Here is a 72,089-nt window from a genome sequence, read left to right on the forward strand (position 1 = left end):
GGCTTTCCAACGAAATCTTCTTCTTCAAAGTAGAGTCACTTCTTATAACATCCTTCTCAACGACATCTTTGGGTGTGTTTGGAATTCCTTATTTAAGGTGAAAAAACTTTTTGTGATAAGTAGAAAAGGTCTTGTGACTATTTGATAAGGAGTTTTAAAAAAGTGTTTGGATTAATATAAGTCAATAAGTTATTTTTTAAAAAGTGTTTGGTTTAACTTATTGATGTAAAATGACCAAAAAGAACATTTTTATACAAGTGAATAAGTTATTTTTACAAAGTGTGTTATTTATACCATTTTATACTTTTTTTTATCTCTAGCATATTGAAAAAGAAATTACAAAATATATATCACAAAATTTGTTTACATATAATTTTTTGATTAAACCATAATAATACTACATTCAGGATGTTAAAAAAACACTAAAAATGCACAATAATAACAAAATAATGTCATACTACATTCCGCTTTGCGATTCCATTATTTCTTGTGCAATAGCATCTCTTATCGCTGCCATAAGCATATTATCATCGGCCGTACGATTTGTAGCCGGAACTTCTTCATGATCTTCATCAATAGGACCATCTTCTATGGGATTGTAAGATTCTTGTTGGGCAGTTTCAAATGCTTCATCAAACCTACCGGCCTTTCTAATAAAGTTATGAATAGCCATCGATGCTAAGACAATTTTCACTTGGTGATCGTATATGTAGTTAACATGCATATCTCTCAATAACGCTCACCTAGCTTTCCACACTCCAAAAGTTCGTTCAATGATATTTCGCAATGACGAGTGGTAATAGTTAAATGTTTCTTATGGTCCGCGAGGAGCACACATAGCGCTAGTTTATCCACGTCAAAAATCTGGTATATGATAACGAATGTTCGCACCTTTGTATGGAGCAAGATACCCTTTAGTATTTGGGTATCCGGCATCAATAACGTAATATTTTTCTACAAATGAAAAAAAGTTGTTAGTCGTTTCAAACAAGTATAATTAAAATCGAACCAAACCGTCACTAACAAGTATAGTCTTTAATCAACAACAAAATGGTATAGTCTTTATTATTGAACGGAAAAATTGTATAGTCTTTAAATGATACAGAAAAATGGTATAGACTTAAAATGGTATAGTCTTTAAATGGTACAGAAAAATGAATATTGAACTTGACATGGTATAGTCTTTAATCTGAAGCTCATGAAAGAACTTGAAACTGAGCTGCAAGCTCATAAAAAATGAATCTTCATTTGACCCAACAACTTAAAAAATGAATCTTGATTTGACCCAACAACTTGAAACTGAAACTGAGATGGTATTAAAAATGAATCTTGGAAAGTCCTTCAATTCTAATATTAAAAATATATAAACAGACCGTTCAAACCGTACCGTTACTAACGGTTAGGTTTGGTTATAATTGGTAATGGTTCGGTTACAATGTTTAACAGTTCAGTTTTGGTTTTCGCTTTAAAAAACTGTTCAAACCGGACCGTAAACACCCCTAAATATAGCATTAATAAAATTACTAACCACCCGTTGGATGTGGAAACTTAAGCTCCGGCCTCTGTAAAGCTTCATCGAATATTCTCGTGTCATGTGCAGTCCCCTCCCATTCGGCCCATACAAATGTAAAGCACATGTTGAAATCACAAACCGCCATTATATTTTGTGTGGCATATCCCTTTCGACCAATGTATTTCGGTTGGTCGCTCAATCGAACCGATGCCCTCGCATGTGTCCCGTCAATAGCGCCAATACAATCCTACAAAAACAAAAAATAAAATAATTAAAGCATTTGTTAAAGTAACCGGAACATTGAAAACCTTGAACATTGGATAATATCGAGGATTATTTAATATATGTGCGGGTACAACATCATTATAGTTTGCGGATGGCTTGATTATTTCAGCACTCATCTTAAGCACAGACGCTAAAACTTTATAAAAATGCCTATGAATGGTTTCCCCGGAATGATTAAAAGATTCTTGGACAAACCTTTTCGTACACCCATGAGCCAAAGTCATCAAAAAGATTCCTACCGACTCCTCAATAGAAACATTACGGGTTTGTGTCAGTCAGTATCTAGTAACAAGATCTACGCATAACTGTCTAAAAACTGGTACATCTAGTCGAAATATTTCATAACATCTTCTAGGATGACCATTTAATATTTCATTAATAAACATGTTCCCTGTGCAGTCTGATGTACGACATGGCGTTTGTTCGTTACGCAAGTCACGAGCTAATATTATCTCTTTGACAACTAATGCACATAACATTTTGAGTTCTATATCCTCTTCCACCCCATATTCTTCACCATCATCATGCAAATGAGAGTCACCACTATCCATCCTATATAAATATAAAAGATGCATATTGTCAAATGATAACACAAATATAAGTAGAATAACACATAATGTCAAACGATAACACACATATAAGAAGTAGAAATAACACAAAATGTCAAAGATAATACAAACATAAAACTTAGAACAACAACACATAATGTCAAATGATAAGATGGAATGTAAATCGACTAATCAGTCTTCAGAAGTAACTTAAGGAGCCCCATCTTGGATTCATGAGTCTTTGGATACATAAAAGCATCACGATTTTGCTTTTCGATTAAAACACGCAATGCACGTAAATACTCATCGGAACCTTCTTCAAAACCGGGAAAAGTGATGACAATGCTCATGCAATCTTCAGTTGTTGGGTAGGAGTTATCTGGTGGAAAAGTTTGTGTGCGTTTTGTTGTGCGTTTTGTTGATAAGAAATTTATTACGCCATCTAACTTTTCCTCTAAAGATGAAGCTTTGCTCTTGGTTGAATGCTTGTTGGCAACATCCTTAGACTTCTTCCGTTTACCCGAACTACTTCCAGCAAAACTTGGAAACAAATGCACATCAACACCGAAACTTATTTCATCACTGTCTCCCTTGCCCTCTATATTGCTATCCTTTTGAAATTGTAACGGAGCCATAGCTTGATCTCCTACGGCAACCGAATCCCGAAACAATGGAAAATAGTGCATCTCAAATATTTCCAAATTTGCGTCCCTAAATTTAGAAAAGTCTTTATCTTCCTACAAGATAACTTAGAAACAAGAACTAAGCCAAACGTGCAAAAAAAAACTGGTTAAAAAACCGGTTAAAACTGTTTTAAAACAATTCCAGTTTTTAAAAAAAAAATCTGGTTAAAAAAACCGGATAAAACTGGTTAAAAAACCCGTTAAAACTGGTTAAAAAAGCCGGTTAAAACTGTTTTAATACAGTTTTTAAAAAAACTGGTTAAAACAGTTCCAGTTTTTTAAAAAAATCTGGTTAAAAAACCGGTTAAAACTGGTTAAAACTTTTTTTTTTTTGCCGATAATCATCTCTAGCAGCTGCAGCGGTTAAAACTGTTTTTATACAGCAGCTGCAGCGGTTCACGTTAAACAAAAGATGTACTTGTTGCATTAGACAGAACGTTAAACGATCTGCAGCGGACGTTCGTTTATGTTCATGTTAATAACCGGTTTTTTTAATAACCTCTAATATAAACCACCTATTGTCCCAGAAAAGGTTCAACAATAAACAATTAATATCTAATATAGTTTTTTAAATTACATCTAACAATCTCTTTAACCCGAAACGATTAACCCGAAACCCGAGCAAGTTGACTCGATTAACACCACTAACTACAAATGATTAAAAAAACAGTAGGAGTGTAGAATTTACCTTTATTTTCTCATCCCACCACTCAGGCGATGCATCGATTAAGCTTCTCGTCCCACCAATCCCCATTTCATACCTCATCAACTGGTCATAAAGCTTCCATTCTTTTTTCATGACGTCCCATTTGTTTTTTATCAAAGGTTATGCCCGTTTTTTCATGCATGGTTTGAACTATATTCCTCCACCCAATCTTACTAAAGTGAGTACCGGGTCTATTCCCTTTTCTAAGTTCAAGAAAGCACGCATCGATAAACTCCTTGAACGTATCATTGTTCCACAAGAATTTTTTGTTTTTCGTAGTCCTAAGCATACTATATCCATGATTCATAAAAAAAACACATCGAATATACCAAGGTAAAAATATTAGTGAATATAAGAAAACAACCATAGATGAATGAGCAAACAACTAAACATATGTCATATGCTACATTAAAATATGAAGTTTTAACTTGAGTATAGCAAATATATCATGAACACCTAAGCTTTTTTACATATGAACATGTGTCACGCATATAAGATTATTTACAACAAAACATAATATGCATCTAATAACACACCATAAATATAAAATCTAATAAGACTAGTTAACTTAAATCCATAAACATAAACCCCAATGCTACTTATCCAATACTACTAAAATCACCAAAACACCAAGCATGTTTCAACTAAATAACTTGCAAAAGAATTTAAACACCAATTTCAAGAGAATCAAACGGACTGAAAATCTATATGTACAAACCTGGTGACCTGTGTTTTTCAAATTGTATACCACCGTGTGTTTTTCTAATGGAAGAAGATGAGGCAGGTTCATATTAAAAAAGGGGATTTTAAGAATGAATTCAATGTTACTAGGGGTAGATGAGATTGGCATATAGATGAATTCAATTAATCGATGAGTTTGGTGTGCTTTTGGGGAGCAAATTCAATGATCAATTAGGGTTGAAGAGAGCTAGGTTAATGAACGGCAGGGAGGTAGGCGGATGTGGTGGGTGGGTGAAATAATGATCAACAGGGAGATGTGTAGGATCTGGTGAAATAATGGTGGAAAGGGTATTTCAAAACATATAAGGAGATAAGTTAGGATATCCCAACTTATTCAAAACCCATCTTTTAACCTTATAAATAAGGAGAAACCCATAAGTTCTTATAACTTCCCAAACACTAAAATGAAGAAAAAAGGACTTATTCAATTTCATAAGTTATAAGGAGAGAGAAATAAGGAATCCCAAGCACCCCCTTTATATGAAACACCTGCTTGTTTAAGCGACTGGTTTCTGACCCCCCCCCCTTTCCACGATCCCCTCCGGCTCCACTCGGCGCGTCTGTTCGCGTCGCTTACCAACCACAGCTATTCCTTGCCAATCATATAATGCGACCGATACTGACAACTTGGCTCCAAAAATCTTTGTTCCATTTGCTTCCTCCGCAAACCTCTCTTGATCCACCACCCCTTTAAACCTGATAAAACCAAAACGCATTCCCCCAGAATCTTTCTTCTTTGCGACGTAAGCATCGGACATTGAACCACGATGTCTAAATGCTCCCCACAGATCCGTCTGAGACACCCCATCAGGAATACTTGAGACGAAAAAAGAAGTTTCTCTACTTTGAACTCTTCGTTGACCCCGCCAGAACTTCTTTGTCTGGGTGGAGCCATTTTTTCGCTTCAAGTAACCTTTTTTGAGTGAAACTGTTCGTCTTAATTAAATCTTCAGAGTTTTTGTTTGTTCTTTTCCTGTATTACATTTTGCCTCTTTTTTTTTATTTTCGTTTTCTATATGATTACCATATGAAAACATATTTAGGCTTAACATAGAATGTTGGGTTCTTGCCTCTTGGTGTATTCAAAATTAATTAGATAAGACATTTCAAGATAACATAAGTAGCTTTAAAGCCCGTACAATATATGTGATAATTCGAATAATAAAGTTACAATATAAAGCAAATAATTATCTAACGTTATGAAAAAATGTATTAAATCTATGTTTGTAATTATACTATGTGTACATAAACTGATTTCATTTATATCACAAAATGATTTTTTTTTCAAAAAGAAAGGATGAAATTAATAAAAAAAATGCACGTGTAAAAACATATCCGAGAATGCTCATTCTGTTGAAAATTTCATTCTCAATATCATATATATATATATATATATATATATATATATATATATATATATATATATATATATAATTGAAAGAGTTTTGCTTGTGAACCAATTTCGAACATAAGACTTCTCATACAATAATAGTTTTAGCCACTCAACTTAGAAATAGATTTTGATAAGTTGATGGGGCTTCTAAACTTTACCATAATGACAACATAAAATAACATATAGCCCGTTCAGTTTTGTAAACGTTTTACTTCATTTGAGCATAGTTATGCATAACATGGTTCACATACAACATTCTGATTACACTAAAGGAAAAGTCAATGTTGACACGTGTTCATAAATATTTTTTTTATTAGATAAGATTGGATTAGCAAAAAGTTGATTCCGATATTCATGTTTTTGTTGATTAGGTTATTGGTTTCACTAATACCAGTTTTGTGTGACATTAAATGTTATTTTATTTACCCTTTTAACTTGTATCTAGAATAATTACTATTTTGTTTCCAATAACTTATTAATGAAACAACAACGTAAATTGCATTAGTATTTGGAATTTACAAATTTCTATCATACGATTTACATTTTAAATTCATTTTGTTGCTATATGCTTCTTCTACCTTTCATATGATGCCTCTCTCTCTATATATATATATATTTTTTCCGTTATATGTTAAGGCCATATCTAAAAGATCAAATGTGCATCTTATAAAACCAACTTACAAAGTTTCTAACAGCAGTTGTACATGCAAGAAATTGTAAGTTATTCATATACATTATTTTAATTAAGTTTAAGGATTATTACTTTATTTTATATAGAAATAACATATAAGATTGTAACCATTTATTTTCATGTTTTAGTTGATCATCTACAACTCTGTCGTTAAAACATTTAAAATGGTATTTCAATTGTTAATTTTATTAATTGCAATTTAAATTTGAAAGATTAAAATAATAATTTAAATTAAATCGCAAATAAGTTTTTATTCCATCTAATTAATAGTTATTTTTCTTACAATTTGTAATACGAACAACGCATGCTGCTAAAAAATGAAAACTCATTTTGGATACCCGGAAATTCAAATATAAGCCATTGGATAATATGTCAAATGCGCATAGTTCGTTTACAAGTGAAAGGTCAAACAATATACATACACCAAGTAGAAGTAGTATGATAACAAACTTAATCCCTTTATATAAATTTACATATTATAGTTACATGAATATTCAAAATAAAAAGTTTAATATATTAACTCATTTTTTTAATTTTTTTTATTGTTTACATAAATAACTCTCTTTTCAAACATTTCAAACGGTATGTCGCATATACTTTTTAGATAAGCAAAATGTATTATTTTATTTCTTTTAACCCAACGTTAGTGTAAAGTATAATTACTATGTTTATTTATATTTCATAATAACATGAATATTACAAGGGTTGAGCACTAAAAATAATAAAATTTATAAAGCTTGTCATTATTCATTACTGGAATTACATATCATTGCATAACAAAAAAAAAAGAAAAAGAAAAAAAAAAGAAAATCATTCCTAACAAAATAAGTAAATCATAAAAAAATATTTAATAACAAAATAAGTAAATCATAAAAAAAATTAATAATAAATAATAAAGGTAATCTTCAATCTACACAATTCCTTTGTTTTAGGATTGCTTTATTAAAACATTTTAAAACAAGCCCAATGGCTTCTATAAAAATACATTAAAATGGTTGGTCTTAATAAAAAAATTAATATAGTTTTACCAAAGATTGATAATATAAGACTATTTAATATTATATAATATAATAAATGTAGGAAGTGTCTTTTCCTAAATGACTTGATTATACGAACCTTTTTATTTTTTTTTATAATTTACTTAACTTGTTATGAATAGTTTTTTATCCAACCCGTGTAATACACAAGTTTTTAACTTAGTGAAGAATAAATAAGAAAAATGGAAGGAAATCGATTTCCATTTTCTTCCTTCAAATTTAAAGAGACTTCGAGAGAGAGAATTCTCAACACATTAAAATTTAATTTTAATTCCATCAAACTTAAGAACACACGTTTTCCAAGTCTCATTAAAGAGAAGAAAGGAAATGAGTTGGAAGCAAAGAATATGGTTGTTGTGTACCCAAGTTATTTTTGACAGGAAAGGAAGGGAATTGAATAAAATGTTGTCTACCCTAGATTCAAGATTCATTATATCGATGTGTTTCGGAGTTACTTAACGAGAGAAAGGAAAGGAAAAAATTTCATTTATCTTAGGCTATGCGTAGTGGAAGGGCTACAAATTGAGACGAAATGCGATACGTGACGCCCAGTCAGCAAGGGGTGACAATTTATTTTTGAGGTGTAATGGTGTAGTGGCTACAAACTAGACCCACAGTATCTTTTTTTATTATTTTCTTTTTATAAGTAATCTATACAAATAAAAACCAAGTAAATTAAATAATTAAATAAAAATGTATTAAAATTAAAAAGAAATACAAAAAAACTAAAAAACTAAAAAATACATAACTAAAAATAAAAAAAATACATAACTAAAAAAAGCCTAATATCCATATAATTCGCGCATTTTTCACGTCGTTGTTGATGCAATAATGTGGCCTCCTCGTGAAACCCCTCCGATTTGAGGAATTCGTAGTCTTCTTTCATTTGACGTAATTCAAACATCTGGGCCAACTTTTCTTGGTGTTTGTTGGATGTTCTAAGGTCGGTTCCTATTTCCGCGGCATTTGTTTCCAAACAACTGACCAACTCGTTTAATTGTCTGACATCTTCACTGTCCGCCGTATTGAATCGTGATGACGACGAACCTTCCCCCTTATTTTGTCTCGATCTCCCGCGGGGTCGAGACAACTCTTGTACTTCTTCGTCGTCGGCTAAATTAACCGTGTCGTCCTCGAAGAAGTTATGAGCATCAGAGGGTGTGTTTGGTGTACTCGAATTTGTCGACGACGATGTCTTCAACTTTTTGAATGCCGGGATGAGCCGGCTCGTCGGGCGACCGGAACGATGGGTGCCCCGTTCCATTTCACGCAATGGCCTAGTTTTTCCCAACATCTTAAATACTTGAACAGTTTCTCAGACCGCTATTCGGTTTGGCCTTGAGCTCGAAAGTCGTTCAAGGCTTGAGATATAATGTCGTTGTCGTTATGCCTGCTACGCCAACAGGGCCCGTGCAACCGGTTAAATATACCGGCAAATTTTTTAGAATCGGCGTTAAGCCCCTTCCAGTGGGCTTGAATCGCTTCTTTTCCCCGGTACTCTTCGGGTTTACCAGTTAGCGCGAGCCAAGCTTCAAAAATTTTCTTCCAAAATATCCTGTTGGCTTGAAAGTTAGCTACATATTAAAATTATTTGTCACAATTAGTATACATTTTTAATAAACACTAAATACATTTTTAATAAATAGTTATTATTAAAAAACTTGCCGACATCGGGATCCTCCGAAACGACGATCCAAGCCCTTGCGATCGCCACCACCTCCTCGGTCCATTGCTTGTATGGATCGCGTTGAGCGTCGGTTCACCCGGTTGTTTTTTTGTGTTACGGGTCGACTTTTGGCTTGAACCGGAGGCCCGTGCCGTTTACGTCTCCAACGCCGTCACCGGCTCCGATGGTGTAGACCTGAAAGCCGACATGAAGTTTTGGGGCATGAGGTAGTTGGTGTACATGTTTAGATTCAGCTTGGGAAATTAAAACGGATAGTTTGGTTGGTTTTGGTTCCATTGTAAGTTCACGTTCGGTTGGTTTTGCGAACCATGGAATTGGTCGAAAGGAGGGAATGGGTGGTTCGGGTTGTTTCTAGGATTCATTTTGCTAGATTTTTGAAGAATTTGGGTATGAATTATGTATGAAATGGATATACATATATTGTTTTAATAATTTTTTTTACCGTTGCCAACGGTCAGATTATTAAAATAATAATATTTCTTTCCTCCTTCCGGCGACAAAACCCACCCGCTCCCGCCCCAATATCGCCTGGGGGAGGATGCCCCCCATCGCCCCAGTCGCCATGCTTTTGTCGCCCATTACTTTAAGCCTTATATCTTTTCCCTTTCTTCTCTTTTAATCTCCTTTCCCTCATTAATTTTTTTCTTCTTCGCAATTCTTCAAATTTTGAAAAGAAAGATTTTCCTTTACTTTTCTTCTTTCTCTCTCCCCTTTTTCTTTGTAAATCTTTCCTTTACACTGTATTCCCGAGTTTCCTAGTTTTACTTAACGAAGAATATTTGTATTTCAGAGTTTCATTGAAAGAAAGAAAAGAAATGAAGAAAAAGAGTAAAATAATGAGAGTTGGAAAGAAAAGAAAAAGGAGAGAAAAGAAAGTAAAGGAAAAACTTTCCTTTTTTTTTAACTCAACTCGTGAAATGGATCTTGAAAACACATCATGCTACTTTCCTTTCATAAAAATCTTGGGAACACACCAACTCTATTATTTCCTTATAGTATAGTTACTAAAAACGATTGTCTATTGCGCATAGGCGCTATTTTTAGGCGAGACGATGATTTAGCGCTTATAAATAGGGAAGACGCAATTCTAGGAGCAATTTCCCTTTTTTATGATTTCTTTTGATTTTTCGTTAACAGGGTTACCTAAAAAAAGTCAAATGTACTTAATTTAATCCGATCTCCTTATATGATTATCAACAATTCTGGTCGATGAATGCTAAGATGATTTTGTTATTATTTAATAACTATGCTCATGTTTCTTTTAGTTTAATTTGTTTTTGGTTTTCTAAATTTCCATTATACGATTTAAATTTAAAACTAAAATTTAAAGGTGGGCTTTTTAGTCTGGAATGTTACTTTTTGTTCTAGAAATTGCAGAGCACAATTAGTAATCTAAATTGTGTAGAGCTCACTTCAATTAATTTGTGACCGTAGAATTTATGTTGGTTGTTGATGTTATTAAACTTTAACTTTTGGTATTGGAGAAATTTGGGGTTTTGAACTGTGATTCAAGTTTTGGGATACATAAGTATATCTTTTATTTATTTTTCATCGTGCGCCTTTTTTCCTAGGGCCCTCGCTTTTTATGCGCCTAGGCTAGAGGTGTTAAAAAAACCGGTTTGGGACCAGTTTTAGGCAAACCGAACCAAACCGGTTTGGGTTTAAAACCGGTTTCACGCAAATCGGTTCCCAAACCGACCCAAACCACCAGTTTCAGGTTCAGTTCCCCTTAAGATATACCAAACCGGTTTTAAAACCGGTTTATAAACCGAACCAAACCGACGTGACCATATCGATCTATCTTGCTTCTAACCGGTTTATAAAACGAATTGCTTTGAGTCAAACCGGTCTTGACCAGCCGTTGACCAAACCAAACTTAAAACCGATTTTGTAAACCTCTAGCCTGGGCCCCATGCAAGGCCTATGCACCTTGATTGCGCCTAACGCATTTGATAAGTATGCCTTACAGTTCTCTTCTTTTCACTAAAAGGATCTCTTCTTTTCACTCTTTTAGTGAGACTTGGGAAACATAGTGTAAAAGAAAGGAAGGAAATAAAAAACAATTTTCTCTAAACCGGAAAGAATTAAAGAGAAAGGAAAGGAATTAGAGAAAAGCGAAGAGGTAGAAAAGAAAGACTTCCCTATCCTTTCCTTTATTTTCCTTCCTTTCTCTTCTAAAGTGAACTTGGGAACACGTCCTTGTATATATTAACCGTTGATTCTTATAAATAATGACCAAACCAAAATTTTGAAAGTTCCTTTGTGAAATAGATAAAAGTAAAAACACAAATAAAAAATAATGACATCCAACACTCAAAACACAGCATTATGGTCTTGATATCATAAAACTTTTCTAGGCTTCAAAGTCTACAAATATTCAAATTAACAATAAAAGCATACCATGAGGAAGCTGGGAACATACATTCATCTAACTTTATTCCTCTTAAAAAGAAATAAAAATGAAAACCAATACCCAACATAGACTTACCATTTGGTATGTACCTAAAACACAGCTTGTTAAAACAACATTAAACAAACCTTTAATACTCATTGCCCGCATTTGCATTTCACACACCACGACCCCTCCCGACATACCCATATCCTCCTCTTCCATAATAACTGCCACCTCGAGACCGTCCTCCACGGTAGGGCCCACGCCCACCCCTACCTCTGTATCTGGAAAATTCTCCAAATGACTGTACCAGATCACCATAACATGTTATTAGTATATCCTGTCAAGTTGAACGGTTGAAGATGGAATTGTTTGGGTTAATGGCTTAAAATCAGTTTTTTTGGTAACTTTGACTAACTGGTCAAGTACTCAATCTTGGGAAGTATAAGGAGTGCATAAAAAAGGGTTGTATTAATTGAGAAAATAACAATATGATTATAAGTTTATAACAAAAGCAAATCTGGTCATTTCTTCTATCCAGATTCAGCCAATTAATACTTACGGTCAAGAGTTGATTAAAGACAGAGGTTCGATACGGACAAGTCACATACTTTTTGTTACATGTTTGTTTTGGGTTGGAACCAGGTTATATTCAAAGAGCATTTGGAATTTCTTTTAATCTGGTTACATTTACAGGATATGACTTGCTATTTGGCTCAAGTTCGATTCTGCTCATATTGTTTTTTAATTCTGATTGCTTGTTGGAATGGAGAATAAAATTGTGGTACTATTAAGATAAGGTATGAGTTTTTTCAAAGGCTTTTATCTGGACTTGGGCTTGTTTTCAAGTTGGAGTTGGGTCTAAATCAATACTTGGGCTGGACTATTAATACTCATGGGCTGCTTAGCTGGCCCAGTTATTGGGCTAAATAGTCTCAAAAGATTACACAGACGGGCTTTAAAGAGTGTGATTTTAAGCCTGAATTGGAATTTTTGTATAGCATTGGTTACTTGTATTTGGACCTTTTGTCTTTTAGGAAATGTCTTGGAGCCAAGCCTGAGTCCTGACTTTAGGTTCATGTATAGAAGTTAGGCTAGCAATTTTTGTATAGCAATATTGTAAACTTGTTTGTTTTTTTTAGGTTCTTTGCTAGTTTGGGGACATGCCCTGACTAGCTTAGATGCCTTGTTTGTATTGTCCTTAGATTAATAAATGTTTGCCAAAGGCCTCGGCCTTTTTCACAAATAAAATTGAACACGACCCAATGACCCATATATTTATTCGCGTCAAAGACGTCAATTCTAAGCTAAACACGGCTAGGGTTTTGCAAAAAAACAGAAAACCGAACAAACTCGAAAACCAAATCGTATCTGTAACCGGGGAAAACGAGATTGAATTGTGAATCGGGTTTTCAGTTTAGTTTCTAACGGTCTCCGAATTGTGAACTCGGTTTTCAGTTCGGTTTCTAACCATATCTGAACTGTAAGCTCGGTTTTCAGTTCAGTTAGCGGTTCCACAATTTTTTCTTTTTTGGATAACCAAACCGAAGTCAACTGATTAACCCGCAAAATAACCGTTTTATTTGGATAACCAAACGGAATAAATCAGTTTAATCGGTTCGATTAGACACATTTCTAATTCGGATCAGTTCAGTTTTCGGTTAAAGCCAAAAAAAATTTCAAACTGATGAACGCCCCTAAACACGACCTGTTTAACCCTTTATTAAAACAGGTTGGTGGGTAACGGGTTGTAAGCAGGTTGTCAGCTTGTATTCAAGTTTTAAACGCGTTAAACATGTCATAACAAGGTAGGGGTTTGATATAAATGAGTTAAAATGAATTGTAAATGGGCTGACGGTTCAACCTGGTTAAGTAACTGGATTCATGGGTCCGCCCGCTTAAATAAACGAGTTTAAAAGGTCAACCCGAAAAACAACCTGTTTATTAAAACGGTTGGATATAACCACCCAAATCTTAATTATATTCTACGCGCCAAAATTTGTCAACAGTAAGGAAAATCTAATAATCTAGAATGCATCATACCTCGGTATCTAGTTTCATTTGTTCAGAGAACCTGGTCCGTCCATAATTTGATTGACGATCTGAAGTGTTGCTAGATAAAGTATCAAAAAAGTCGTCCTTACTGTAAACGGGCTGTAGATCAATACAGAGTAGATTATAAGTACAGATATTTAATAGAATGAATTTATTAACAATAATGACAGTAGTCAACAGATCACCTTAACATCAAATTTGGGCAAGTTGGGATCATTTTCCTCTTCTGATTCATCCTCATCGGTAGCGTTTTCATCTTTTTTGTTCTTTCCCAAAGTACCCCAGACCTCATCCTTATTGAATTTTTCATTCGTTGCATTAAAATCAAACTCCTCGGTAAATTTCATCACAGTTCGTAATCCCTGAATAATTTAATAGATATAATATTACTACACACGGTTAGATCAATTTAATAGATATAATATTACTACACACGGTTAGATCATACAGAATATAAATAATAAAACATCAGGCTGCGTACCCCAGACCCTCTGCCTCTTTCACGCCCTCTGTAACTGTAATTTGGGCGGTTCTGGTAGGTAGCTCCATTGGCCTAAAGAAAAACAATAAAGATAACAGAAAAATGACACATTAGATGAAGTATATTTATTTAATCAAGTACCCAACTAGCTTCTTAATATATCTATGAATATATGCAGTATATCCTGAAAAAACAAAGATTTTGGAAAAACAAATTTAAAAAAAAAAGTACTATTGCATATACGCGATATAATCATGTATGACATGTGTAATACTACATAAGTACATATGCTCGCCGCGCCTTGCGGACCACAAGTACTTTGTATTACTATTACATATACGCAATACATGATATATTGAATACATGCAATGCAATTTTATCTTTTTTTTGGTATAATGCACATATGCAGTATATTCCCAAAAAATAAAAATTTTGGAAAAAGAAAATAATAAAAAGTACTATTGCATAAATCATGTATTGCACATGTGTATTACTACACATGCTCATTGCGAACCGCAGGCACTTTCCATTGCGGCCCTCTACATGTTGTTTCATGAAGTTCTCAAGTCCATGTATTGCATATGCGACTATGTTTAATACTCATTACTACATATGCTCATTGTGAACCGCAAGTACTTTCCATTGCGGTCCTTAAGAGTGTTTTTCAGAAACTTCTCTCTTTAACAATGAGTTCTCTCATAAAAAACTTGGAATCGTGTGAAAACCTTTTGGAAATTGAGAACCATTTGGACCACGTATTTCCCTTCAAGCAAAATTCTTTTAAAAACATTTTGTACATATATGTACAGTATCACTCTTAATTGCACATATATGTACATTATCATTTTCCTCTCCACTTACATAAATTGTTAACTTGTATATATGCGTACATCACAGTTATCAAATGCGTTAGGCGCACTAAAAGCGCATAGGCCTCATTTGGGGCCTAAGCGCAAGGTGCAAAAAAAGCGAGGGAGTGAGCAAAAATAAGCGCACTTAAATTAAAAATATATTATGTGTATGAAAAATAATACTATTCTTCAAATAAAATAAACGAAAGGTATTATATTGTAATCTAATTAGCACCAAAAGTTCTAAAATAACGAAAGGTATTATATTATATTCCAAAACTTGAATGACAGATATAACGCCATTGACTTCTCCGAGATCAAAGTCTCAATAGCAACCATTGCGTTTCTTTTGCTCGGCTTTTACGTTCACATGTTCTTCGCATAAACAATGCTGAAGCGCTCGCCTAGGAACTAAAAGCGCATTTATTCAGCCTGGCCTGAAAAATGGGCCTAGGCGCAGGAAGCGAAGGCTTTTAATAACTATGGCATACATTATCATTTCCATATCTAATCACATAATTTGTTATTTCATAAATTTGTACATATATGCATAATACTTATTTTGCAATTTTAAACACGTAAGTACATACACAAACACACACACACACGCATGTTCTTTATATACATGTGTAAAAATTCCTAAAGGAAAAAAAACATCTTGAAAAAAATTCCTTTTTTGTGTTATAAAAAAGCTTGAAGAAAAATGAGTGGTTCAAAATGGTTCTCAATTTCCAAGTGGTTCTCTTAGGATCCCTACCCCGTGCAACTAATTCCTAAAAATAGCTTTAACAGTTGTTTATCATACAAATACAATGAGTGCAAAGTTGAAGATCCATGCATACCTTCTCAGCAAATTGTTTTCGAGATGGCAGCGGCAATATTGGCGGCTGAGCTTCTGTCGGCACAGAAACAGGCACTTCTGTTGGTTCGGGAACAGGCGGTTCAGTAGGTGGTGATGATGCCCGTGCCACTTGAGCCACATCCACCTCATTCTGAAGAGCTGGTGAAGATTGGGCAGGAATAATGCCACTTGGCACAGACTGCAGTAGCTGCCCTGGAGTTAAAAGTGACGGTGTCACTGATCCAGTAGAAACCAACGGTGCTGATGATATCGGCTGAGATGTGTAAGGAAATCTTGCACCAGAAAGCAGGTTAGGGTTAATCGGAGGTATTGTTACATTGACATCAGCAGTACTAGTGGTAGTAACAGCAGTTGGCTGAGCTGACAAAGAAGACAGTGTGGGTCCCAGTAAGGAGTTAGATGTTAAGGGGGCTGAGCTGGCAGATGTATTTGGTGGTCCAGTCGTGTTGAAACTAGGGTACGGTTGCATAGGTGGCGGCATTCCTAATCCTTGTGGTGGTGGAGGCAATGATTGTTGAAGTGCATTTGGCGGTGCATAATATCCAGGCCAATACATGGGCATTTGTGTTGGGTTATGAAGGCCTTTGGGCCGGTTTTATTAGGAGGCCCAGTTTTGGTTCCTAATTATGTTTAACCCTAATACTGTTTATTATATATATCCCATCATGTAATTGTAATCTTTGTTCTGAGCTAATAAGAAAACCTAGTTGCAGCCCGTGGACGTAGGTCCCCTCGCGGGGACCGAACCACGTTAAATTCTTGTGTCGTTTATATTTTCGTTTATGCGTGTTTATCGTTGTGCATGTGTGTGCTGTTTCGCTTCCGCGCGCCGCTTTGTTCCTAACAAGTGGCATCAGAGCTTTGGCTTGTTGGACACACGGTTCGTTGCACTGGTAACGATTTCGCAGAAGGTTTTGGTTCGAATCTGTTTTTGGTGATTAGGGTTGGGTGGGTCCGTCGCCCTAAATAACTCCTGAAGGTCGTCAGTTTTTTTTATTGGTTCGATAGAAGGTCAAAAGGTTTTAAGGGAGTTGCCTATTGTCGGCTAGGATTGCCGACTGAGTATGTCGCCGGAAAACCGAGATACTGGTTTGAGTAACCAAGGTTCCTTGGATGTCGTCGGAAAACGAGACAGGTGGTTAACTGTTTGTGTTGCGAGGGCAGGGTTTTGGATCAGTTTGGCTGGGTCTTGAGTCGCCGGAATCTGTGGCCGGAGTCGTAGTCTGGTTAATCGCCATGGAAGATGAGGATGACGACTTGATTTGAGGTCACGTACTCCTTTTGGTTTGTGATGTTTTGTTCTCTTGGGATGTGTGTGGTTCACCCAAGAACTTTTGGGGGTGATGGTACGTACACTGTACACACACAAAAAAAAAATAAAATAAAATAAAAGGGAAATAGTTTATTACTATTTTCATTATTTTTGGTTGTATTTGACCAAGACATGTTATTTTACCAAGGAGTTAAGGTTTTTTTTTTCAAGTTTAGGTTTTGGCGTTATCATCAACCATAGTTATTTTAATCGGGTTTTGTGAAGATCGTTTGGGTTCGGGGTTAGATTTGTTTGCAAAAGATTAGTCTGAGGTAACAGTTTATAGTTTATTTATAGTTACTAGATTTATCGGTTATTGCAAGAGCAAATCGGTTTATTTGGCAGTGTTCTGTTGAACAATCGTCAAGTTTAGGCCCGTGCCCTTGTTGTGTCTGTTCACTGTTTTCGATTTGTTCTCGTTTGTTATTGTTATAACTGAAGACGAGGTGGTTATGATCGGAATGTTGACGGTTATGGATTTTGGTTGATTGGTTTGTCATGTGAACTTGGATATAGTACTGGTGATGGATAAACTTGGAGAAAATGGAACCAGCGGGTGTGCTGGTGACGGCATAAGTGAAAAAAAAAAATGAGGTTAGTGGCAAGTCATGTAAACTATTGCTCGTTTGGATGATCTTTCGGTTAGGGTTTGAGTTAACTGATCGTGTGTACGGTCATAGAACCCTTGGTACCGCTTGATTTTATGAAAGTTCTACTGTTGTTATAGCTGTTTGCCTGTTAGCTGGTTCGAAACTGTGATTATTACTTCTTGTTCGTTTGGAATTGTGAAGTTATATCTTGTTTGGTGGTGATCAGTGGTACACCATTTGAGAGGTTCATAATCTCGTGTTGGGTAAAGTTATTTGCCGGGATAGTACGAGTGGGGTTCATCTCATGGAGTGTTGGTGTGGCATGGGTTGGGATAACAGAAACAGTGGGAGCTGGGCATAGTCGACTTGGTAGGTTGCGTAGAGGTGAGACATTTTAAGGGTCGATGTCGAAAGGTTTGGAATTCTGCTTTTGAGAATGTATCTGGGGTTGATGCATTGGGACTCAGTGAAGGCGGTGACGACTCTTGGGTTCAAGATTATGGTATGCTTTATTTGTTACTCACTTCAATGAAGCATTGTTGAATCTTTTAATTAAAGACTTTTGGAAGATACGAGTTTTTTTTTGTATCGTCGGAAGAAGTGAACCAACTTCCGAGTTATAAGGTCTTGGCTCGCTGAATCGGGTAGAGCTAAGGGGTTTCAGTTTGCAGACATGAAGCCTGGAGCCACAGTGATGTTAGTTTGAGCGTATTCAGAGGAGGTCTGAACATGTTCGGGGTTTTGGTAACAGTGGGAGCACGCAGGTGTGTTCTAGGTTTGTTTCCAAAGGGACGTTGGGTTCGGAGGACCAGGAATCCGAATGTGAAAATCTCTCCTGGTATAGTCTGCTGATTTGGAGAGTGTTTATCCTCTGGAAGTCTTTGAAGCCGGTTGTGTGAGTAAGTGAGGGTCGGTTAAGATTGAGGATGTGTCATTGGCGAGTTTTGTCATGGCTGGGTCTGGGATGACCGGATTGGAGTTCTCGGGAGCTTCAATAGGCCTTTCAGGTAACTGATGAGAAGGGCGGATGCAACCAGGGTGTGGATTGGTAGAAATCTTAGTTTGTTCCTAGAGAACTGGAGGCTTGGAGAACTTCTTTTGTTGAAGTTTTAGCTTGTTCTTGGAACTGGAGGCTTGGTAGATTTCTATTACTGAAGATTACTAGAGTTACTGGATGAATGAGATTGTTATATTTACTTGGATGGCAGGCTGGAATTTATCGCAAGGCCTTCAAGTGGGAGATTGTTGGGTTATGAAGGCCTTTGGGCCGGTTTTATTAGGAGGCCCAGTTTTGGTTCCTAATTATGTTTAACCCTAATACTGTTTATTATATATATCCCATCATGTAATTGTAATCTTTGTTCTGAGCTAATAAGAAAACCTAGTTGCAGCCCGTGGACGTAGGTCCCCGCGAGGGGACCGAACCACGTTAAATTCTTGTGTCGTTTATATTTTCGTTTATGCGTGTTTATCGTTGTGCATGTGTGTGCTGTTTCGCTTCCGCGCGCCGCTTTGTTCCTAACAATTTGAAGCCCACCACTGTGTGCGTTTGGAGGAAGTGGTGACGGGCCCCACGGGCCGACATTCCCACCGGGTTGATATAAAGGCACACCACCTTGGAACGTTGACCCGGGTTGACCTAGATGTGGGCTATAAGTACTAGGAGTAGACGAAGAGTCGCTAACAACAGGTAAAGTGGAAGATGGTGCAGGCGGCCGAGGATAATGAGACTGCATTGAAATTAAAATATTATACTTGTGCAACGATCAGCATCGTTGTAAATATATAATGATTATGTAGTTAAAAAAAAATACCTGAATTATGGCAGGATCACTGTTAATTGGTTGTGCAGGTTGAACCGGCTGAGATGATTTCACTTGAAGATCCTGCAATATAATAATATGATTAACACCTTTGTTATCCATAAGTCAAACAAGCAAGTAAAGTAAAAAAAGATCCAGTTTAGGTACCTTGATATCAGTTCCACGAAACAATATGTATTCATAAACCTTGTCACTAGGCATGAGTTGTGGACCATCTTTTTTTCGCCCTTCGGTTCCAAACGATACTGCAGAGTTTCCAAAATATAATAATAATAATGATAATTCACTAATTAGCATATGAAACAAAAAATTCTATTGTTGTTACAGTCTTATAGAAAACACATCCAAATGGTTAACACTTAACAATGAACTTTATCAATTGAAGTGGATCAATTTGAATAGACAGACACAGACAAAGAGTTAAGTGACATCTTACAAACTTGATGTACTTTCAAAACGAACCCATAATAACACTAACTGTGACAGTATCCAAGAACTTACAGTTACCCAAACAAGGGCTGGCGATTCATGTCTTATACTATTTAAAAGGTTAGAGACTGTAATATACCGAAATTCGAAACAATAAAATAATAAATGTCGATTGTTAGAATATTGATAAACCGATAAAACGTTAATAAACCATGATTTAAATATATAATAATAATATTAATAATAATAATAAAAGTAAAAGTAATGATAAATGAAGGGCTATTCTTGCCAATTAATGAAAGAAAATTTGAAAACCATGCAATCCTCTTCTTCCTGACTTTTCTGACGATGTGATCGACTCAACAACAAACAATACGACTATATCAGGATTTGATTTTGTTTCAAACTCGTTTAATATATATATACGATAACATTCCAACGATTTTCATTGATCCAAAAACCTAAAATCTTAACCTTTTCTCTCTACCACATACACCACCGCCGCCTCCCTGCAACTAGCCGGAGAAACCGCTAACGGTTGTAGCTTGAGGCAACCACCGTTGCTGCATACGGATCTATGTTAGCAAGAAATCACCAACATCCTCGTTTCCTGCTCTTTCGAGTTACGCCACCCACAACGGAATCACGAGTGCCGGAACACGGCGCCACCACCACCTGTCGTTCGAACACCACCAGCATCGTCACGCTGCTCGCTGCCGCCACCGCTTCCAGTTATCACCGGAGAAAAACATCGCCACCGCCGCTACCGGTTCGGATTTGTTGTAACTTGTATGTGTAAACAGTTAGAGGTAAAAACTTTGATTCTCTTCTAATCTTTTAATACAAACTTAAGGTTTGTTGCTTGTTGAGTATCAACGTTTGATTCCGGCGACAAAACTCTTTGACAACCATAAGTTATTTTTGAAAGGTTTTAGAACACACACTTAGTTTTCTTACAACTCTGGTTGTTGCTTTGTTTTTCTTTTTATGATATTGTTCTTGAAAACGTTTACTTCATGGTCCACCTACTTCCAAAATATATATAAGAGGAAGAACATGAACTGGTACAGTAGGTATTTTTGAAGCCTTAATAGTGTTATTCTTGTTCACTAATTCATCTATTTTTCTTTTATACACGGTTTAATAGAGTTAAATCCATGAGATCATTCTCATATTTATTGTAAAACAACTTGTCTAATTAGCTAAAAAAATGTTATGGTGAAAGGTTTTAATAGTTAACTATTAATTGTTTCTGTACAAGGCAATTTTGAACCCTAAACGATGATGGAAAGATACAAGTTAAAATGTAAAGGTCACTGTCACCGGAACATTTATAAACCAAGGAATGAGACAACTTAACGTAAGCTAAGTAAATCTTATATATTTGAGATGATTATAATGTAAGTGCTAGTACGACTTAGCGTGACATGAATTTATTTGCTTATGCTTTATGGCTAAGGTACGGTTTCTGTTTACTTTTAGTCATAGTATATTAACTCTATTCCGTTACTTCGTAGTACGGTTTCTGTTTTTGTTTCCTCTTAGTATTAATTATATTTCGTTACTTCAGAGTACGGATTCTGTTTCTTGTTATTTCGTAGTACGGTTTCCGTTTACTTTTAGTCATAGTATATTAACTCTATTTCGTTACTTCATAGTACGGATTCTGTTTTTCTTCACTCATAGTATATTATATGTCGTTACTTGGTAGTACGGTTTCTGGTTTCTTTCATTCATAGTATAAATTATATTCCGTTAATTTGTAGTACGGATTCTGTTTTTCTTCACTCATAGTATTGGTTCTAGTCCATTTTATATTCGATGTCCGTCACTTCGTAGTGCGGATTTTTGTTATCTGCCAGTTACAGATCTAGTTCTGGTTTATTCGTATGATATGTTTATATTAATTTTATAGCATGCAATAGGTTATACATATTTTGAATTCATTATTGCATGTTCCTGTTTAAATATTTTTAGTTATACGACTTTAGTTCAGTACTCTGTTACCCGAGCATTTCTGACTTGTTGGGGCGTCAACGACATGGCACTTATCGTGACAGTGCGTAATCAAAGTTCACGGCGTCTCTGAAAGTACTCATGTAGTACCTTGGCCACTTAGAGGCGTATAGATCGATCTTAGCTCCGACTCCTGACTCCTGACTTCTGTTTGAGATGGAACAATGTGTGCACGCCACCCACACCGTCTCCTTGGTGCATGGACTAGCTAGCTGTGTACCCCTCTGTTTAGGCTCTAAGTGCTTCCGTATTACACGACCTATTTATTTTAACATCATCGTCGTGTATTTTAGTAATTATATTTTGTTTCGCTATATTTCTGGTCCGTTTTGATATGTGTATACGCATTTGGTTAAATTTGAGTATATTCAGATTACGTCCCGATCGTGTATCGGATTATGTTTCGCATCTAATTCTAGTTCGGTCTAAAACGTGGTTTTATATCCGCAATAGTTTCAGTTTTATTTCAGTATGTGTTTTGTCTTATGTATGCCTTTACCTGTACTATTGTTCTCTCCGTTACTGGGCAATTTTTGGCTCAGCCGTATTTTCTTGTTTGTGTCTGTCTTATTTGCTAACAGGTAATTCGGGATATCGGGGAGATCAGTGATGAGAGAGAATAATGAAGTTCAAGCTTTTTAAAAGTTAATTCATTTTTGTTTAATAATATGACATAGGTTGCATTGATTTTTGATGTATTTTGGATTGTGACATTGATTTGATATCTATAATAGTAACACGCCAGCCCGTTCCGAGTTGGGGTGTTACAGAGACGATCAGATGATGCAATTAACACAAGTATCAAACATGAAAACGACTCGCTTAACACTTGACTTTGGTGGTTTGAGTGTGGCAGTTATATGTTTTGTTTATCAAGAATGAGAAATGATGAACTCTAGCATCCTAATTTTAGTTGTTTTTAAAAAAGGATATAAAATTGCACAGTGTACTTTTTCTAAACAGATCTTAACGTGTACCCAATTTTCCAGCAAACTTGATAAGAATATCTGTCTAAAATCTTACTAATTGTGGTATCATTGAAGTATATATAAGACTAGTGAAGTAGCATATGGTTGTTGCGTAAATCAAATTCTACGGTTAAATCGAGGAACTTAGCGCTATAAAGTTACACACTTGAGATAATAATAATAATAATAATAATAACCCCCCACCGGGCGGTTTTATTCTGATAATGTCAACGAAAACGAAGCACAAGTTAAATTTGTCATTAATTAAAGCAAGACTTTATAATACAAACCAAAAACAAAAGAATTAAACATAAACTATAAATATATAAATTTATATGTTAGATTGGTTATTACAATATTATATATATATATATATATATATATATATATATATAAAACAAACCTTTAACTAACAAACATAAGCAAACAAACACATTACCGAACGTTCACAAACACAAATGAACGAACGAACGCAACCTCTGTTCTTGTTCGTCTTAATTCATTAACTAAACAAAAACCCTAAATGAAACCCTAGCAAACAGAAACCAAAATAAGTAGAAGATAATTAATTAATTACCTTTGGTCAATCCTATGGATGATTCCTCAGTGTTGATATTATACAAAACGCCTTCGTATCTGATTTAACTCTTGGAAGTCAAACTAATTAAGCTTCCGATATAGGAATCGACGGATGAACTTGAAGATCTAGAACCTTCAGTCGCCATAAACAGATTTGATTGATTCGGATTCGGATTTGGATTTGGATTTGGATTTGGGGGTGGATCTATGGATTTGAATTGAAACCCTAGGCTAGTTACTTCATATTAGTTTAGTATCCAGATTGCGCATGCTTACAAACGCACTCGTCACATCAACCGGCTGGTGGGGGACCATTTTACGTCTTAACTTTCTATTTATCTGTTTATTATTTGGTTCGGATTAGGACGGGTTTTGGCCAAAAAGGTTGGCTAGGTACAGGTTTCGGGTTAAAATGAGTTGGTTTCAAACATGTTTTTTTAATTAATATATACTTTTCAGCTAAGCTTTATGTATTTGTATGTGCGTGTAACCGACATTTAAACACACTTAACTTACGACATGCACGTAACCGAGGCCTAAATGCGTGTAACTAATGCCGAAAACCAGAAGAAATGTGAAATGCAGTGGCGGATCTAGGAAATTTTCTCACAGGAGTCGGGAATTTTTATGGTCGGTACTAATACAACTGTCGGGTCGAATCGGGTCGAGTCGGGTTATATATAATACACCAAACAAGGGTAAATTAAGACACCCATTTTAAGTAATTTACAGCACTTAAAACATGAAGTACATGTGTAATTAAGGGTAAAATTGTCTTTTAAACATAATTCACTCAACTTACAAGTTTGCCCCCCCCTCATCTTTAACCATATCATGTTTTTAGTTTCAACTTTAAACCAACTTCTCACCCACGATTTTTAAACGACAATAAGTTTTTCATACGTTAATATTTTTGTAAAAATATTGCACCATAAAAACGAGTATTTTATTATCTTTAATTTGTATATAATTTATTATAATTTTTTCAATTGAAAAAATTAATATGTTACGTAGGGGTGTTCAATGTCGGTTTTGATTGTTTTTAAACGAAAACTAAACCATTAAAAATTGAAATCAAACTGTTATTAATGGTCTGGTTCTGGTTTGGTTTAAGAGTTTAAGCTTTGATAATAAAATTTGCTTAAAATGATTATTAATATAACCGTATCATCAATTCCAACTAAGTCAAAGATACTTAAAAGGATAAAGGAAGTAAAAAAAAACGACTGAAAGTAAACAACCCAGCAGGAAACCAAACCGATGACCAGTTTTAAACGGTTTCAAGGCTTTAAACCGAACCATGAACACTCATAATCGTTACGTGATTAATAAATTCCATGTTCAAAGACCCGCTGCATCGCGCGGGCACTCGTCTAGTAAAGAATTATATATGGGTGGGATCTAGAGAGAACTCCTCTTAAAGAGATAAATAGAGAACTAGTAAAGAATTATTTTTAACTATTTAAAAAAAATTATTTTGTGATTTTTTTTTCTTTCCTCATTCTAATAAGATGATATTGATACTAAAAAAAATATAAAAAAAAAAAACCTTGTCGGTGTAGTACTGTAGTGCATGTGTGCACTAATGCCTATTGCATATATACAATAGTGTTTTTATTGCATATAATACAACACAATTGCATTATCCAATACACACTATTGAATATATGCAAATACGACACTAATAATTGTATGCAAAACAAATTATCGCATATATGTAATACAACACTAATGCACATATGCACTATATCGATTTTTTTTAATTTTTGTATATAATATAACACTATTGCAAATAAACAATACAAACAACTATATATATATATGCTATTCAACACTATTTCAAATATCAAAATGCACACTATTGCACATATGCATTATAAAAAAAGTCGGTGTATTGCATATATGCATTACTCGTTAATTTTTTTTATTTTTTTTTGTGGTGAAGAATAACAACATATAAGAAGGATGAAAGAAAAAAATTTTAAAAATATTTTTTTTAATTAAATTAAAAATACTTCATTATTAGTTCTCTAGTTCTCTCCATAATATGGAGTTCTCTCATGATCCTCTCCCTATATATATATATATATATATATGCATATAATTTTGACGTGCTCATTTTATTGTATGTATATAAATATACATACTTTTTATTAACATTTGAACAAACATAAACGGACATTATGAACAAAAATAAACGAACAAAAAGTGTGTTTATGTTTGTTTGTTTATTAAATAATCGAACAAAAACGAACTTCATGTTGAATAGTTCATGCAGGATCTGTTGGTCTATAGTTTAAATGACTATGCATATGTGTAGTTCAATTTGGTGCATTAAGTTTTTTAAGTCAAGCAATCTAAATGGTGCTGCAAATTGCCCCTAAAAATGCTTAAAATCCAAATGATGATAATGAAAATGGAGGTCTGTACTAAATGGTGCATCATATTTTAGGTGAGTTCTCTTTGTGAGCATATGCGCATTTCTTAATGTGCTTTATTGACATGTGATATGTTATGTCTATGCAGGTTAACTGCTTTTGCGTGTTCTTTTAACGTTTTTAAAAGTCTATGATTTCTATAACATGAAGAACGGGGGTGTTTCGTACTTGAGATTAAACTAGAATTTATTTAAGCATTCTAAAGATCTGATGATGTTTGGATGTGCTTTTCTGTTATTAAATTATATTATGATTATTTAAGTATTTACATGAATTAGCCCCATAGTCACATGGTTCGCTCAATTGGCCACGATTTTCGATCTGGATCGTTCGTACCAAAACGCGGTACGAACACGATCTCGGAACGCTCTGGAACGCGATTCCAGCCCTGCAATTGGCGTTCTGGATAATTGATTCAGTGGTACCAGATGCATTCGGGATCGCGACCTTCTTGATTATGTAAACACGATCCGCCACTTCATGGGAACATGAAATTGACAAATATATGGAGTTGGAGATGGATAATCTAAGATAGATAGATGAAAATTTCATAGATGAATTTGTCTGAGATTGAAGTTGCAGAGTTGCGGCTGAAATTAGGGTTTGAGGGAGGAAGACAACGATCTAGTTGTTACTTTTTTTAACCAAAGTTTCATTTTTAACCCTTGAAGTCATAGTTTTTATTAAAATTTACCCTAAACTTTTATAATGTGTGTGTATATATAGATTTAAAAAAAAATAAAAAATACATATAAAATTTAAATCCGATTAACCAGTGCATCGTACCACATTATATGGTACATCGTACCGAGGCGACCCGAAATGAGCCTACCCCCTCTCGTACCGAATTTTAGGAACCTAGCGAATTGCGATCCCGTTCCACATTCCCGTACCGGAGTGTACTGCGAACCATGTGACTATGAATTAGCCTACTAAACAGACACCCAGAATTAGTTTTGTTATATTTGTTCTTAAATTTAAATTGATTGGTTGATAATATAGTATTATTGCCTTTTTATACTTTTATGTAAAACCTTTATACAGCAATCTATGTATTTGTAAAACTTTGACCACTTTATGTAAATGTCTTTGTGTTAGCTATATATTCTCAATGGTCTAGCTTTTTCCCCGCCCGGCGTAACGCGCCGGGTAAATAACTAGTGTTTTATATATATTATAAATAAGTAAATATATGTAATACAAAAAATTTGTGTTTACAAATACTATCAAAGAAAGGTGTTTAGTAATAAGAAATATAGTTAACAAATTGTTATTGATATTATAATTCAAAAACGTATTATGGTAAGTAGCAATTATTATGGTAACTAATACATACTCTATATTAGTTGTACTTAATTCAAAAACTTATTAAGGAAGATTTTAAAAATTAATAATTGTTTAATTTAAAAAAATAGGTATTTAAAAGTTAAAATTTAAAAGTGCCACTTGGCAAAATATTAGACTAATTAGAGGATATGTGGTTCAACTATCATTTTTATTTATTATAATAGTAGATTTGTTGTATTGACAAAACCATAAAACACAAGTTTTATAGTCCTCATCGATTCATTTCTTTGCTTATCTAGACTCGGTAAAACAACGTGTGGGCATTGGTTTATTTATTTCTATCGCTATGATTTAACTAGAAGCATATTTTTCCTAACTTTGGTTTATCTTGTAAATGCTTAAGCATCTAGTTCTCTATATCTATATTTATTAAATTAAATAATGTTTTTTTTATATATTAATTTTTTTACTTCATTACACACGGTATTTAGAGGTTTATCAGGACATCTCTAATTTTTTTTCTCTACTTAGAGAGTGAGATGTAGAAACGGTAAAAAAAAATGTTTTTTTGAATTTAATGGATGAGGTATGAGATAAAGACATGTTTGTGTTCCCGAGTTGAGTTAAGGATTCTTTTCACTTTTATTTCTTTTCTTATTTTCTTTCTTTTCCATTAAATTATCTCCAATTTGGAAAGAAACCAAAACCAGTGGCGGATTTACATAGAGGGGAGGGGTAGCCTTCGCTACCCCACAACTTTTTAGCGGTAGTGTAAATTTTTTTTTGGTCGGTTTCGTTACCCCTGAAAAAAATAATTTTACACCTATGATTTTAAGTTCAACAATTTAAGTTTTAAACTCATCAAAAGCCAAAGCCCAAACCAAAAAACCTAATAACCCAACCAAACCCAAAGTAAACCAAAATCGGTTCACTGTTTGCTAATCCATTTACAACAGCACTACAGCAGCAGCGGCTTCACACCACACCACAGCACTGGCCAGCCTCCACACCACACCACAGCGCCAGCCGCCAGAGTGCCGGACTACGTCTACAGCGCCGGACGACACCATACCAGTCACCACAGTCCATAACCACCGCCTGCCTCTTCATCTTCCGGTAAGATTTTTCGTTTTCTTGTCTAAATTAGAATTAATTTGGGATTTAGCGTTTATGTTTAAATTGGAATTGATTAGGTATTTAGGGTTTATGTTTTATTTGGAATTGATTAGCTTTTAGTTTTAGTGTAAATTGCCAAATTTAGTTTTATGTGTAAATTGCCAAATACGGTTGGTGCTTCTTGCAAAAGAAAAGATACGATGTTGGAGTTAAAAAGTGTGAGAGTGAAAATGAAATTTTTCTTGGTAATTTAAATACATGAAAAGGATTATACCAAGAGGTTTCTCTTGCACGAGCCGGAAACATGCGATGGAGATCTCATCATAGAACAATCACAAGTTTGTTAAAATTATTCTCTGAAGTTGTTGAGGTACTTACATTTATTAAATTAGATGGGGAGAGCGTGCAACAAAATCTTATGCGAAAGTTATTCTATCATATTTTAAGCTCTTGAATTTGTGTTTTATATACACTTATCGGAAGAAATTTTAGGTCTTACAAATGCTCTATAAAAAATCTTCAAAAAAAGAGTCAAGGTTTGTTAGAAGCGTCTAACTTGATAAGTGGGACAAATCGAGCATTGAATAATCTAAGACAAACCGGATTTGACAAGATGTTGGCAAAAGTTACATCTTTTTGTGAAAAAAATAAGAATAAGATGTTAGATATGACGAAAAGTTATGGTAATCAAAGAAACCAGAATAATGTCATTACTAATCGACATTATTTTGATGTTGAAGTTTTTAACACGGTTTTGATTATGCAAGTTCAAGAACTTGGAAATAAATTTATGAAGTCTCAACTAGTTTGTTAGAAAATATGTCGGATTTAAACCTTGTGATTCGTTTTCTAAGTTTGACATATCTAAGATAGTGGCTTTTTCAAAGATGTATCTGAATGATTTTACTAACGAAGAAAGATGGTGTATTTCGGGTGATCTTACGACCTTTTATTACACTTTAAAGGAAGAGATGATAAATTTGCAAAACTGAGTGGAATGGGTGATCTTGCTCGTGTAATGGTGGAAACCGGAAAACACACAACTTTTCCTTTGGTTTATCGAATATTGAAGCTAGCGTTGGTTTTATTGGTCACAATTGCAACCATTGAAAAATGTTTTTTCTAAAATGAAGCTTATCAAGACGAATTTGCGCAATCGAATGGGTGATGAGTATTTGAACAATGCTTTAATTGTGAGGTCGAAAGAGAAACGTTTGATAAAGTAAATTAAGAAGATGTAATGACTCGGTTTCAAGCTTTCAAAAACCGAAGAGGAGATATTTATAGCCCAACCTAGATCCGTCATTATTGGTTCGTTAACCCGATTAGTTTAAATTTGTTTGTTGTTGTGCTTTTTATATTTGTTTCGTTAACTTTGTATGAAATAAGGGGATTTTTTTTAGCGCTACCCCTATGTTTCAAGTCTAGATCCGCCGAGACTAAAACTACCCATTTTACTCTTCATTTTCCTTATTTTTGTTTCCTTTCCTTTCTTTTATTTCCTTTAATGAAACTCGGGAATACAATACTCCACTTCTTTCTCTCCATTTCCTTTCCTTTCTTTCCTTTAATGAGACAACATTCTTAATTCATCTATCATATTATATGAGCGGGATTTTTATAATATAATGAGTTGTTTAGGATGTTGTGAGTAAAAGAGAAAGAAAACATTGTGATTTTTCTATATATATAAAAAGTATATGTAGCACCTTAAAAATATATTATTTAATAAAAAAAGAGAGAAATACAGTAATTTTTTTTAGCAATTTAGTAAAGAAGTATTAATATAAAGTTATAAAGAATAGGCATATGAAAGAAACAAAACCTTGGAGTCTGTGTCCAAACACTCGTTTAAGGGCTGTTAGTGTCTAGATTGTGACGTGCTTGTTGTTACCCTATAAAAATTTGCAGGGACATAAAGGATCATATGAATGAATCCTTTCCAAATTTGGTAATTTTTCAATAACGGAGAATATTTGACGATTTATTACTGTTTATTTGGCGATTTCATAACAGTTTATTGATGATTTATTGTGAAAAATAGCAAAATAGTTTGGAAAATTATGAAATTTTATGGAGAACTCAGGGAAATCATTGTAAGATCACACATGAAAATTGGGGTCCATTGGATTACCCTAGCTATGGTTTATGGATTCTCGTTTAATTGAGTTTTAATGATCATATTATGCTCAAAAGGTCTTTTAACTAAAGAGTTAAGTTCTGGAAATTTCACAGAGATTGTATGAAGATATTTTGACCACTCAGAAAAATAATCGGATTTTTCGGTTACCGTTTAGTATAAACGGAGGATTTATCGGTTAAAAATAACATATAAAATGGACTTTTATAAATAAATAAGTGAGTTTAATAATTATGAAATTATTATTATAAATTTCTATGGATTTTAATTTGTAAGTGTAAAAGTTTTCGTAATTTAAATATATTTAATAAAAAATTATACTAATTTAAATATTAAACAAATATGAGTTTTGATAGATCCAACAATGTTATGATTAACGATCTGACTAGAATATCAAAATATCAAAAGTGGTCAATTATTGTATATTTGGATATATTTAGTAAACCGAACTTTTAAGAGAATTCCGGACAATTCGGGTGAATTGTGCGCGTTTTCTACAACCCAGACTGTATAAAAACATAAGCGAACCATGTAGCGAATCTGGATACCTAAACCCTAATTTTATTTCATAGTTTGAATCATTTTATCTAATAGTACGTTTACTCAAGTTTGTGTGATCTTACCTATTTTCAAAACGCGTATATGACCAACTTGACCAAGCACAGAAAACGGTGAAATTGAGTCAAAACCGATTTTGAACATTAGACATTGTACAACGTTACAAACTAAGACTACTGACATGTACTGAGCATAACAGCCATACCCAGACTAGATGTACGACCCCATTCAGTTTAGGCTATACTAGTATTAACCATGCAATACCGATTATAGGATTCAAGTTATAATCGAGGCATACTAGTTATAGAAGTGTGTTACTAACACTATACTACGACAATGTGAGTTTCATGACCCATCTTTCTAAACTGGTTTATGAACTTTTGTGGTGAAAAGCATGTTTTTGTATATCTGTCTATTTGGAAACGTACTATGATGTGAATTATCTAAGTGCTAACACTTGAAGGTTCCCGCAAACATGAGTGATTAACTTTGAGCTGGTGGCATATGAATAGCACTATTGGTTTGACAAACCCATCTGACAGAGCCGGTGGGGTATGCCGAGACATTATACAATTGCACATGACCAAATAACTATACATACATGCTATGCGATGCTAGCCATAGTACCCGAGGCATGTGGCAGTTGAGGCCACAGGGAGTTCATGGGCAGTGGAGGCCACATGAAAAAAAGCACGTCAAGGGTTCACTTGTAGCTTATTTAATTACATCATATACATACACACACACACACACACACATATATATAACATAAATACTATGATTATGCATAACTGATTTTGTTTAAACTTGTGAAACTCACCAAGTATTCGTAGTTGACCCCTTTTTAACATGCTTTTCAGGCGTACCAAAGTTGGACTAAAGTGTCGTGTGCTATGTGCTTGGCCACGAATGTAATTAGTGTAGATAGACACAAGTATACTAATACAAAATAAAGTGGTGAACGTACTGATCAACGCTGTGTAACACCTAGTTTGTAAAAGAAGTTAGAATGATGTAATATAATGTAAATTACTTTGTTAATGTCTCTTTATAAACTATGTGGTTGATGCCATAGGTGTTCGTTACATTCCCGTTTTACTTGTGACATTCGTCATTTTCGATTCGGTTTGTATTTGTTTTTGTAATGTAAACCCGGACCGTTTTGTTTTTTGCATCGTAAGATATTAACAAAACAAAGAACTTTATGTTATAATCATGTTTCATATATGTCGTTTCGTTCCAAAGTCTTTAACGCTGTTTAAAACGCTTATTTTTGTGCTCAAAACGATCTAAAACTAACTACGGTGACTAAAATTGCCAAAAAAACAAAGTTTGGCCGAAAACCCCACCTCATATGGCGCGTAGGGCTGTCCTCGGCCCGCTCCGTAGCAGCCAACAGTGCAGCTCAGAAATAAACAAAATAGTTGTTTAACGTTTTCAGTTCGTTTAAGCTCGTTTAAGGCTAGAACTCGTGTTTTAACCATCAAAACCGACCAAGACTCAACCCAAAATTATTCTAGAACCCACCAAACTTGATATTATCTCTGGATATATTTTGTTTAACTTAAAACACATTTAAACTTATTTTTAAATAAAGAATTAAAGTATACCGGTTACCCGTTGGATAAAGGTTTTATCTAACCCTTCAAACCCTAATCCTCCACCATAAATACCGACTCATCTCAGCCATTTTTCCCTGACCATTTTCAGCATTCTCTCCTAAATTGTTTGAACTTGCAAGTTGTTCTAGCTAGTTTTGCTTAAGTTCGACTTTAAAAGTCGATGGAACCAAATCTTGCATTTCAATCCGCTTTGGGTATATGTTTTTGTTACTTTCAGTTGTTATAAGTTAATTTATGTAAAGAAAACCATTTACATCTTTGTTTAAGGTTTTTTGGACCTTCAAACACTTATTTTTGAATTTTAGGCCCGTTTGGGTCGTTTTTCAGGAAGTTTACTCGCTTAACTTTCTTGTTTGAGTTTAGATCTGAAAATTTTACTTTCTTAATAGTTCTATGGTTTTGGACATGTGGTAACCATCTTCGGTCTCATAACGAGTCAAGGACCGAACCAAAACCGAACATTCGTTTAACCACTTTTATTAACTTTTGAACAACCATGTTGCATGAAAACATTTTAGATCTGAGTTTTCATTTATATTTTAATTCTATGGTGTTGGACATGTGGTAACCATCCACGGTTTCATACCGAGTCAAGGACCGAACCAAACCGAACACTCTTTTAAGCACTTTATTTAACTTTTAAACAAATATATTGTATGAAACACTTTAGATCTGAGTTTTTCTTTAGCTATTATATGGTTGATATAGAAGTGTAGAACAAATCTTGGCTTGAACCCAAGTTTCGGGTAAAAATCGAGTGAAACCGAACACTTGTTTTAACAAGTTAGTCAATGTTCGAACCACCAAAAGTTCAACCTATCTTTTTATTTATGTTTTAAATTATATTTATCATATTACTTAAGATTTTGGAAGTGTTGGAACAAATCTTGGCTTAAACCAAGTTTCGGGTAAAAACCGAGTGTAAGTCAAACTACTCGTCTTAACGAGCTAGTCAGCGTTCAAACCACCAAAGATATTTCTAAACCTTTTTAACTCATTTTGTACTTTATATTATTTATATTTATAAGATTATGGTATGTCAGAACCAAACTTGGTTTTATACTGAGATCGGGCCTACTTACGCACGCTTAAACCCGAGTTTGGGACTTTAATTAATAAAAAATTTTAAACTTGTTTAAGCTACTGATTTTATTGAAGTCATTCATATATTTAAATGTTTTGGGAAGTTGGATGTGGATATTTTTGCTTTATCAAGTCCCGATCCGACTAAACCGAACACATCTTTAAAAGTCAGATTTATATGCTTACATTAGTGGGATCATGCACACTAGCACTAAACCAACTCCCCTATGTAAAACTTAACAAAGGTTGAGTAAAACTAAACATCAAAGACCCGGTTTCATGTAAAACCCATTTTATGTTATACATACTTTATTTAACCGCATTTTGTAAAATATAACTTAAACTCCTGAAAACCAAGCCTTGTTTTTATGCACTTTATATTATTTTTCATCTTCAAGACTCAATATTAACTCATGATCTTTCAATCTAGGACGCGCTCGTTAAACCGTCAGCTCGCTTTCTTGAAGATTATTATTATTATAAGTTTTCTTCATCGCGTCACTTTGTCCAAGTGAGTAATTTCATCCCCGTTTTTGCTTTTGTACTTTGAGGGTAGCTTGTATACTTAGTTAAACAAAAATGATTTAAGACTTGGATTCTCAAACCGCAACTCTAGTTTATGTGCTACTTAGAATAATTACTCGATTGTGTGTCATATGCCTCATAAGATTAATTGCTAAATGTTTATTGCTTTTGTTGGTTGGCCTCATCCCCATCCTCAATAAGTATGATCATAAGATCCTCCTTGTAATTTGGTATTCTTACCTATTAGAAAAGAGCGTCATTTATTTATGATGTATATACCACAATTGTTGTTATTATTTATGGTTTCACATAAGAATGTGGATTTTTCCTCGTATTATACATACAAAAATCATGGAATTGCTCACCAACATTAGCGTTGACAAAATATATTTTATGAAACGTTACAGGTTTGATTATCGGTTGAATGAATATTTGAAGACATAATTTTTATTTTGAACTGTTAGGTTATTAGTTAAATGAAACTATTTATTATCTTGAACTTTGTTTAATTTGTAATGAACAAGTTGTGTTATATTTGATGATTGAATTAAATGAATGAGTTGATCAAATATTGTCACTTTAATAGTGTCATTGTGTTCTTGAGAAATCCGTCGTGCCCCGACATGTTCCGCCGCCATTGGTCGGGGTGTAACAGATTAGTATCAGAGCCAGGACTATAGGATATGTGGTTAGATGTAACGGCCTAGTATAGTTTATGTTTTAGGGTCCTTATACGTGTTGCCTATACGTGTTGCCCTACTTAATTGTTCATTACACTTATTTATATATTTACTTATTTTGTTTCGTTTAATCCCAAAAATATGCATATGCACACACTCTCATAGTATTCCAAGGTATCATTACCTTACCGCAAAAAGTAGGTTTTACGATCTTTTATGGATCACAAACTTAATTTGGATCCCGTTATTTATCATCTCCTTAAAGCTCGAATCTATAACGGGTCTGTAGCAACCGTAGGAGGCGAAACACTTTGAAACCATCATTTGACAAAAAGATTTCAATAATCGAAGGTGATTTACTTACCTGGAATGATTGAATCAAAGTGTTTTCCTCTAGGCCAAACAAACCATGTTATACGTGTCAACACTTTAAGTTGTCAAATGCAAGCGTTGTAGTTGCCTCCTTATATATTTTTTTTGTTGGAAGCATAAAAGCCACGGTGATATGTGGACTGGTGTTTTCAACATCTCAATTGCCTCTTTTTTTTTCTTGTTATTGTCATTATTGCGATATTTGGGACAAAACGTGTAAAACACGGTGATACGTGCACATGCTCGACGCCCAATTTTTACCCCATTAATTTAAGATTATTTATTGGGACAAGTCATGGTGGTTCATGCAAGCTTTTCCTGCTTTTAAATCTTAACACATTATTTTCAAATTTCAAATATTTGAACTATTTAACATTTTATTTATTTACTTGATTTATTATCAAAAGAAAATATTTCGTCTAACATCCTCATCTTCATAAATCTATGACTCACAATCATTAAAACCCCATGTTTACTCATTATCCTAATACATGTACCAATTACCCGAAACTTATATCAGTACTCTTTTGTTATTTTAGAATGCCTCTTCTTCGTCGCAACACTCGCAAGCCTAACTCCGGTCGTTGGATGGCCGCTATGGTTGCTAAAGAGATCGCCGCTGTGATTTCTGGACTGATAACCCAAATTCAAGCCACCCAACCCGCCTTTACCCAAGCCATGCCTAACCCCGCACCTTTTTCCTTGAAACAATTCACCGGTGCCAACCCATTGGCGTTTTACGGCAAGAACTGTGCCACTACCTTGTTGCAATGGTTCAAAAATATGGAAATCGTTTTCAATCTTTGTGTAACATTATGAAAATTTCGAGTTAAAAATGTCAAGATTCTAAAGTCAAAGGACTAAAACTGTCAAAATTCGAACCTTAGGGTTAAAAATGAAATTATGGTTTTCCTGACCCATTGCGATACGCGATGGATCAGAAAAGAGACCCATCGCGTATCGCAATGGGTTGTCTGACACGCAAACACGTGGCTTGCCACGTGTCCACACGTGGCACAACGGTTGCCACGTGGCAGCACGTCCGCCACGTGTCACCACGCGGCACAACGCCTGCCACGTGTCACCACGTGGCAGGTCTACGTGGTGACTGGCCAAGCCTACATCGCGACAAGCGATGGGCTTAGCTAATGGGCCATCGCGTATCATGATGGGCCCCTGAATTTTCCTATAAAAGGAGGCCATCAGCCTCTCATTTCAATCACACCAAAATCAGTTTATCTCTCTCTCTTTAACATCTCTCTAGCCTATATATCATACCTCGAAGTTCGTGCCAACCCTCGATCATTACCTCGATTTCCGTGCTCGTTTCCTCGATAATCGTGCCATAATACCGACGACGTTCCAACGAAGAAGGCGTTACCACCCCGACATACCGATGACCCGCCTCGTAAAACGTGTCGGTGTGAGAAGAAGTGTTGGTGCTTCGTTCGACGTGCCAAGGTGAAGTGTTGATCAAGAAAGTGGTAAAAAGGGGTAAAAAGGTGTTGGAGTGCTGCTCGATCGTTTAGGGTTCTTATAAGCCAAACTAAGGTAGGCATAATGGCAAATGAAATAATAATGAAATATTAAAGGCTTAAAACCATAATTCGAGGTTATACTCGATACCTCGATAAGATAAAAAAAATATAACAAAGAAAAGTAAATAAAGAAATTATGAATTATATATATGGGTGATTATATATGTGATGATTCTTTGTCAAAAATATTATTTAAGTAATAAATAACTATTCTTAAATAATAAAGAAAATAATACGTTTCTTAGAGAAAAAAAAACGTAGGGTTTTATGAAAATAAACTAAAGGTTTATAATTAAATTAAAAGAAGGACTTTTAATTTAAGAATATTTTTAAAACTAAAGGTTTTAAAGTAAAGAAAAGAGATTTGAACTAAAGGTTCACATAATCGAGGTAAAGATTATAAAAGACTAAAGGTCTTAAGTCGGATTGTATATCCGACTAACAAAAGGTTATACTCGTACTATAGGTGTGATAGCAACGGGAAAGACTCTCGGACGGTGTTTGAAGCCGATCCAAATCGAAAAGGTGAATACGCCCCAAACTTTATAAACATGTTTTAAAACGAGTCAATGTGTTAAATGAAAAGGTTTTTACATGAGGCTACGTGTCTCTAAAATGTTATAAACAAGAGTATAAGCCTAGCCCTCAGGCTGTAGTATACGTTTGTCTGGATCCTTACATATGTGGTAAAATGCGGTGGGCATATCGCACCACACTTGGTTATAGTGACGCTCACCTGCGGGGAGTAATGACCATGTGTATACATACGGGTACTTAACTAAGTCGAACTCTGCGGTGTTTGCTGGGGTATTTAGCTTAGAGAGTCAAGTTTATAATTGTGTTGTTTTAACTTGATTATTCCTAAGCCAAGAAGGGCCGAGACTAACGTGGTCTCGAGGGGTGATTAAGTAAAGGAAAATATTTTTGCGTTAGCATATTCACCAGCATTCGTTGCTGACGTATTTTCTTAACATTTTTGCAGGTAACCAAGATTAGGACTTGAAGAACGAAGTGCTCAAGATGTCCGACGGCTCGGATCTTTTTGTATAAACTTAAAATCTTAAAATGGTGGTTTGTAATTAAACAAGAAATAGTTTTGTGATAAACTTAAAACGGGTATTTTATAATCCCGTCTTTTGTAATGTAAATATTATAATTCAAATCCACATGTTTTCAAGACTTCCGCTTTAAACACGTAACTCTGATTTATTTACAAATGTGGTACAAACTGTTGGTCATACGCCCAGGCCTTAGATGGGGGTGTGACACTTTGTGAATGCCCCGAATCCAAGAAAACCACGTACGCCTCAAGCATGTTCGACGAGACCGCCCGCACTTGGTGGAATAGCAAAATGTACGCCAACGGGGTGGAAGTAGCCATAACCTACTCATAGACCAAGCTCAAGAAAGTCATGATGAAGAAATTTTGCCCAAAACACGAACTCCAAAAACTCGAATATGAAATTTGGGAACTTAAGCAAGAGAGTAGTGACAACTCCGCCTACTCCAACCGCTTTTATGAGTTTAGTCTCATGGTTCTTCACTTGGTCACTCCCCTCGAGAGGGCGATTGACAAGTATGTCGGCGGTTTGCCTATGCAAATCCGAGCCTCGGTGATGAGTAGTAAACCGCAAACACTTCATGATGCAATTACCCTAGCTGCTTCACTCTCCGAGAACCATGTCAAAGCTGGTACTCTCACGATCAAAGTTTTCAAGAAACCGAATGAAAAGACCACACCCGAACCATCATCCCACACCAAAGCTGACCATCAATCTCAATCCATAAATTACTCCAACTCATCCCACCACTTCAAAAAGAAACACAAACCGAACCACCGAAACTATGTCATCACTCACCCGTCTCAAGCCCAATCTCAATCCCAAGCTCCTCAAAACCGAAAACCTTATACCGGTCCTCACCCTTTGTGCAACACTTATCAACGCCATCACCCATCTTACTCCATTGTCGCCAATGCTAGATTGTAACCGCTTCAGTCACCTTAGCAATGTGTGTCGTGAAGCCTCTCGTGGGCAACCTGCTCCCTCAAGGTTTGCTCCACCTAACCCTCAAAACTGTCCCATACCTTTTGCTCAATGTCACACCCCAACCAACGATGGAAATGCCAGGGCGTGAGCTGATTGCTCACAGCTTTCATGATACTATCATGCAATATTTAAAAGTGACGATATCTATTAAATTCGATTAAATGATTCAAATAATTCAAGTACAAAGTATAAAATCCATACTCATACAACAATACAACTTATATCACAAATGATCTTGATTAAAATTTTTCTAACTTAAATTCTTCACTAAGTCTTCACCAAATATTGCAACTGGTTCAAACAATAACCTGCATATGCGTATAAAATAGAAAGGTTTGTCAACAACACATGTTGAGTGAGTAAAACATCAGTTTAAGACACAACAATAATAATATATAATAAATAAATAAGAGTGCAAACTGGTCTTGTGTGATAGATATTTAAGCCATAGCACATAAACAATCAATCAAACCATTAAGAAAGGGTTTAGCCAATTCCATATAAATGGACATTGTTTATCAAGCAAGGACTAAACCGTGCCATAAAAATGGACGTCGGTTGCTGAAGATAGTCGTATGATCATACTATAATGAGGAACTTCACCAAAATGCGTTCTAATAAAGCAAGAAAGCAAATAGCAAGTTAGGCATAAACTGATACACACACAAGGATTAAACAGTTGCGGTTTTGAATACTAGATAATAGATAAATACTTTAAATACACATATGTCCCCAAAAGATTTAAAATAAGTAAAAAGGGGAGTGATTACTAACCTTAGCATTTAAGCAAGAGATAATGAATAGGTAAGAACGCGGCATGTCAAACTCTTCGGGATTTACCGATGAGAATCCTATTTACAATAAATAAGGAAATGAATACAAGTTTCATGACGAAGCAAAAACTAGATAGAGAATCGGGAATTCGATGATGATCGGGTGAACTCTTACAAGGCTATTTATCTCATTAATATAAATTTTAATATCAAAGTTTTAACATAAACAATATGATTTAATTATATAATTTACACAAAAATACTTAAGTAAATGTCTATAAAGATTTTTATAGATTATGTAAAGAGTTTTATTTTAAATGTTCATTTTAAACTAGAAATATGTTTAATGTATTTATATATATGTTTTCATTATTTAATAAAGATTTCTTTTTAAATTATTACCGTAGATAATTGATTGTAAACAATAAGTAGTAATATTCATATAAAATATGATCGCTATAAATTACTTAACATATATTTTTAATAAGTGAATTAACGTGATAAATTTTAATTAAATTAAAACCCTTTTTAATTATTTAATGCTAAAACCTTTAACCAAATTTAATAATTACTTATAAACATATATAAATATGTGTACACACACACACACACTAGTAGATGTGCCCGCGCGTTGCGGCGGGGACTCAATGAGGATTAGCTTGGTATGAGTAAGGTTCACGGCGCAGACACAAAGGAAATTCAATGGCATCAATACGGTTTGTGATGGTACCATATGTTGCTTTATGTAAATGCAACACATGCTAGTGTGGGTTGAGTAAAAACAAGGCTAACGAGACAGAGGATGATGAGTCTTTTAATATCAACATAAGGCAATTTGCAAAGCGAGCATACAGATGACTAAGTTTTAATCACTAACAATTATTATAGACAAAATTTAATGAAAGAACCGGCAGAACATTAAACCACTAACGCACCACAACGTCACATTTAACTTGAATCATTTTCACCTAAAAAAGAAACTTGGTAAATATGTTTAGTTATATATCAAGCACACATACTTGTAAGCTCCCTACCACAACAGCACATATGCATATAGAGTTCAAACATCAAGACTTGTATAAAACAATATTTGCAAATTATTACCTATGTGGTATCAGGGACCGACGCATTCAGTTGCACTATCCCCTAAGTTTCCCTCGAATTTATATATAGGCGATCCGCCTACTTAAACTTAAAAGTAGGATAATTATATCATAATCAAATTTTATAAACTAACTCTTTAAAAAGTTATAAAATTAGAACAATTGTCTTACGGGGTTAAGTGTTACTCGTTTTGACCAGTCAACCCAATTCAACCCGTACCAACAAATTACTCATATATTTAGAATGACTTGTTTCAAGTAGGGCCCACTTGATTTGTTATGTCAAACATATCAAATTTTTTTAAGAAATAGAAAAAAAGAGAAAGAAGTCACAAGCGTTGAAAAATACATGAAGTCAAATTGAGTGGTTTTAAGGGTGTTTAGATCCATATTAAAAATTATGTTTTTCATCCTGGGCCGTTGGCCCGTAATCTCATATGGTTGCAAACGTGTTTAACTTGTCAGACATGACATGACATGACGCAATTAACAGGGGTAACAGAAACAGACATGACCTGTTTAAATAATCTGTCATTTACTGGAACATGAACAAGGGCATTTTTAATAAACGGGTTACACGACACAACCCATTTAACACGATGAAATATAACCTGTTAAGAACATAAATGACCCGACCCGACCTCACCTTTTTAGAGTATTAGTTTTAGGAGTTTATTCTTGTAGGATATATTACATATATTAGACACTCAAAGATTTATATCATTATTATATTCTTTTAATAAACAAGTTATAATATAATACATATCACACTCATATACTGATATAATTATATTCTTTAAATAAACAGGTATAAATATATCGTATGTATTTACCCGTATAACGCGATTAGTTAACCTGTTTTGATCGAGCCCATTTAGGAACTGAACTTTCGCCACATTCAAAACACCATCTATCACGAGTGAAAGAAAAATGTACCTTGTAGGGAGAGGAAAATTTGACGATAAGATGTATTATCAGTCACATCTACAAACCTAAATGCAAGGGTAATTTAATCTCCGAAAAATACAAGCTGTCAAAGAAGGAAATTTAAGGATTCAAAAATTAATATTTCTTGTTTATATATTCAGCAAAAAATGATCTAGTATTAAAACTACAAAAAGGGTATCTACATACTTCAATATCGACATTTGGCATATAAGAAAATCAAGATAAATGAAGATTAAAGAATTGGAAATTAACAATATAATTGAAAATCAAGATAAAATGAAGATTAAAGAATTGGAAATTAACAAGATTAAAGAATTGGAAATTAACAATATAATTTTGTTTTTTTATATTTTATGTTAAGTATAATAAATTTGAAAACATGTACGTTCATAAGTTCAAGCATGGCCTAATTCAAAACCAGAGATAAGCTAAACTTAATTAACTGAAATGATACTTTAAACTTAACTAACTGAACTTTCAATGACATTTATAAGGATAGCGCAATTAAGAAAAATCTTTTATTTTAGTTTCAGATTGGTTAAATAGATCATTTTTAGTTAAAAGAACATCTAATAATACAAAATGTAAGGTAAAAATAGGTAGATGTGATGTAAAAACAGTTAAACAGGTAGCAGCTATTGAAGTGCAATTTCTCTTATGAATATGAATAATATACAAGTATGGAGGGTCAACTCAATAACCACAGCCTTATATATAAGCTAACAAAATTGAACAACACATCCCATATATAAATATACTTATTAGCATTTAAAGATTAAAGAATTGAGATTAATTGGATTAACACTAAATTTCATTTCCAAATATTATTGTATTTATTGATTGATTAGTTTAAAATGGTTTATATTTTATGCATTTATTTTGTAAAGGCCTAACAATATCAAACCGTAAAATTAAACCGAAACCAAAATGTTAATAACGGATTAATGGTTCGGTTTGGTTTGATTTTAATTTTCAACGGTTCGGGTTTGGCTTTGGTTTTCAAATAAAAAAACTGTTACTAACGGTTTGGCTCACGATTTGATCTAAAAACCGTCAAAACCAGCTCGTGAACACCCCTAGGTGTGGTCATGGCGCTTGCAATTCGGTAACCTTTTTTTTAAAAAAAAAACCAGTAAATCTAATGCCACTTAGAAATAATAGAAGCACAAACAAAAGATGAAAAAAGGGCCAATTGTATTCAGTCTAATTCAAAACTTATAGATTTACTTACATATCCTTGCATAAGCTTATGTAGTAAAATCCATAAAAAACTAGTTAAAATGCCACTTATATCGGAAACCAGTTGTGGTCGGGCTCGGGTCGTTCACACCTGAATCAAAATCCATAAAAAATTGTAAGGTCCAAGACGGATCTTTCAATTTTGATATCAACGATCTAGATGTTGTTGCGGAATTCCAACACTAGATGATTCAAGAACACGAAACACAAAACACGTAAGACACAAGAACTGCTTCAAAACACACGTATTATTATACATCTGGTGCTTAAGCACAACGATTACAACAACGTCTAGAATTCCCTTAGATGGACAAAACAACCTTGAACCAACAACCTAGAACCCTATACAATGCATTCTATATATAGGGTGATCAACCTACTAGCCCAACATAGCCTAAAGCCCCTCGGTTTACATACACAGCTCAAAACACAAACACACAAACTAAGTACAAACCAAATAACTAGGCCCAACAATATCCCCCTTGGTTTGTAGCTTTGTCTTCAGTCATGCTCCATATAATCAATGTTAGCGTCTTTCAAAGCACCTGCCCAAAATTTGCACCTGATAATGGAAGCGACATTGCTTGTGTATTCTTTAGCAGCCGTTTCAAAGATCCGGTCAGCTGTTATCTGGAATGTACTGAGAATCTTGATGTCTTTCTCACCAATATTTAGCAAATCTCTTGGATCAACAAATCTGTATAGCCCTTTGCCCTTCTTCAAGCGTATAACAACAGTGGCAGTCTCACTATCAAACATCCAAAATCTCATGTCATCTAGAGTACCATCTGGAATAGCTTTAGGCACAGGATTATGAGTGGCCTTGTTTGTAGCAGGCTTGTTTGTAGCAGGCCACATAACGTTGACCATTGTCTTTCCTGTCCTTGGATCCTTGACCCCCTTAGCTTTCTTCAAAAATGATTCTGCAGTTGACATATTCGGAAAGCCCCTATCAACTTGACTTCTCAGAAAATTCCAGAAATCTCTGCCACGTTTGTCATTAGTTGGGTTGTGAAATGGAGAGTTTATCAAGTCACTGAGATCTACCTTAGTCCAGGATCCGAAATCTTTCATATTGTAGGACCGGTGACGATCCGAGCAGGTTCGGGACGGAAGGTTTCAACCACAGATCAAAAATAAAAACAAACACTTTATTGATAAACGCGAACGGTTACATGCTTGTTTAAACAGAGAAATCACGATCTATGGCAGGGGGAGGTCGAGCATGGCCTCCCCCCTCATCCGGACAGCACCTGGGCTCCGGGCACGCAAATCCTTAAACTCTTACCTGTTCACGACTGAAAGCTGGTATTTATACCCGCTGCCATTCGGTCAGGACTCATTCGATCGAATGAGTCCTATTCGATCGAATGGCAGACTCATTCGATCGAATGAGTCCTATTCGATCGAATGGCAGACTCATTCGATCGAATCAGAAACTGGTTCGATCGAATGAGTATCCATTTGAAAATGCTCTTTCAAATGGATCACTTTCAGCGTGAACCACTACCTAGGTGTACAGCATACAACATAAACATTCTAAACTATTCGCCAAGCGACGGCCACAAAATGTGCACCAACAAATTCCCCCTTGGACGTTGCTTGCGAATTGCTGTAGACACCTCTTGCAATCTTCAGTCAAATCTTCTGCTTTATCTTGATAATCACGTTGAAGAATACCATCATTGCAGCAAGATTCCCCCTTAGACTGAACTCTCGGTTAATGATGCAAAGTGTTCTCCATTGCTGACATCTTCAGACTAAATAATCTGTTTAAAACAACCAACTGTAGAAATTCCCCCTCAGACGTTGACGTGTATCCCAATATATAGACATGACAATACATGCACGCTTCCGCTGCGCGACTTACTATCGGCGAATCTTCACCCACACGGTTACTTCACCAACATGTATTGGACAAATGACAGAGGCTTCCAATCCACAGCTACTCCCCCTAAACAGATTAGTTTGTATGCAGATTCATCATCGGAGACAAAGACACATCATTAACTTCGTGATTGCGAATCACCAATTTTCAACAGAATTCCCTCCACAAAGCGGAATTCTCACATGCGGAAAATAAATATTTAACATGATTGGCCCATAAATAGTCAGATGCTCCTGACTACCCCACAATAACTCAAACTCAGATTCTCTCCACAAAGCAGAATCTTCAGAATGCGGACAATAAATTAAACTTGGTTGGCCCATAAATAGTCAGATGCTCCTGACTACCCCACAATAACATCATACCTCATCAGTAATCACTTTTCTCTGTTCTTCTGTGTTCTTATAACAATCACCACTGTAGAAGCTCAATGAACAAGGGGTTATCCATTAAACTTGTAGACGATAATTCCTTCAGGTAATTGTGCTTTGTTCATCTTCAAATTTGCCGCTTTAACCGTTAAACATTTAAACGCTCTGACTTTGCCGGCAAATATCAGTGAAAATTTCACTGTCACCAAACTTTTTCTGGAATGTGATCAACATGTATAGGATGTCCAGAAAAATCTTCATCACTGACCCGACAATTAACCGAAAATTTCCCGGAAATTTTGTCGAAAAAATTTTATTTTCGCCAAACTTTTTCAGAAGACTTCCCGACTGATAAAAATGGCTTGGGCAAATTTTCGTGTAAGCAGGCGTTCCAGACTCTTTTTTTTTTTTTTTTTTTTTTTTTTTTTTTTTTTTTTTTAATTTTTTGGTCTGGAACATGTTCGATCGAATGAGAACTGGTTCGGTCGAATGAACCACAGATTCGATCGGATGAAGCACATATTCGATCGGATGAAGAACTGGTTCGATCAGCTATTTGAATTTGACACTTTGAGCGGGAAAAACCAGTTCGATCGAATACAAACTGATTCGATCGAATGAAGACATCTGGTTCGATCGAATGAACAGGCTGTCTGGGCGGGAAAACTTGCGTTTGAATTTGACACTTTTGAGCGGGAAGACTGATTCGATCGAATCAGTCAATCGAATAGGCCTATTCGATCGAATGGGGAACTCGTTCGATCGAATGTACTGATTCGACTCCTTCAACGCCAGCCCAGAAAACGCGAAGAACACGAAGAACACACCAACAGTTTAACGTCCAGAACGCAGAAAATCAAGAGCTCGGCTTGCTAGATCGGTTGTTAGACCTTTCTAGCGGTAACCGTGGCTCTGATACCAATTGTAGGACCGGTGACGATCCGAGCAGGTTCGGGACGGAAGGTTTCAACCACAGATCAAAGATAAAAACAAACACTTTATTGATAAACGCGAACGGTTACATGCTTGTTTAAACAGAGAAATCACGATCTATGGCAGGGGGAGGTCGAGCATGGCCTCCCCCCTCATCCGGACAGCACCTGGGCTCCGGGCACGCAAAAAACCTCAAAACCTTAAACTCTTACCTGTTCACGACTGAAAGCTGGTATTTATACCCGCTGCCATTCGGTCAGGACTCATTCGATCGAATGAGTCCTATTCGATCGAATGGCAGACTCATTCGATCGAATGAGTCCTATTCGATCGAATGGCAGACTCATTCGATCGAATCAGAAACTGGTTCGATCGAATGAGTATCCATTTGAAAATGCTCTTTCAAATGGATCACTTTCAGCGTGAACCACTACCTAGGTGTACAGCATACAACATAAACATTCTAAACTATTCGCCAAGCGACGGCCACAAAATGTGCACCAACACATATTCTTATAGTACTCGGTGGTACCGGACTTCTGTTTGACCCACCACATATTCTTCTCCGCTTCAAAACCCCATGACACAATACCAGATCGATCCCCATATTTATCTGAGAACCTCTCTCGAAAGGTGACAACGAACCTGTCTGGGTGATCAGATGACTCAACATTTTGATTCGAGTTTTTCATCACCAGCAGCTTCTTTTGAACTCTATCTGACTTCTCTTCGGTGACTGGAGGTGCAGACATATACTGTTTCAGCGTTTCAGATTCATCTATGTTTTCAATGGAACGAACAGTAGAGCTACCACCTTGATCAGCATTGGGCATCTTTGAAATTACATCAGAACTACTCTTGAAATCATCTCCGAACTTTTGAACGACTTTTTGTTGGAGATCTAGATAAATAGCAGTGAGTTCACCCATGTTGGTCTGAAGCTCTCTAATCTTGGAATCTTTATCGGAGTTACCAGCTTCTAACTCTTTGATGCGTACATCTTTGACAGTAGAGTCTTGTTAGAGCTCAAATACTCGACGTTGGAGAGCTTGTACATCAACAGGAGTATCTTCAAACACAATTCCCTTTCCTTTGTTCTGTAGAAATTTTTCTTGCATAGCAAGAATCTGAGCAACCTTATCAGAAACACCAGAACTTGACTGACCTTGATTAACTAGGCCAGACGAGCCGGAGGGAGCATCAGTATGTTGAAAATCAGCGTCAAACTCGAACTCACGAGCAATGTCATCAAAAATCTAATCTTGAGTTTGAGGCTCGTTAGTGAATGGGCAAGGATCAACATGAGTCTCAGGAGCAATCGACTCAGGTTGATGTGATTCTTGCTGTGGGCTTGTTTTTGTTGATGGTGTGGTTTTTTCATGTTCACTGACCAGCACGCCAGGTCTCAGATCTTTCTTCCTTCGCTTACGTTGAATGAGATCGGCGGCTGGTTCCTCGGGGATATCATCAATGTCTTCATTTACAGCAGCTGATTAAGGAGGCTTCAATGCAGTTGACTGTAGTAATTCTTTAAAAGTCTCAGAATCCGCTAGTTGCTCAGTGGTCGGAGCACTATTAGTGTCTCGGTGTTCTGTCTCTTCATCTTCATCATCATCATCAGAGATCTCAAATGTAGCAGCACACCTTTTAAATGGTGTCACATGTTTGTCGGTCACTTGAGCTATAACTTGTACAGCTTCAGTTTCAGCAAATCTGCCAGATTTTTCCAGAGCATGAAGACCCTGATAGACTATCTTGGAGCCTTCCTAGACTATTTCATAAACCCAAATGAGTTGGGTCCCATTGATTTCATATCTAAAGTATCAACAGATCTGACGAGGTCGGTGTAGTGTGAGTCGAAAATCATTTATAAAAATCTTGGATACATGAGAAACATTTCTTTCTTCTTCCCTTTCAGATTGCTCATCATCTCATTGAAAAAAAACTTGGAATAGTTGTAGTTCCAATCCATGATCAGAGCAACGATAGCAGACATCTGAGTATGACTTATCTCGTCAGATCCCCCCTTTCTTCCCGACACGCATGTGAAGAACGTGTGTATCAAAAACCTCCAGTATGGGTGAAATAACTTCTTGATTGCAGGAGGATAAGTACCCTTATAACCCATCCTAGTGAGAAACTCAAAGACAGCTGTAGTAGGGTATTCCGTTGGGTAATAAGGTTGATCACCAAACAGAAGCACCTCCCTTATAATAGCCTATGTGATGATGACTGGCTTCTTCTGTACTTTGGTATCGACACAACTCTATCTGGCCCTCATTGATCGATTGAGGCATTATTCCAAAAATCAGTGATCATCTTCCTGCATATGACAGGGTTTTCACGCAAGGCATGAGACATCCTGCAAGTGTTGAGGCCGACAATCATAGATTTGAACTCCTTGTGAGACAATTATGGATCAAATAAGTGTCCAGCAATATTATGTGTGTCCACAAACTTTAACGGAGCCTGATTAGCCATTACTGCACCAAACGAATCAAGTTAATAAACACAAACTTGACTATAGTTATATTTTTAAAGCAAGTTAGTCAAGTTTTAAGACAAGAGGGGCCAATAATGACAAGAACACATTAGGTGGACTATAAGGGAAAAATAATAATAATATTATAATTTATCTCGGTCCACTCTGAGTTTTCTGTCAATATAAGGGATCTCGGTCAAAATTCAATGGTATTCTGTTAAAGGCAAGTGTTCTCTGTCAAGGTCGAGCGAGAACATGAGTTCTCGGTCAAGTCCAGCGTTTTCGGTCAACAAAAGTCAACTGAGAACATGAGTTCTTGGTCAAGTTCAAGAGATCTCGGTCAACGAAAGTCAACCGAGAACATTTTAAATTTTTGACAGCTGGAGGCAGAGAACCCTTTGGGTTTCTTCTTGGAATATGTGTCGTCTTCCACAAAGCACCGAGATCTCCATTAATCTTGCAACAAAAACCTCAAAATCCCTGTTTTACAACCCTAATGAGCTCCAACCAAACCATCAATCACTGATCCTAACAACCCGTGGTTCTATGTTCGTCTGTGATATCCATTTAATCATCTCCCAATCCTTTTAAGAACACGAATCTCACAAAACAATTAGCTTGAGCCTTGGCTCATTTACCTGTGAATCAACAAACACAAGCGATGATAATGGCTTAATGTGCTTAGTTTATGCAAGAAATAGATTTCGGCTGAAGGGTTTGAGAGAAAGGAGGGTTTTTTGAAAATAATGGAAACAATAATTGAGGTTGGTGGTAATTTATATAAAAAAGATACTAGATGTGGGCCGAGAACCACTAACAAGCCCCAACCCTTTGATCAGCCCAACCTTATGTTAACAAGTAAAAAGCAATTAGCCCAAAATCATTTGATCAGCCCAAGATCATGTCAATACATAAAAGACATCCAACCCAAAACAATTTAAAAACACATTAAAAACGACCCAGTTTAAATCACACGTTTTGAGGAGAGTGGTTTCGAGATATAACAGATAAGATACACAAAAAACATAAAAAACAATAAAAATAACACAAAAATAATCCCCTTTTGAATGTTGCAGATTGGGATCAAATTTCAGTTTTTGTAAAAACGCCGCCTTTTACGAAAAGATCCGAACATTAAATCATATTGTTTAAGAGGCTGTCACTAGGATTCATGTTCAGTGTTATTATGACATAAAGAAACATGTTGATAGCAGGTATAACGTACTTAGCATGATTTTCATTGCATCAGTGATATGGAATAGGTTCAGTTAGGCATAAACATTAGATAGACATCACTCATGGACCTGTGATGCCTCCTATCTCTTCTCAAAGTGTATTTGGCTTTCCCCAGATCACCCCAATTTGACTTCAACCCCCCTAGTTCTTGATCAAAAATTTATCTTTCTCAAAAAAACCTTGAGCTTTAAACTTAAAAAGAGTCAACATTACCAATTATATACATACTCAACTACTCAAACATCATTCATCATTTTTTTTATAACAAACAATAACAACCAAGCACATGTAAGTCCCGAATCTGGATCACTACAGTAAGGCAACACAATATTTTTGGTGATCAAAACACTAACGGGCTCGTGTATGACTGGGTAATTGCTTTTCTGCTTATCATTCGGAGAGATGTAAGTGGAGACATACACCTGTCTTCAAAATGACTCTCCACAGTAAGTTCAACATATTTAGTTTATATGACTTCTACTTTTATGCATCATGGAAAACTACCATACAAATCAATGACTGTTCTAGAGCCTTTCAAGCCTAATAACTTCACCCGTTAGACACACAAAAACAATTTATCTATCATTTTCCAAAGGTTGGATCAATTTTCATTTGAAAAAATTTTGAAGCTTCTAAAAAGCTGTTAACTGAATAATCATATCACTTCCCAAGGGGTTACAGAAAACACACATGTTGAGAGCTCAATCACCCCGGTCACTCTTCAGTTTTCGGGTAAATGGCTATTCCATATAACCACTAGTAGTTAACAGGACCAAAATACATATGAGAATACGTGTCCCCCCAACTTGGAATTACCAACATAATTTTAAGTGAAAGAATTCAAAACACAAAACACATCACAATCGCCCCGGATGTTTTCAGTCTTTAGGTAAATGGCTATCCTGTAAATCTAAGAGTAGAACACCGGACCAAACATATACAAGTATATGTCCTTCAAACTTGAGCAACCGACATAATTTTAAGCGAGAATGAAACTTTTAAAATTATATATAATAAAAAAGTTTTTTTTAAGTAAAATAACCAACGCACACACACTATATATATTTTTTATTTTTTCTCCCCCTAAATTGTGCAAATTTATAAAATACGTATAAATTTATTCTCAAAAAGACTCAATCTTCGAACCGGAACATTTTAAGAAAACTCACAAGCACATTAAATTTGGCTGTTCCGACCGGTTTTGTAAATAAGTCCGCCACATTATTATCAGTGTGAACTTGTTCAAGATGAATCAATTTTCGGTCGAAACAGTCACGAATAAAATGAATTTTAATATCGATGTTCTTGGTTTTAGAATGTTGAACTGGATTTTTGACAATTGCAATGGCAGCATCATTATCACAAAAGATTGTAGTATCAAGAAATTTCAAACAATCCAGCGGTTGGTTTTGCATCTAGATAACCTGAGAGCAGCAAGCTGATGCAGCAACATACTCCGCTTCGGCGGTGGAGGAGGACACCGTTTGTTGTTTCTTACACTGTCTTGAAATAAGATGATCTCTTAAGAACTGGCATCCGGCAGATGTGGATTTCCTGTCAATGTCATCTCCATCATAATTGCTATCAGCAAAAGCATAAAGGTCAAATTCTGATTGTTTGGGATACCAAAGACCTAACTTCGGTTGTCCCTTAAGATATCTAAAAATACGTTTAACAGCAATTAAATGAGAGTTTAGGATTAGCCTGGAAACGAGCACATTGGCAGACTGCGAACATGATGTCAGGACGACTGGTAGTGAGATACATCATAGACCCGATCATCGATCAATAGTACGTTTGATCTACAGGACTCCCCTCCGGATTTGATGATAGAAGATGCCTTTCTGCCATGGGAGTGTTAGCACTCTTGGAATCTTGAAACTCAAACTTTGCGAGCATATCCTCAACATACATCCCTTGATGTAGTAAAATTCCTACCGAGCTTTGGAGAACCTGTAACCCCAGAAATGTTGTCATTTCACCCAGCGAACTCATCTCAAATATTTCTTCATTACTTGTTCTAACTCTGCACATAACTCAGCAATGGTGGATCCGAAAATAATGTCATCTACATAGATCTGGACTAGTATCAAATCCTTTCCGATAGTTTTTCGGAACAAGGTTTGCTCAATGGTTCCTCGCTTATAGCCATGATCTAAAAGATGTGCGGTCAATGTTGCATACCACGCCCGAGGAGCCTGATGTAACCCATATAATGCCTTGTCTAACTTGTAGACTGTTAGCGGTTTTGCATCTCGAGTCTTTGTATCTATCGTTAATGTACTTGTCGTTTTATTTATGTAATAAACTATTAAGTTATCTTTATAGTTCGTTAAGGTATAGTCTAGTTCGCTAAGGATGTTTAGCGAACTAGCTCTAAGTTATTATCCCTCCTGATTCGTTAAGGATGTTTAACGAATCAGGGGTGATTCGTTAAGATATTTCATTTGAGTGTATGTAACGAAGTGGACTCTAGTTCGTTATGGAATGTTAACGAACTAGATCTATCTTCTATATATAGAGGCTTCAGTCCATAGTTATTTTAAGTTTGGGGTTTTAATTATCGAACCTCTGCCCATTTCCTCTCTCAAGCTTCATATTAATATTGTCACATACATACAATTAATATATACATACATATAACGTATTAACTGACGATCAATGGCAATTACGAGCTAGATCCGAGTTAGGTTAATTAGACATAGATCATATATGTGTTAGAGATTAACGAGATCAAACATAGACGAGATTTGGTTTCTTGGAATCAACAAAACCCGGTGGTTGATCCATGTAGATCTCTTCTTTGACTTCCCCATACAGAATGTGGTCTTGACATCCATCTGATATACCGTGAACCCCATGAATGACGCGTAGGCCAAAAAGATTCGGATGGCCTCAAGTCAAGCCACTCTAGCATAGACTTCAGTGTAGTCTAATCCCTCAACTTGACGAAAACCACAACCACCAACCATGCCTTGTTTCTAACAATAACCCCCCGTGTTGTCTTGTTTGTTTTGGAATACCCATCTCGTATCAAGCAATTTCTTTCCTTCCGGTAACTCAACTAATCTCCAAACCTTCAACTTATCAAACTGATTCAACTCTTCATGCATAGCATCAACCCAACTTGGTTCTTGAAGTGCCATTCTACCATCTTTGGGAAATGAAATAGGGGAACAAACAATTGTTAATGTGTCCTGTCTGACTGCTAGTGGACACGCCCGTTTCAAGAGGACCTATGACATTCTCAATTGGATGATTTTTCTGAATCCTCGTTGGAATTAATTGATCGGAAACATCACTGGTAGAGTGTAAGTTTGACAAATTCTCATAAATATCAGTAAGAGGGTTCTTCCATCCAGAGGCCGCTGTACTGTGTGAGTACGCGGTACTGGCGACATATTCATTTGGAATGGCATCAGAAAATAGTGTGCTCCCGAATAGGACTCTCCCCTCAACTGTTGAAGTATTTTCTGATGTAGTTGGTGAAAATGATGAAGTTGTGACTGGTTCTGGTTCTGTCAAATCATCATCCAGAACAGGAGATATATGAGACACGAAATTTTGATCTTCTTTCACAGTGTCTACGGAAGCTTCACCTAAGACTTTTGAGTTGGTGACTGGAAGCACGTTGAACGGATTGAATAGTTCATTGTAGTCGAACAACCAGTCAGGACCGACACGAGCATCAGTTTCATTTTCTTCCAACCAACGAACCGCGTATGATTCCAGAATCTGCTTGGTTGACTTGTTGTAGACCCTGTAGGTGGTATGACCTGCATAGCCAACAAAGTAACATTCATCAGCATTGGCCCTGAATTTCAGAGTAGATTCGAGATTCAGTAGAGTGCACGGACAACCAAATGCTCTGAAGTGTGAAATAGTAGGCTTCTGACCATAGACGATCTCATATGGGGTTTTCATTTGTGATTTGTTGATTATCACCCGATTCTGAACATAACATGCCGTGTTGACGGCTTCTACCCAGAAGAACAATGGCAACTTAGAATCACATAACATCGTCATTGCCACTTCAATAAGAGTTATGTTTCTTCTTTCGGCCACACCAATTTGCTGTGGTGTTCGTGCTGAACTGTATTGCCGGAGCACCCCCTTCTCTGAACAAAAATGATTCAATGATGCATTCTTGAACTCCGTACCATTATCACAACGTATTCCCTTCAGTTTCAAGTTCAGGTGGTTCTCCATAAGCACAACAAACTTCTTGATCAAATCTGTCGTTTCACTCTTATTTGACAAGAATAACACCCAAGTAAAGCGTGAGTAATCATCAGTAATAACAAGATAATAAGAGCTACGAGAAGACTCAAGATGTGAACCAGTCCAAAAAGATCCATATGTAACAATTGGAAAACTGATGAAATGGTATTAATCAATTTTGTGTTTGTACACGGTTTTGCGTCTCGAGTCTTTGTATCTATCGTTAATTTACTTGTCGTTTTATTTATGTAATAAACTATTAAGTTATATTTATAGTTCGTTAAGGTATAGTTTATTTCGCTAAGGATGTATAGCGAACTAGATCTAAGTTATTATCCCTCCTGATTCATTAAAGATGTTTAACGAATCAGGGGGTGATTCGTTAAGTTATTTCATTTAAGTGTATGTAACGAAGTGGACTCTAGTTCGTTATGGAATGTTAACGAACTAGATCTATCTTCTATATATAGTGGCTTAAGTCCACAGTTAATTTAAATTTTGAGTTTTAATTATCGAACCTCTGCCCATTTCCTCTCTCAAGCTTCATATTAATATTATCACATACATACAATTAATATATACATACATATAACGTATTAAATGACGATCAATGGCAATTACGAGCTAGATCCAAGTTAGGTTAATTAGACATAGATCAGATCTGTGTTAGATATTAACGAGATCAAACAAGTGGTATCAGAGCTTTCGGTGCTCTTTTGCTCTTGATTTTGATAGTTAATTTGTTATTACGAGTTTATTAATTGTTATTTTGGTTTTGATTGATAATCGGTTGAATTTTTGTCTAATTAAGTTTGATTTACACTTGTTATGGACTGTTTGGATTGGATTCGAGATCGGTAAAGTATTGGTGAGATTTGGTATTGAGGAATTGGAATTTGAACTGTTGTTCGGTTGATTTAGATTGGTTTTGGATTTGGCTGAAAACAGAGAATACATTGTGATTGAATTGGTTGTGAGTTAAGGTTATTTGTGATACGGAATGTTGCGATTTGGATTCGCGATATGTTTCAGAGTATTTTGGTAGGTCATATGTGTGATTTGGTGGTGTTTTTGTTAAGTAATACGAACTTGGTTTCTGGTTTGGTGTTCATATGTTTTTTCCAGAATTATGGGTATATGTTTGAAGATTTGAAGATTCAAATCAATTCGTTATTCTTTAAGTCTAATTCGTTAACCCTTTCAGCCTAATTCGTTCACATATTTAAGCTGATTCGTTAAGTTGATAAGCTGATTCGTGAACTATTTCGTTACATATATCCGATTCTTATTACACATTCTAATTCGTGTCAACTGTTTCGTGTGACACGTGTCCTACCTTGGTAACTGTTTTATAACAAATTTTGCCACGTGGCAATTGCTTTCAGAAGTTTGTTACAACCGTTGTAACAAACTGGTTCGCTATAAGTTGATTCGTTATCAGTTGTAGCTAATTCGTCATCTAATTCGCTAAGCCTTCTCTTAGTGATTCGTTAAAGATAACCGTCTAATTCGCTAAGCTTATTCTTAGTGATTCATTTATCTAATTCGTTAATTGACCATTTGATTCGTTGACCATTTGATTCGTTGACCATCTGATTCGTAGACCATCTGATTCGTTACTTGATCAATCATAACTTCGTAAGTTGTGATTCGTTAATTACTGTTCACAGTTCGTTACAACTGTTCACAGTTCGTTAATCTTATTTTCAATTTTAACCCTTAGAGTTTGAGATTTATCATTTGACAAACATGGCTGGTATGTATGAACTAGCTTCACAAAATATGTTAATGCAACAAATGTTGCAACTTGATACTGAGATAGGCTCACATTCGAAATGCCCAAGGTTGATGAAATTTAGCGATTTTGCTAAATGGGAACCCCGTTTCCCTGCTCATTTGGGTTCTGTTCACCCTGACTGCTCATATTGCTTAGATGAGGTATATGTTGTTCCAATGATTGGAGATGACACTATTGGTTACACTCCTAAAGCTATTTCTCAATATTCATAAGAAGAGAAGAAAGCATTAGAGATTGAGACAAATGCTTATTCTACTCGTATTATGGCTTTACCCAAAAACATCTTTCACCAAGTGGGTAGCATAAAGATCTGTGCTTCCTTATTTCAACATATTCGTATGAGAAGTATGGGGAATACAGCTGAGAGTAAGAAGGTAATGCTTAAGTTTCAATTTCGAAACTTTAACTTATTGAAAGGAGAAACAGTTGAGGAGATGACTACTAGGTTTAATCACTTGATTGCTGAGATGGACAAAATGAAAATGGAAACTTCCGAGGTTGACAAGATTGACACTATCAAGAGTGCACTACCAAGTTCTTATTCTACGTTTTTAATGGTTCTAAAAGAGAATAACTATTTCATGAATGAAGACTTGACTGCAACTGAATTCTTGCAAAAGGTTGAAGCAAGAGAATACGATCTTAAATGTCAGAAGTCCTCCAAGGAAAGTCAAGATCCTGCTTTCTATGGTGGTAGTATGCCTCTAAGTTCAACTATCTCTCCAATCACTGCATTTCTTACACAGAATGCAAGTGAAAATGAAACAACCATCTATAATGATCCAAGAGCATGTTTTTACACTTCTGGATCACCTGGTGTTTCTGTTGGATCTGGAAATTCATCTACTACAAATCCATTTACTTCACCACCAAGTGTAAACATGAAGGAAGCTGAACAAAATTTTGCTTTTCTGACAGCCTTCATGTCTTTATATGAGAAATTGGTGAGTAGTAAGATAGTCACAAGTGATCTGACTGATGAAGATTATGATCAGATTGATCCGGATGATTTAGAAATCATGGACTTAAAGTGGAACATGGCTATGATTTTCAGTAAGGTTAAGAGATTCATGCAAAGGACTGGCAAAGATCTTCCTGCCTTGAACAAGAAATTTGGATTTGACAAGTTAAAAGTGAAATGTTACAATTGTCAAGAGTTCGGGCATTTTGCAAAAGAATGTTACAAGCCGAAAAAGGAGTATACTGGTCCTCGTGGTCAAAGTCAAAGTTCTTCTACACCAAGAGGTAATGATGCTAAAAAGAAACCATCTACTTCCGGGTCACAAGCAATGTTAGCTGATGCAAATGATTGGTCACAACGACTGCTGTGTAATTATAATCAAGCTAATTTGGCTATGTTTGGGCTAACTAAAGACTTTCAAGATGCAAGTGGAAGTGAGGTGTCCTCTGACAATGATTCTAAATCTGATTCTGACGACTCATGTGACATCTCCAACTGTTTTTGCTTGCATGGCTAAGATCAATGAGGTTAGTCATTCTATCTCTGCTACTTCAATTGTTAAAGTAACTTGTGTTGAATGTGAGACTAACAAACCTAAGTTAGAGTCTTTAAAGAATCATAATGATAATTTAGTGAGAGAAATTGCTTCACTAATGGATACTTATCGACAATCTCTTGAATCTTAAATGAGATCTCGAGAAAAGATTGAAGCATTGTCGACAAGTAACCACGATCTCAAGGCTGAGTTATCTGTGAAAATGACAATTAATGATCAAAAGTTTCAAGAAATCTTGAAACATCGTTCAAAGATAATCGAGCTTGAGAATGAGGTTCTTGAGTTAAAGAACAAGTTGGGTAAATTTCGAAACTCTTCCTTTTTGCTAAATGAAATAATCGAAGTGTCTGGAAAGCAAAAAGATTCAAAAAAGGTATAGGTTTTGTTGAAATTCCACCACCTTTTCACAATGATTATAAAGTAAATCCTTTTGCTAAAAGAGAAGAAGATGTGATTGTGAAAGAACATGTGATTTCAGAAAATGCTAAACCTGTTAAAACTGAAACTGTTAAAACTCAAGTTGCACCTAAAAAACCTCATGTGAAAAGCAAAAAAGTCTTTGTTGAAAATGTTGACAAAGTAATTATTGAGGATGTGTTCGAACCAGAGGTAATACACAAGAAAAAGAATATTCCAAGTTCTAATCATATTCTCTGTGAGCCTCATGAATTTGAGGAAGCTGTGTATGGTTCAAACAAGCCTCATGTGAAGAAGGAAGAAAAAGTGAAAGTCAAACCTGTGAAGGCAATGAAGTCAGAAAAACCGAAAATTTCTGATGAGGACTTGACGTTTCATCAATCCTCCTAGTTCTAAGCCATCATCTGTTAGGGTTTTTAAGTTAAAGGGAATGAACACAATGTTCACTGAAAAAGATATCCCGATTAGTATCATTAAACCAGAACTAATTGAGAGCGTCTTTTACAATGAAACAGACAAGTTGAAAGAGTTGGAACGTCAACATGTTTATGCCAAAACATCGAACTCATTAGACCCGTTAATTAAAGCAAACAATTGTTAAAACATGCTAAAAAGGTTCATTTTGTAAAATCTACTGGAACAGATATATTGAAAAGTTTTTCCAATTGTTCTAACCTTGACTTTTATATGAAAAAGAATTCTGTAACTTCTGATGATTTGGCCAAATGTTTCACGGAAAATGTAAGTTATCAACCTTCTGTTGCATATGTTTATGCCAAACCTCAACATGGTCATGTTGACATGCGAAGTTGCTTTTTGTGTGGTCAACAAGGTCATGTGGTGAGAAATTATGGTCAACAGAAATATCATAATCTCCATCCTTTTTTCAAGGAACATTCAAAACTGGTTCCGGTGATAAAGGAGATTTTAAAATGACATGTTTCGTGTGAGGATGTTACACACATTATGTTTTCAAACGTGAATCCTCGAAAGGTAATTCATGTGAATGAAACCCATGGTCAATTGAAACCAAAATTCATTCAAACTGAGCCAATATGTAAGAACACAAATTCAAACATTGTTCAAGCTGCTTATTTAAGACGAAAGTCTAAGAAGCCGATAACTTATACTCAAGTGGCTGAACAACAGTTGAAAACTGTTCAAGTTAATAATCAAAGAGAAATTCAAAAGGTGCCCAAGACTAAGGCCTGGGCTGCATTTTTGAACTAATCACTTTTACTTTGTGTGTAGGGTACATCCAAGACCATTTCTGGTGAAAACTGGATAATGGATAGCGGATGTTCTCGTCATATCACTTGAAATCTCAACCTCTTAACCAATGTGAGAAATATTCAAGGGGGTTATGTAGCGTTTGCTGGGAATTCTAGGGGCATGATCACACAAGAAGGTGAAGTTTCGAATGGTCACATTACTTTTGAAAAGGTCAACTACTGTGACAAAGTGGACCATAATTTATTGAGTGTCGCAAATCTGTGATAAAAAGTACACCACGGTATTTACTGATAAAGAGTGTCTTATCTTGAAACCTGGATACGTGATTTCCGAGGACATTGTTGTCATGCGATTACCACGGTCAAATGATATTTATGTATTAAATATGAGTTCTAAAGTATCAACGTCTATCGAAACATGTTTTATCTCCAAAGCAACCGAGAAGGACTCTATTATATGGCATCGTAGAATGGGTCACATTCATGTTCGAAAGATGAATTATTTAATGGCTAATGACTTAGTTGAGGGTGTCTCGTTGAATAACTTTAAGTTATCTGATCATTGCATTGCATGTAAAAAGGGCAAACAGAAGAAAAAGTCTCATCCTTCTAAGTTATTGAATTCCACTGATACTCCTTTTGAACGACTTCATATGGATCTCTTTGGTCCGGTGAATCGTGCGAGTATCTCTGGGGATTGGTATTGTCTTGTTGTCACTGATGATTATTCAAGATACTCATGGGTGTTATTTATGAGTTCGAAAGATCAAACGCCCGTATTGGTACAAAACCTTATCACTAAGATCAAATCACTATACAAACACAAGGTGAGGAGAATTCGAAGTGATAATGGTACTGAATTCAAGAACACTGTATTGGATTTCTTTTTCATTCACAAAGAAATTCATTGAGAATACAGTGCACCCTATGTACCACAAAAAAATGGTGTTGCTAAACGAAAGAATAGAACCTTGATTGAAGCTGCAAGAACTATGCTTGCTGATTCTAAGCTTCCCGTCGAATTCTGGAATGAGGCGATGAATACAGCTTGCTATACGCTTAATGGGTTGTAACTGTTAAAAGACTCAAGAAGACAAGTTACGAGCTTTTAAACAATCGAAAGCCTAACTTAAAGTATTTGGAACCTTTTGGGTGTCCTTGTACAATGCTAAAGAAGGATGCGGGTAAATTTGAATAAAAAGCTATCGAATGGTATTTCTTGGGATATGGTCTCCAAAGAAACGAGTATTTAATTTCACTTTTGGTTGCGTTGAGGAATGGTATCATGTGGACTGTCAAAAGTACACCACTCCTCCTCAAGGGAAAGGTCCCGACTGGTTGTTTGACTATGATGGCTTATTTAATTCATTTACTCCATCAACTGAGAACATAGATGAAGACTTGGTTCGAGCATACTTTGAAGATCATTTGGCCATTCCAAGATTTTCAAGTTCTAATGATATTGAGGCTACAACTCCTGCTCCAACTGAAGATCTATGTGATGATAATCAGGTTGATAATGTATCTACTTCTTCATCAGATGACAATCAAGTTGGTGATCCGGTTATTGAACTTGACAATGATAATGTTTCATCTCCTGAACCTGGTGAACATTCACTAATTCATTTGATAATGTTGTTGTTCCTGAGAATCCCAGTCTTCGGATTCATAATTATCATCCACAGGAAAACATCATTGGAGAACTTGATGTGGGTGTTCAAACACGTCATCAAGTTGCTTCATCAAGTGAGAATAACGTATTGTGTGCTTATACAGATTTACATTCCTCTGGAATTTTAAATTTTGCTAAATTCACTTGCTTTCTATCCCAAGTTGAGCCAACGACGCCACGTATGGCTCTTCAAGATCCTTCTTGGGTAGAAGCTATGCAAGAAGAATTACAGCAATTTGCACGTTTAGGTGTTTGGGATTTAATCGACAAACCTGCTAGAGTCAAGAAAGCTATTCCGACTAAGTGGGTATTTAAGTGTAAGAAAGACGATCGAGGTGTGATCGTACGAAACAAAGCATGATTAGTGGTGCAAGGTTTTCATCAACAAGAGGGTATTGATTACACTGAAGTATATGCTCCAGTTGCAAGATTAGAGTCGATTCGATTCTTTCTGGCATATGCTGCGTATAAGAATATCAAGGTCTATCAAATGGATGTTAATAGTGCTTTTCTCAATGGTGAACTACACAAGGAAGTGTTTGTTTTACAGCCTCCTGGATTTAAAGTTCCTGATTATCCGGACCGAGTTTACCTATTAAACAAGGCCCTGTACGGTCTACATCAAACCCCGAGAGCTTGGTATGGCACGCTCGCCGACCATCTGACTGATAACGGTTTCAAGAGAGGGACTTTCGACTGCTCTTTATTTCATAAGACTGTTGGTGATGATCTTCTTGTAGTTCAAATTTATGTCGACGACATTATCTTTGGGTCTACAAACGACACGTTATGTAAGGAGTTCGAGAAGTCCATGCAAACGAAGTTCGAGATGAGATCGATGGGAGAGATGAATTTCTTTTTAGGGTTGCAAGTTCATCAGTCTGCGACATGAATCTTTATTAATCAGACCAAGTATGTGAACGATGTCTTGAGCCGATTCAAGATATCTACCGGAAAAATCTCTTCAACTCCTCTCCCCGTGGGTCACAATTTATCACTGGATGAATTGGAGGATCCCAATGATCCTACCCTTTATCGTGCCATGATCGGTTCTTTAATGTATCTAACGGCTTTTGGCCCCGACATTATGTTTGCTATTTGTCTTTATGCTAGGCTTCAAGCAAGTCCCTGAGTGGCTCACCTAGCTGCGGTTAAGCGAATTCTTCAGTATCTGAGGGGAAATCCAGACATCGGGTTGTGGCACCCCAAAGACGATAACTTTGAGCTTATGTAAGGCCCCGAACCCGGTAGCCCTACTTTAGCGTCGGATTTACTCATAAACACAGTTCTACAAATCAGAGTTTATTAAACTTTCGCGGAATATAAAACTTTAACCGTTTATTACAAAACAATTAATCTTTTATTTAAAACCATAACATAAATTATCATATTTAAAACATCGTTTCTTCCATCTTCAGATGCCAGCCGTTCAATCCATGCCATGTGCCGTCCTCATGATAACTCTATAATCAGCTCACCTGCGTGCATACTAAAAGTCAGCTACGCTGAGTGAGTTCTAGTTAATCAGACGCCATACAATACATACACATACATACATATCCGAAGATACATATCCATACTTAATCCGTTACCCTACTACCATACATACATACATATCTACAATCACTAACCTCAGTCTACCGAGAGTACGTTCATAGTCCGCTGTCTATACCTGTACTCAAGATCGTGAACACGTAAAAGGTCCGCAGTCCTTACATATGTTCACCAGTTATGGTACGTGCAAGGTCCGCAGTCCTTCCCTGTACCATCCTATATTGACAACACGTACAAGGTCCTCAGTCCTTCCCTATGTTGCAACCTAACCCATAGAACATGCGACGTCCGCAGTCTTCCCCTATGCTACCAGAACACAAGTATAGCACGTATAAGGTCCACAGTCCTTTCCTGTGCTGACGCCTATCTATAATACGTATAAGGTCCGCAGTCCTTATCTACGTTGGCGTCTATCACCTATAACCATAGCACGTACGAAGTCCGCAGTCCTCCCCTATGCTACCACAACACAAATATAGCACGTATAAGGTCCACAGTCCTTTCTTGTGCTGACGCCTATCTACATTACGTATAAGGTCCGCAGTCCTTATCTACGTTGGCGTCTATCTCCTATAACACGTATAAGGCCCACCGTCCCTATCTACGTTTACATCTATCATCTACATCGCGTATAAGGCCCGCAGTCCTTAACTACGCCATCACCTGCCAAGTCTATGTCCAACAGAAGTTAGAGGGATTCGCCATCCTAACTTACTATGTCGAACGTAGGACTCACATACCATTAGTGTACCTGTACACACATACTTCACATATACAATAATTACATTATAGCATAAGAACACTCTAGGCGTTCTTTACATCATTCATTTAACAACCATACCCCTTGTCGATACGTGCAATATTCGAAGATCGTTCACGCCCCGAGAAGTGTTCATTTGTAATGTTCATACATCTTCGATATATAATATTCGTACCTTTATTTTTAACCTGACAGTACGCGCAATATCCGAAGATCGTTCGCGTCCCGACAAGCAATCATTCATATCCATCACATATATCACATATGGCATACACTTATCACTTAGGATAAATGTATTAACAACACATCGAGTATGCACACAGCCCCGAAAACATAACAAGGAATGGGGCTAGAAACTCACCTGAACTTGGTTACTTCTTCGGCTACTGATTATTCCTTCTCAAGCTGTGCGCGTCTAACTGTTTAATAATTGAATATCAAATACTACTCTAGCCATCCTCATTACTACTTAATTAGTCTTACGTGTCTAAGCCGATTTTACTTCATTGAATCATTACCCGGTTAGTTAATCGTTACTCGTTAATCTTTTAAGGGCATCTTTCATAAATTATCAAAGTCCAAGGGCTACTATGTAATTATCTCATTCCTTTCTAAGTCCAGGGACCATTCTGTCTTTATATTAAACTCCTAGTTCTTTACTTTGCCCTTAACGAATTGGGTAAAGAATCATCCTCTGATTCGCTAAGCTCCCATAACGAACTAGCTAACGAATCACCCTCTGATTCGCTAAGCTCCCATAACGAACTAGCTAACGAATCACCCTCTGATTCGCTAAGCTCCCATAATGAACTAGCTAACGAATCACCCTCTGATTCGCTAAGCTCCCATAACGAACTAGCTAACGAATCACCCTCTGATTCGCTAAGCTCCCATAACGAACTAGCTAACGAATCACCCTCTAGTTCTCTAAGTTTCCTTAGCGAACTAGCTAAAGAATCACCCTCTAGTTCTCTAAGTTTCCTTAGCGAACTAGCTAACGAATCACCCTCTAGTTCTCTAAGTTTCCTTAGCGAACTAGCTAGCGAATCACCCTCTAGTTCTCTAAGTTTCCTTAGCGAACTAGCTCGCGAATCACCCTCTAGTTCTCTAAGTTTTCTTAGCGAACTAGCTAAAGAATCACCCTCTGATTCGCTAAGTTTCCTTAGCGAACTAGGGTTAGGTCAGGGAACATTCCCTGACACCTTTATCTTTTCCGGCGCTGTCATCGCCGGAAAACCGCGTTTTCGCCGGAAAAACGAGATCTCACTCGTTCTTCCACCGTTTTCATCGTTTTTCGTCCCGTCTGATCCAGATTTGAGCTAGGGTGATCCCTAAACTCATCTTAGGTCTGGTTTATACCCGATTCCACCCGGATCTTGTGATTTAAACGGTTTAACGGTGTCGGCTCGTCGTTACGCGACTATAACTAACGTTTTAGGCTCGTACAATATTAAACTATCATTACCTCGGGTCGGAAATCGATTATCCTTCTTCTTCCTCTTGATTTCGGCTAGAGAGAGAGAGTAGGATGAGAGAGAGCTAAGTGTGTGTTTTGATGGTGTATGGATTATGTGTGAAATGAATGGAAAATGGGGATTAAGGTTTATATAATTATGGATCATGGGCTTAAGCCCATGGCCTCTTCCTTCCTTCCCAAGTCCATAACCCATATCCATTACCCAACACTAGCCCGACCCATACTAGCTTCTACTCTATTAATTTTTTCCGACTAACCCGAGTAAACTTTCCCACTGATATTAATTTATTTAATTATAATATTCTTAGAAATTTAGGGATTTTACAAGTCTTCCCCCCCTTAAAGAGGTTTCGTCCCCGAAACCTAACTTATTCCTCGTGAAAGGAACACTTCTTATATTCGCACACTTTATTGATTCGCCCCCCGCTTTATGGGTTATCCTTCTTACTCCCGACTTGCAGTCATCGAGCGGTGATCATGTGTTTTAGCTGTTAAGGTAACTTGTCCATGAGACCCTCGATGTACCAAGACTCATCTCATCCTTCCAAGGGCTTCGTTTAGTACTTTTAACACTATTGTCTAAAACGACATTTTATCATAACATAATAATCATTCATAACCAAACTCAATATATTACACGTCACTGATAAACATAGGTTTTAAACCTTAACACAAAACAAGTTCTTAAGCAAATGTAATTTAAACAAATAAAACCATTGCATGAGCAATTATTCCTTCATCAAGTGTTCCTCTCTGTAGTTTCCCCAAGTCTTTATCCTTTCGCACCTCCCGCCCCTGCTTCCTTGCAATCCCTAGCCATGTGGTCAGTTTTTCCGCATTTGAAGCACTTTGGACGATCAGGGCATTCTCGAGAGTAATGCCCACTCTTTCCACACCGATAGCACCTGTCTGTCCCAGTCTTGCATTCTCCCTGGTGCACTTGCCCACACGTCTTACATGCATCCTTGTTCCCAACCTTGGCCTTCCTCTCATCAGTTGTTGTCACCATCTCGCCAGACCGCTTAGCAGAGGTAGCCCATTTCTTCTCCTTCTTTTCCTCCACCACCACATCGTCCTCAGCCAGGTCAGCATAAACTACTTCTGCAAGCTCAACAGCAGAGTCAAAAGTAGCAGGTTTATTTGCCCTGACTAACATGCGGACTTTTTGTGGCAGTCCCCTCACATAACATTTGATTCTCTTAGCCTCAGTGTCGACCATGTCAGGCACCAACCTAGATAGTCGGTTGAATTCAGTAGTATACTCGCGGTGTGTCATCTTTCCCGCCTTTAGATTCAGAAATTTCATCTCGGTCCTCTCAACCTCAGCATCAGCACAGAACCTTTTCTTCACCAACTCTTTCAGGTCCTTCCACCTCATTGCCTCAATCTCCTCTCGGGTCTTCCTTTGTTCCACCGTTTCCCACCAGTACATAGCCTCATCTTCAAATGATTGAGTGGCATAACCCACCGCTTGGTCGGGACGGCATTCGCTAATTCGGATAATCTTGTCCATAGTAGTTATCCATTGGAGAGTAGCGATTGCGTCTCCCAAACCAGTCAGCTTCGGCGGGTCGCATTCTTTGAATGACTTGTAGTTACACCCACCTCGACCTACCCTTCCATCACCAACCTTGACAGATCCAGCTTCACTCGAGTCACCCTTCACTCCCTCACCACCTTTCCCACCATTCTCTCCTGATCCTTCAGCAGTTCTTTCACGACCTCCAGCAGACCCTCCCGGAGTCATGTTCTTCACAGCAGCTACTACAGCTTGAACAATGGCTGCATGAACCGCAGGGTCAAGTTGAACCCCTTCGTTGTTGCTCGGGTTTCCTCCAGCGCTTCCTTCGTCTCCGGTGTTGGAAGCTGCCTCTACTGAAGGTTGCCGGACAAGACGAGGCCTGCCACGACGTCCAGTGCGTCCTCCAGTTCCAGCAATTTCTCCAGCTTCAGCCATTAGTATTCTAAAAGGGAAAACACAAACGTCATCACTCTAGGAATTATTTAGCACATGATTTGTAAGGTAAGTAGCTAATGACATTGATCAAGTGTAATTAACTATTTGCATTACTCCTCAGGTTCTACATGCTTCCCTTTATGATTTCACTTGTGCTAGTTTCTACTTATAATCAGTTAATCAATCAAACACTCGAGAAATCCTATCCCTAACCTGTATATATCCTTTCTTTAATAATTAAGTTAACATCTTTATACAATATTTAAAATACTTTACCGTTACTGAGCTTGCTTGAGTGACACATGGCTATCTTGAACTGGCATCTTCTTTCTTTTCTTACTTTAAATCCCATTCTCTGTTCGAGTCTAAGCATTTAGGATGCTTAAATCTCTCGAACTTATGCTCTGATACCAACTTGTAAGGCCCCGAACCCGGTAGCCCTACTTTAGCGTCGGATTTACTCATAAACACAGTTCTACAAATCAGAGTTTATTAAACTTTCGCGGAATATAAAACTTTAACCGTTTATTACAAAACAATTAATCTTTTCTTTAAAACCATAACATAAATTATCATATTTAAAACATCGTTTCTTCCATCTTCAGATGTCAGCCGTTCAATCCATGCCATGTGCCGTCCTCATGATGACTCTATAATCAGCTCACCTGCGTGCATACTAAAAGTCAGCTAAGCTGAGTGAGTTCTAGTTAATCAGACGCCATACAATACATACACGTACATACATATCCGAAGATACATATCCATACTTAATCCGTTACCCTACTACCATACATACATACATATCTACAATCACTAACCTCAGTCTACCGAGAGTACGTTCATAGTCCGCTGTCTATACCTGTACTCAAGATCGTGAACACGTAAAAGGTCCGCAGTCCTTACCTATGTTCACCAGTTATGGTACGTGCAAGGTCCGCAGTCCTTCCCTGTACCATCCTATATTGACAACACGTACAAGGTCCTCAGTCCTTCCCTATGTTGCAACCTAACCCATAGCACATGCGACGTCCGCAGTCTTCCCCTATGCTACCAGAACACAAGTATAGCACGTATAAGGTCCACAGTCCTTTCCTGTGCTGACGCCTATCTATAATACGTATAAGGTCCGCAGTCCTTATCTACGTTGGCGTCTATCACCTATAACCATAGCACGTACGAAGTCCGCAGTCCTCCCCTATGCTACCACAACACAAATATAGCACGTATAAGGTCCACAGTCCTTTCTTGTGCTGACGCCTATCTACATTACGTATAAGGTCCGCAGTCCTTATCTACGTTGGCGTCTATCTCCTATAACACGTATAAGGCCCACCGTCCCTATCTACGTTTACATCTATCATCTACATCACGTATAAGGCCCGCAGTCCTTAACTACGCCATCACCTGCCAAGTCTATGTCCAACAGAAGTTAGAGGGATTCGCCATCAAAACTTACTATGTCGAACGTAGGACTCACATACCATTAGTGTCCCTGTACACACATACTTCACATATACAATAATTAAATTATAGCATAAGAACACTCTAGGCGTTCTTTACATCATTCATTTAACAACCATACCCCTTGTCGATACGTGCAATATCCGAAGATCATTCACGCCCCGAGAAGTGTTCATTTGTAATATTCATACATCTTCGATATATAATATTCGTACCTTTATTTTTAACCTGACAGTACGCGCAATATCCGAAGATCGTTCGCGTCCCGACAAGCAATCATTCATATCCATCACATATATCACATATGGCATACACTTATCACTTAGGATAAATGTATTAACAACACATCGAGTATGCACACAGCCCCGAAAACATAACAAGGAATGGGGCTAGAAACTCACCTGAACTTGGTTACTTCTTCGGCTACTGATTATTCCTTCTCGAGCTGTGCGCGTCTAACTGTTTAATAATTGAATATCAAATACTACTCTAGCCATCCTCATTACTACTTAATTAGTCTTACGTGTCTAAGCCGATTTTACTTCATTGAATCATTACCCGGTTAGTTAATCGTTACTCGTTAATCTTTTAAGGGCATCTTTCATAAATTATCAAAGTCCAAGGGCTACTATGTAATTATCTCATTCTTTTCTAAGTCCAGGGACCATTCTGTCTTTATATTAAACTCCTAGTTCTTTACTTTGCCCTTAACGAATTGGGTAAAGAATCATCCTCTGATTCGCTAAGCTCCCATAACGAACTAGCTAACGAATCACCCTCTGATTCGCTAAGCTCCCATAACGAACTAGCTAACGAATCACCCTCTGATTCGCTAAGCTCCCATAACGAACTAGCTAACGAATCACCCTCTGATTCGCTAAGCTCCCATAACGAACTAGCTAACGAATCACCCTCTAGTTCTCTAAGTTTCCTTAGCGAACTAGCTAAAGAATCACCCTCTAGTTCTCTAAGTTTCCTTAGCGAACTAGCTAACGAATCACCCTCTAGTTCTCTAAGTTTCCTTAGCGAACTAGCTAGCAAATCACCCTCTAGTTCTCTAAGTTTCCTTAGCGAACTAGCTCGCGAATCACCCTCTAGTTCTCTAAGTTTTCTTAGCGAACTAGCTAAAGAATCACCCTCTGATTCGCTAAGTTTCCTTAGCGAACTAGGGTTAGGTCAGGGAACATTCCCTGACACCTTTATCTTTTCCGGCGCCGTCATCGCCGGAAAACCGCGTTTTCGCCGGAAAAACAAGATCTCACTCGTTCTTCCACCGTTTTCATCGTTTTTCGTCCCGTCTGATCCAGATTTGAGCTAGGGTGATCCCTAAACTCATCTTAGGTCTGGTTTATACCCGATTCCACCCGGATCTTGTGATTTAAACGGTTTAACGGTGTCGGCTCGTCGTTACGCGACTATAACTAACGTTTTAGGCTCGTACAATATTAAACTATCATTACCTCGGGTCGGAAATCGATTATCCTTCTTCTTCCTCTTGATTTCGGCTAGAGAGAGAGAGTAGGATGAGAGAGAGCTAAGTGTGTGTTTTGGTGGTGTATGGATTATGTGTGAAATGAATGGAAAATGGGGATTAAGGTTTATATAATTATGGATCATGGGCTTAAGCCCATGGCCTCTTCCTTCCTTCCCAAGTCCATAACCCATATCCATTACCCAACACTAGCCCGACCCATACTAGCTTCTACTCTATTAATTTTTTCCGACTAACCCGAGTAAACTTTCCCACTGATATTAATTTATTTAATTATAATATTCTTAGAAATTTCGGGATGTTACAGCTTACTACCTTCTCAGACTCGGACTATGGAGGTTGCAAGATCAACTTCAAATCAACCACGGCAGGGTGACAATTTTTAGGAAACCGGCTTTTTTCCTGGCAGTGTAAGAAGCAGACAACGGTCTCCACTTCAACCGCCGAAGCTGAGTATGTTGCAGCCTCGAGTTGCTGTTCCTAGGTTTTGTGGATACAACAACATCTTCGCGACTACGGTTTGAAGTTTCTTACTACTCCTATTTTGATTGATAACTCTGCTGCAATATCTATCACAAAGAATCCCGTACAACATTCTAAAACAAAACATATCGAAATTCGATATCATTTTATATGGTATTGCTTTGAGAAGAAATTAATTGACCTTGAGAAAGTACATACTGACTTTCAGAAAGCCGATCTATTTACCAAAGCCTTTAATAAAATGCGTTTTTAATTTTTGATTGGTTTAAATGGATTGAAGACCCTCGCTGATATCCTGAAACAAGGATGACTATCTTTCTTTTCTGTCAATTTTATTTTTTTAAAATTTTAATTTGGTTTTAGATTTTAGGGGGTGAAATATTGAAAATACAAAAATATTGTGCTTTTCGTTTGTATAGATAAAACCTAAAAACATTAAAATTTTTAAAATCCAAAACATTTGAAAATTTTTGAAAAATCAAAAATATTCTGATTTCTTTTCTTTACTGTTTTTTTCTTAAAATATTTTGAAAATCCAAAAACATTTTTAAAAATTTGAAAAGTTAAAAAGATTGTGTTTTTCAGTTTGTACAGAAAAATCCAAAAATCCAAAAAGATTGTAAAGTTTATTTTGTTTATAAGAAAAGTGAAAAAGACAAAAAGATTGTGTTTTAATGTATGTATAGAGAAAAACCAAAGATTTTTGCATACATTCGCTGAAAAATATGTCAATTACACAAATTTGAAGGATATGTACTTGTATATGTTTGGTCCTGACATTTACTTGTAAATGATCGGGTTAGGCATTCACCTGATAATGGCAAGTAGTTGAGGTGTTCTTTATGCGTTTTAGATTATTTTATCGCAGAAAATTATGTCGGTTATTTAAGTTTGTGAAGCATGCTTGCATGTCTTGGTCCTATTATTCACTTGTTGAATAAATAGGTTAGCCATTTATTTATAGACTTAAGTTAACTGGGGAGATTAAATTTATCTTTATTTTGTTTTATGCTTCTCAAAATTTTGAGTTTTTGAAGCAAAAAGAGAAATTGATAGTACATTGTCTATCTTGACCCCAAATCCAGCAAGAAATAAGCTTAAAAGACTGTGTGCTTAATTGCATTGGTGCATTGGTAGGTATTAAAACAAACAAGTAGAGTAAAGTATGTGATATAAACATAAAGAAATGCCAAATTGAAAGAGGTGTTAGTCTCTAGAAAAAGTCTCGGTGAGGATGGCAGAAATGTAATAACCTGTCATACTCAAGCCTTATACTTGTTTGATCACCCAAAAATAAAATAAAGCAAATAACAAGCTTTGAGGTTCCGGACACTGTGAGATTTTATGCGGCTTAATCATCTGGGTATTCATATGCATGAATATTTCACTTGCTTTTAGAGCAAACCCAAAGTCATTAAACTTGATCACTGCTGTACCTCGTACAATCCAAATTACTGACTTAATCAAAATCCGCTGTTAGTCATACATTGTTCCTCCCTTGCAAGCGTCTCAATATCATTAAGAAACAAACCCCAGGGGATACAATGTATGTAAGCCGACAGATGGACTCGTGCATATTCACTCATAGTAAAGGAAACTCAATGCATTGCTCATAAATCTTTATAAAATTCAAGTTGGGGTGATATGGCAAAAATCAAATTAAGCTTGAACCGAGATTAGAGGCTGATAGTTTCTGATATTCTGTGCTCCAATTGAATAATTAATCATATCACAAAAACACTTGAAAGTTTTCTTTTATATTTAAGTGGACAACAATACCAATGACCGACTTAACGCCAGTCACAATATCGCTGAAATATAAAGCTGTGATGGAAGGGCAATTTGTTCAATATGATTCTCTGCTCAAACTTGACAAAAATCCAAAAATATGTACTGCTTTTGAAAAATCATACATAAACATAAAAAGATTTTCCTGTTTTTACATTTTAAGTTTTCGGATAATTATCTGGTAAATATTTCTTTTTCTAACAAAAAGTTCAAAAATATCAAAAAGATTTTATTTTTA

General features: G+C 36.2%; 1 pseudogene across 1 annotated transcript; it reads right to left on the bottom strand.

Annotated features, from left to right (window-relative positions):
- Window positions 1-11,561: 11,561 nt before the first annotated feature.
- LOC143548261 (protein decapping 5-like) lies at window positions 11,562-23,788 on the bottom strand (annotated as a pseudogene). The gene is made up of 9 exons (XR_013137924.1): window positions 23,641-23,788; window positions 19,798-19,895; window positions 19,642-19,713; window positions 19,359-19,557; window positions 15,906-16,492; window positions 14,213-14,284; window positions 13,917-14,093; window positions 13,720-13,830; window positions 11,562-11,980 (listed from the first exon to the last, which is right to left on the bottom strand). The product of XR_013137924.1 is annotated as a protein decapping 5-like (transcript).
- Between the last annotated feature and the right edge of the window lie 48,301 nt (window positions 23,789-72,089).

Source organism: Bidens hawaiensis, unplaced genomic scaffold (genome assembly GCF_021521415.1).
Source record: "Bidens hawaiensis isolate Kalapana, Puna unplaced genomic scaffold, B.hawaiensis_p1.1 tig00014982_1, whole genome shotgun sequence".
NCBI lineage: Eukaryota > Viridiplantae > Streptophyta > Magnoliopsida > Asterales > Asteraceae > Bidens > Bidens hawaiensis.